Raw genomic sequence first — 72,089 nt, forward strand, 5'->3', positions numbered from 1 at the left:
TGGCGACTGATTATTTCACTAAATGGTCTGAAGCAATACCACTCAAAAATATGACTCATACAAAGGTAATTCGATTCATAACTGAGCGCATTATTCATAGATTCGGCATTCCTCAAACATTAACTACAGAACAAGGTTCATCCTTTATGTCACATCAAGTTAGATAATTTTCCGAATCATATAAGATAAAGTTGCTCAATTCCTCTCCATATTATGCCCAAGCCAATGGACAAGCTGAGTCTAGCAATAAAATATTAATCAAGCTCATCAAGAAGAAGATTGAGGATAATCCAAGGAGATGGCATGAGCAACTGTCCGAAGCTTTGTGGGCGCACAGAATCTCAAGACATGGTGCTACAAAGGTAACTCCATATGAGCTCGTATATGGTCAAGAGGCCATTTTACCAGTGGAAGTGAATTTGAATGCTTTGAGAATAGCCAAACAAAATGATTTATCGGCGGTGGACTTTTATAACTTGATGATGGACAATATTGATGAAGTCGTCGATAAACGTTTGGCTGCTTTGAAGGCCATAGAGAGAGATAAGTTGAGGGTGACAAGAGCTTACAATAAAAAGGTCAAGTTGAAGACTTTTCAAGTTGGCAAAACTATATAACTCAAAATATATAAGTGAAGCACAAAGAGTATTCTAATAATTTCCAAATCATGTATGGCTCTCTCAAAAGGTGTGTACAACAAGGATGATTGTGGTAAACTAAAAATCAAAGACTCAAATCATACAAGACGCTCCAAGTAAAACACATATCATGTGGTGAATAAAAATATAGCTCCAAGTAAAGTTACCAATGGAAGTAGACGAAAGAGGTGATGCCTTCCGGGGCATCCCCAAGCTTTGGCTTTTTGGTGTCCTTAGATTATCTTGGGGGTGCCATGGGCATCCCCAAGCTTAGGCTCTTGCCACTCCTTGTTCCATAATCCATCAAAATCTTTCACCCAAAACTTGAAAACTTCACAACACAAAACTTAACAGAAAATCTCGTGAGCTCCGTTAGCGAAAAAACAAAAGACCACTTCAAGGTACTGTAATGAACTTATTCTTTATTTATATTGGTGTTAAACCTACTGTATTCCAACTTCTCTATGGTTTATAAACTATTTTACTAGCCATAGATTCATCAAAATAAGCAAACAACACACGAAAAACAGAATATGTCAAAAACAGAACAGTCTGTACTAATCTGTAACTAACGCAAACTTCTGGAACTCCAAAAAATAAGCCAAAACAGGACGACCTAGGCAATTTGTTTATTGATCAGCAGCAATTGGAATCAGTATTTTATCACGTTCTGGTGATTTTTAACAATTGTTTTCGTGAACAGAAAGTTTCTGGAAATTTCTGCAAGATCAAATAACTATCATCCAAGAAGATCCTATAGATTTAACTTGGCACAAACACTAATTAAAACATAAAACACATCTAACCAGAGGCTAGATCAAATATTTATTCCAAAACAGAAGCAAAAGAAAAGAAAAACTAAAAATAAATTGGGTTGCCTCCCAACAAGCGCAATCGTTTAACGCCCCTAGCTAGGCATAAAAGCAAGGATAGATCTAGGTATTGCCATCTTTGGTAGGCAATCCATAAGTGGCTCTCATGATAGATTCATATGGCAATTTTATTTTCTTCCTAGGGAAGTGTTCCATTCCTTTCTTTAATGGAAATTGGAATCTAATATTCCCTTCCTTCATATCAATAATTGCACCAATCGTTCTAAGGAAAGGTCTACCAAGAATAATAGGACATGAAGGATTGCAATCTATATCAAGAACGATAAAATCTACGGGCACATAATTCCTATTTGCAACAATAAGAACATCATTAATTCTTCACATAGGTTTCTTAATAGTGGAATCCGCAAGGTGCAAGTTTAGAGAGCAATCATCAAAATCGCGGAAATCGAGCAAATCGCACAAAGTTTTGGGAACAGTGGAAACACTAGCACCCAAATCACATAAAGCATAGAACTCATGATCCTTAATCTTAATTTTAATAGTTGGTTCCCACTCATCATAAAGTTTTCTAGGGATAGAAACTTCCAACTCAAGCTTTTCTTCATAAGATTGCATCAAGGCATCAACGATATGTTTAGTAAACGCTTTATTTTGGCTATAAGCATGAGGAGAATTTAGCACGGATTGCAACAAGGAAATACAATCAATCAAAGAGCAATTTTCATAATTAAATTCCTTGAAATCCAAAATAGTGGGTTTAGCAACATCTAGGGTTTTGATTTCTTCAATCCCACTTTTATCAAATTTAGCATCAAGATCTAAAAACTCCGAATTCTTGGAACGCCTTCTAGGTAAAGGTGGATCATATTCAGTCTTATTATTATCAAGATTCATATTGCAAAACAAAGATTTAATAAGGGACACATCAATAACTTTTAGATCTTCATTTTTATTTTCATAGAAATTTGAAAACACGCTTTCATAAAGCAATCTTTCTTATCACGCATCCTAGCGGTTCTTTCTTTGCACTCATCAATGGAAATTCTCATGGCTTTGAGAGACTCATTGATATCATGCTTAGGAGGAATAGATCTAAGCTTTAAAGAATCAACATCAAGAGAAATTCTATCAACGTTCTTAGCCAATTCATCAACTTTAAGCAATTTCTCTTCAAGCAAAGCATTAAAATTCTTTTGCGAATTCATAAAATCTTTAACACTAGTCTCAAATTCAGAAGGCATCTTATTAAAATTTCCATAAGAGTTGTTGTAGGAATTACCATAATTATTAGAGGAATTACTAGGATAAGGCCTAGGATTAAAGTTTCCTCTATACACATTGTTACCAAAATTATTCCTATCAACAAAATTCACATCCATATATTCATTATTATTCTCAATCAAAGTAGACAAAGGCATATCATTAGGATCAGAAGAAACACTCTTACTAGCAAATAATTTCATAAGTTCATCCATCTTTCCACTCAAAACATTAATTTCTTCTATCGCATGCACTTTTTTATTAGTAGATCTTTCAGTGTGCCATTGAGAATAATTAACCATAATATTATCTGGGAGTTTAGTAGCTTCTCCTAAAGTGATTTCCATAAAAGTGCCTCCCGCGGCCGAATCTAAAAGATTTCTAGAAGCAAATTCAATCCGGCATAATTTTTTTGCATAATCATCCACAAATTCAAACCATGAGTAGGGCAATTACGTATCATTAATTTCATCCTCTCCCAAGCTTGTGCAACATGTTCATGATCAAGTTGCTTAAAATTCATAATATCGTTTCTAAGAGAGATGATCTTAGCGGGAGGAAAATACTTAGAGATAAAGGCATCTTTGCACTTGTTCCAAGAATCAGTACTATTTTTAGGCAATGACGAAAACCAAGTTTTAGCACAATCTCTAAGCGAAAAAGGAAATAGCTTCAATTTAACAATATCATTATCAACATCTTTCTTCTTTTGCATATCACACAAATCAATGAAGCTATTTAGATGAGTAGCGGCATCTTCACTAGAAAGGCCGGCGAATTGATCTTTCATGACAAGATTCAACAAAGCAGCATTGATTTCACAAGATTCAGTATCGGTAAGAGGAGCAATCGGAGTGCTAAGGAAATCATTATTGTTGGTATTGGTAAAGTCACATAATTTGGTATTATCTTGAGACATCGTGACAAACAAGCAATCCAACACACGAGCAAACAAAAAGCAAGCGAAAAAGAGGCGAACGGTAAAAGAGAGGGCGAATAAAATGGCAAGGGTGAAGTGGGGGAGAGGAAAACGAGAGACAAATGGCAAATAATGTAATGCGAGAGATAAGGGATTGTGATGGGTACTTGGTATGTTGACTTTTGCGTAGACCTCCCCGGCAACGGCGCCAGAAATCCTTCTTGCTACCTCTTGAGCACTGCGTTGGTTTTCCCTTGAAGAGGAAAGGGTGATGCAGCAAAGTAGCGTAAGTATTTCCCTCAGTTTTTGAGAACCAAGGTATCAATCCAGTAGGAGGCTACGCGCGAGTCCCTCGCACCTGCACAATACAAATAAATCCTCGCAACCAACGTGATAAGGGGTTGTCAATCCCTTCACGGTCACTTACGAGAGTGAGATCTGATAAATATGATAGGACAATATTTTTGGTATTTTTATGATAAAGATGCAAAGTAAAATAAAAGCAACGGAAATAACTAAGTGTTGGAAGATTAATATGATGGAAATAGACCCGGGGGCCATAGATTTCACTAGTGGCTTCTCTCAAGAGCATAAGTATTTTACGGTGGGTGAACGAATTACTATTGAGCAATTGACAGAATTGAGCATAGTTATGAGAATATCTAGGTATGATCATGTATATAGGCATCACGTCCGAGACAAATAGACCGACTCCTGCCTGCATCTACTACTATTACTCCACTCATCGACCGCTATCCAGCATGCATCTAGAGTATTAAGTTCATGAAAACAGAGTAACGCCTTAAGCAAGATGACATGATGTGGAGGAATAAATTCATGCAATATGATAAATACCCCATCTTGTTATCCTCGATGGCAACAATACAATACGTGCCTTGCTGCCCCTACTGTCACTGGGAAAGGACACCGCAAGATTGAACCCAAAGCTAAGCACTTCTCCCATTGCAAGAAATATCAATCTAGTAGGCTAAACCAAACTGATAATTCGAAGAGACTTGCAAAGATAACCAATCATACATAAAAGAATTCAGAGAAGATTCAAATATTGTTCATAGATAAACTTGATCATAAACCCACAATTCATCGGTCTCAACAAACACACCGCAAAAAGAAGATTACATCGAATAGATCTCCACGAGAGAGGGGGAGAACATTGTATTGAGATCCAAAAAGAGAGAAGAAGCCATCTAGCTACTAACTATGGACCCGAAGGTCTGAGGTAAACTGCTCACACTTCATCGGAGAGCCTATGGTGTTGATGTAGAAACCCTCCGTGATGGATGCCCCCTCCGGCGGAGCTCTGGAACAGGCCCCAAGATGGGATCTCGTGGGTACAGAAGGTTGCGGCGGTGGAATTAGGTTTTTGGCTCCGTATCTGATCGTTTGGGGGTACGTAGGTATATATAGGAGGAAGAAGTACGTCGGTGGAGCAACGTGGGGCCCACGAGGGTGGAGGGCGCGCCCCTACCTCGTGGCCTCCTGGAAACTTCTCTTACGTAGGGTCCAAGTCTCCTGGATCATGTTCGTTCCAAAAATCACGCTCCCGAAGGTTTCATTCCGTTTGGACTCCGTTTGATATTCTTTTTCTGCGAAACTCTGAAATAAGCAAAAAAACAGTAATTCTGGGCTGGGCCTCCGGTTAATAGGTTAGTCCCAAAAATAATATAAAAGTGGATAATAAAGCCCAGTATTGTCCAAAACAGTAGATAATATAGCATGCAGCAATCAAAAATTATAGATACGTTGGAGATGTATCAGGGTCCCTCCCGGGCGTGTGGGGTTTCGGGTCCTCAAAAGCACCCGCTGGATTGCTTGCGTACCGCGCTTCTGGCCGGGTCTCCTTCGACGTGAGCTGCGGTGCATCACCCCAGCGTCGAGGGTACACGGTGACGTGTTCGTGTGCGAACACCAAGACATCTGTACACTGCTTCTAAGCTTGAACAATTGTTCCAACTCGACACATGTGATCACCATGCCATCTGTGCACACTAGTAGAAAAAGAGGCTTCCATACGCCCCCATTAGTCCCCAAATAATCGAACCGCGACCAAAGGGGTCTTTAGTCGCGGTTCGGGAGGAGACCCGCGACCAACTATCTGGGCCCAGCGCGCTCGGTCGACAGCTGGCGGACGGGAGGGGCTTTAGTCCCGGTTGGCCTGGCCAACCGGGACTAAAGGTCCTCAGGCTGGCCCGAAGGCCTTTAGTCGCGGTTGGCCAGACCAACCGGGACTAAAGGTTAGTCCTTTAGTCGCGGTTGGCCAGACCAACCGGGACTGAAGGTAGTCCTTTAGTCGCGGTTGGCCAGACCAACCGGGACTAAAGGGCCCATCAAACTCTACCCCCCTGGACCGCCTTTTCAGTTTTAGAAAAACCAAAAGAAAATGATGGAAATGTCAAAAAAATAAAATAAAATAAGTTTCTCATGTGATATGTGGTCTAGTTGTTGGGAAAATTAACAAATATGAATTTCGACTTTATTTGCAAAATCTCTCTGGAATTTCTTAAAATGGGCATAACTTTTGCATACGAACTCGGATGAAAAAGTTTTTTATATGAAAAATCATCTACTTGAAAAGTTTTTCAAAATCCTCAAAAACCTAACAGAAAAAAGATACGGGGCTTTTAAGATCTGGATAGGCAAAAAATTTCAAAAAATTTCAAATTGTGGTCAAACTGTGGTCAAACAATGGTCAAACTAATTATTCTAGAATATTAGTGTTACTAAATAATTATTTCAGTTTTTTTTAAATTTTGGTCAAATCTGGTCAAACAGTGGTCAAACTAATTATTCCAGAAATATTAGTGTTACTAAATAATTATTGTTTTTTAAAACAATAGTCTCAAACTCAAACAGTGAAATGTGTCACTTCATGCTCAAGCTAAATTCCTGAGGGTTAATAGAATTGACATCCTACTATTGTCAGGAAAACAACAAGTGCAGACTTGGAAACGAGGGAGAATAGAACCCGGAAGTTAAGCGTGCTCAGGCTGGAGTAGTGAGAGGATGGGTGACCATCCGGGAAGTTAGATGATTTGGAATGATGAGGGGTGATTAGAGATTAGAGGTTAAATTGAGCAGTGATGAGGGGTGGTGATTAGAGATTAGAGGTTAAAATAATTCAGAAATTTGAAAATAAAAAAAATAAAAAAAATTCGCAAAAAAACCAGGTTTAGGGGGGCTAAAACCCTAAACCTGCGGAGGAGGCCTTTAGTCCCGGTTAGCCACGAGAACCGGGACTAAAGGACGGGCCTTTAGTCCCGGTTAGCCACGAGAACCGGGACTAAAGCCTTTAGTCGCGGTTCGTAAGAGGCGCGACTAAAGGGGGGGTCTTTAGTCGCGCATATTTAGTCCCGGTTGCACAGCCGGGACTAAAGGCCTTTGCGAACCAGGACTAAAGGCCCATTTTCTACCCGTGGCACGTGACGTCGCGGAAGGACCGCGCCAAGATTTCGCTGTAATGTTCTCGGTTGTTGGGCAGCAGCGTGGGCAATGGAACAAAGCGCGACGTCACAGGCTCGTCGAGCAGGTTGCAGAGCAGCATGCCATGCCATAGATCAACATAGCCTAGCACCCCATCTCCCACGTTGATCACCTTGTCGGGAGTTAGGTCTGCCTGACGCTCTGTTAGTCCAGAGGGAATGCCTGGGACGAGCGGCTGCTGGGTCCAGGCGCCGTGGTTGGAACGGAAGAAATGGAGCCTGCACGTGTACGTCTTTGGGGGTGTTTGGTTCAGGGACTTTTTAGTCCCAGAGACTAGGAAAAGTTCCTAAAAAGTCCCTAGGAACCAAACGGGAGGGACTTTTTCTAGAGGGACTGAAAAAGACTCTACTAGAGAGCCTTTTTTGATTAGTCCCTGGGACTAGAAAAAGTCCTAGGACTTCTGAACCAAACACCCCCTTTGACTCCCGTCCGAGAGCGGCCAGGGCGAACCGCTTGCCGTCGCCGTCCGACAGTAGGCCGATGAGGTTCTGGTCGATCGTCTCTCTGTAGATGTACGGGCCGACGTCTGGGAGCAGATCGAGCGACGCCCTGGCCTTGCAGCCTGGCCCTCCCGCACTGTAGATGAAGTACTCTGCAGGGCCGGAAGCGGCGAGGTAGATGCGGAGGAGGGCGAGGTTCTCCGACAACCAAACGATCTCCGGCACCGTGGGGCACTGTGGATGGTAGGGCTGTAGACGTAGAATTTGGACAGGCGCGGCGGATCGTCACCCCAGTGGAAGGGGGATTTCGACATTATGGGTTGGACTTGGATTTGGGGATTGTGGACAGGGGAGGGACGAGCGACGCCGACGAGACTATATGGCAGCAGTTCTCTAGTTCGGTTCGGTTTCGTACTCCAAAGGCCAGACAAGTCCACTCCGTGTATAGTGTACTGAAACTGAGCGGTGGGCATCACGGGCGTCCACCGCCGGACAAATTCACTCTTTGGATCGAAAGTTGAGCCAGATCCAGCTATAGTTCAACGGCCGGCTCCCACATCAGTGTCCGTAGACCGAACCCTAGTCCGCGGACAAATGCGGTGTTTGGTTTGGGGGCCAGCGTTAGAGACATCCTAAGGCAAATAATAATGTTGTTATTGTTCTATTTTTATATGCTAGAATTGCAATGGTTCTTGAATGTAAGGTTCAAAGGAAAACCTAGTTGTATGTGTAGAAAGATAAAAACCAAAGATCCTAGTCAGACCTCTGGACCAACTCATTTTTTGTTAATGATTCTGTTTTCCTAACCATGAGCATTGTTCATGTAACAAGAATGCCGCCAATAATAAAAGCATGTTGTTAGGGTAAGAATTGAGTTCAATAGACCCAATGATACAGAGCAAGCGCTATGATGGTCCAATCTTTATGAATTGGAGGTGGACTTGAGAAAAAACACGAAGAACAAGGAGGAAATTAGAAGGAAAACTAGCACAAATTGTAGCAAAAGGTACACATGGATAAATAGTTGATTCAAATCATGAGAGAGAGAGAGAGAGAGAGATGAAACAAGCTAGAGTTCTTCCCCAAGTTGTAAGACATGGAAGTCTTGAATTACATGGAGGAATCTTCCCCACAAGCTTGGTGTTGGGGTTGGAGTACTCAACATGGCCCGTGAAGGCGTCTACAATGGCAGATCTGGCAACCCTGCTTCTGCTCGATGTGTGACTCAACCTTATCGGAGGTTCCCTACATGACTGGCCTAAATCAGCTCAACATGGGCGGCTTGGACTCTCAATGTCATGGGATCAGTGTCGATGGTGGATGCCCATAGGCGTTGCTCAAACTGAACACCATGTGTCCACTTGACTTCGATTAGGTGGCATACTTTGAGTGTTGGGTCACGAGCTCCAAAGGGTCAAAACTCTACGTTCGACTCTTCATTGGTTGAACCTAGAAATGGTGGCATTCATACGTGCTGTTCTCTTATTGAAAACACCGCTCAAAGTTTACTCAGACTTCTTTTCAAGGGTGAAAACCTATTAGCATGACCTTAGTAGTTGTATCCGGTGACGACGTTGTTTGAGAGCCATTTCTTTCATGGAGGTGTTGTTGTTGGAGCACCTTCCCTGTTACCCTAGGGTTGCCGTCATTAATTGTGGATGGCGATGCTGCATCTGTTCCGTTGATCGCTCTTTTTTTTCCTTTTTGTTAATAACTAAAAAGTGGATTATTTCTAGAAAAGCTGCAAGCTATTTTGTACAAATACGCAAAAAGGAAGAAGCTACAATTGGACAATTAGCTAGAGTAATAATTATTGCTCACGGTTGATATTTATATCAATACAAAGAGTACATGCTTGTTTGCCAAAAAAAATAGTATAGTACTGGTGGCAACTTTGGATGCCATTGTGATTGTGTGGTGTGCTAGAGTAATATAGCTAGTGCTTTGGGTTTGGGATGCATGAGAGCTCGGAGAGAGTGTTGTATTTATAGCCTGGTGATATGGATGCATGCATGCATGGGATGGAGCTGTTTGACGTAGTTGCTTACGTATGTATGTATGATCAGACGTGGCCATGTGTGATTCGATCGGTTTCAAGACTGCTAGGTTGTCCTCTCGATGTATTATTTGTTTTAAAGAGATAAGACAAGATTTAAGCATGATATGATTTGACAATTCTGGAGATATGGCAACGAGTTGATCAACACCCTTGCATGTTCATGCATGTTACGCAAACAGTGCAATACCTTGTCATGCTACACAACATATTTTGGATGATGACTTGACGCAGAGGGATGGTGATACAGCAGCGGCGGTGCACAACACGTGTACCTACTGGGATCGGGGAAAAGTGGTGGCGGCAACACATAAGTGATGTTGATGATGGTGCTACTTGAGCACCTGGTCTTGAGTTTCGGGGTGAAAGCCTAGGTCTGACACATGTTGCTAGACCTGGCAATGACGATGTTGTTATGTCGTTATCTTGTTGAAGACATTGCTCTGATATGTTCAGACCGGTTCTTCAGGGTGAAAATCTAAATTCTGACCATGGGTTGTTAGATCCGGCGACGGCGATGCTTGAGCGTCGCTCCCTTTCGGAAGGCGTTGTTGTTAAAAAAACCTCGTCGTCCGTGTTGTGTCATGAGATGATTGATGCAGATATGGTCATTGTTGTAGTTTGTCGATCGCGTGTATATTACTTTGGATTTTTTTATTGCCTACGTTTAGCTTTGGTCTTACATGACTTTGCTATTTGTCGGCGTGTTTTGTGTGTGTGAGTTAGTGTTGGCTGTGTGCATCCTAGCTATACAGAGGCCGGGTGTGTACTCGGCCGGGTGTGTACTCATTATGTTTGTATTCTCATGATGCTTCATTTTGAGCCAATAAAATCCATCCTTTATAAAAAAATAATGTATAAGCAAGTTGAGAAAGCATCAGGTATTTTTGGCAATAATTAACCATGGGGTGTGAACGCTTGGACTTGGTTAGCGGTACGCGGCACAGAGGACACGGAAATATGGGCGCCAGCCCCCACCTCTGTTTATATATGCGCGGGTCACAGGGGCCCACCAACTAGAAGAGGGTTGGGCGCCCCCGATCATGGCGCGGATCTAAGGGCCCGGTGGGCCCACACGGAGGAGATCAACCTAACACCAAGTTGATCACCTTGTCGGGAGTTACATCTGCTTTACTCTCCTTTGGTCCAGAGGGAATGCCCGGGACGAGTGGCTGCTGGGTCCAGGCGCCGTGCTTGGACCTGAAGACATGGAGCCTCCACGTGTACGTCTTTGACTCCCATCCGAGAGCGGCCAGGACGAAGTTCTTGCCGTTGCCGTCCGGCAGGAGGCCGATGAGGTTCTGGTCGATCGTCTCTCTGTAGATGTACGGGCCGACATCTGGGAGCAGATCGAGCGACGCCTTGGCCTTGCTCTTGCAGCCTGGCCCTCCCTCCCTGTAGATGAGTACTCTGCTGGGCCGGAAGCGGCGAGGTGGGCGCGGAGGAGGGCGAGGTTCTCCGACGACCTGGCACCGTGGGGGCACTGTGGACGGTGGGGCTGTAGACGTAGAATCTGGACAGGCGCGGCGGATCATTGATGACGAAGGATTTCGTGAAGGTTCCGGCGGTGGTATCGTTCACGGGGAAGTTGAGGAGGATGTAGTCCGGTCTGCTCGAGCGGAAGGCGGATTTCGACATTATGGGTTGGATTTGGGAATTGAGGACAGGGGAGGGACGAGCGACGCCGACTAGACTATATGGCGGCAGCGCTCTAGTTCGGTTCGGTTTCGTACTCCGAAGGCCAGAAAACTCCACTCCGTATACATACTGAAACTGAGCGACCCTTTTATGAGAACCCTGGTTCAAATTTTTCGAGATCTAATCCTTTTCCTACTCCCGGGGTCTTTGACGGTAGGGGTTCATGCCTTAACGTAAAAAATTTCGAAGTATCAAATACAATGCTTGTACCCACCTACCGCCGAGCACCTCGGTGGTAGGGGTGCACAGACTACTACTGCCTGTTAGAAGGGAGAGAGAGGGATTTGTGGAATCGTTATTGTATTGTTTGAGCCTCGTGGGCACATATATAGGAGTACAAAAATCAACTTGGAGTACAAGACAATGCAGGACCAAATCCTAGTCTATCCTATACTTCCTAATAATCATTATACTCAACATCCCCCTGGAGTCACAACGGTAGCGACGCAGACGGTGAGATTGGAGAAGAATCCGAAGGCAAGCCGACGACCAATCCCGTCTAAGATGATGAAGATGTCAACGAAGTAGACACGCGTTGAGATGACGAATGGCAGCGGGCAACGCCACCGGTCTATAGATCGGATAACCAAAAAAGAGAACGCCGATCAAAGCGACTGGCGAGAGATAGAAAAATCCGGATCAAGAGCGATCACCACGACCGGCGGACGAACCCTAGGTACAGGCGGCGCGGCCCCCGGCGGTGGTCATGGAGGCCGACCACCCCGGGGGCGGCGCAGAGCGGAAGCGGCGGGCGACGGCTAGGGTTGGGTCGGTTAGGCTGATACCATGTTAGAAGGCAGAGAGGTATTTGGTGAAATTGTTGTTGTATTGCTTTAGCCTCGTGGGCATATATATAGGAGAGACATGATCATCTGGGAGTACAAGGCAAAGTAGAATAATATCCTACGCTATTCTATCTTTCCTAACAATCAATATACTCAACACCGCCAACCTGTTTGGCAGAGGAGGAGCCAACACCCTGCTTATGTCGCTGTTCTGGCAGGCACAGGAGGAGCAGTGGTACAACTTGTTCCTTCTCGAGCAACACCGACTGACAGAGGAACAGTTCTACGGCAAGCGCACGAGCGAGGAATTCGTGGCGGCCATGGCCGCGGCGAACCCCAGCTTCGTTGCCGAGCAGCAGGCGCTCTATGAGGCCGCCCGCACTCGAGCCGCCGCTGGCAACATACAAGCGGCGCAGCCGGACGCAGAGGCGATCGCAGACGAGAACACCGCCAGCTGCGCATCCTACGCATCGCCAAACGCTGATTGGCTGCGCCGGTGGGACGATGAGCGTGCCGGCCCCTCCACTCCATCGTGGATCTCACGTCCACCTGCGACGAACAGGTCGCATAATCAGATAAGAATGAATAGGAAATGGGAGGCGACGGGCCCTCAAGTCCCATGTGGGCCAGTCCATCTTTCATGTTCTACTCTTCCATACCGGCGATCACTTTGGGGACATTATTGATGCCTCTAATGGAGAAGGCGATATGAGCCCGGAGATCGCGGGAAGGGAACAACAAGGACGTGGGGGACAGCCGCCACATGCTAGGTTTAGGCCCGGTCGCTTTTTTAATTAAAATATGTCAAACATGTAATGAATGTGCTCCGATTTAGATGAAAACCATCCGGTTTGCATGTAATTCATTCGGTTTGCTGAAAGCATGTTGGAAATGTATGCAGCTATAGTTGGATGACTGGCTCCCACATCAGTGTCCACGGACTGGCCCCCCTGGTCTGCGGACATATGCGGTGTCCGATTTGGGGGCCAGCGTTAGAGATGCTCTAAGACAAATAATAAAGTTGTTATTATTCTATTGTCATGTGCACAACTAAGTTTATATTTTATGTTAGAATTGCAAATGGTTCTTGAATGTAAGGTTCAAAGAAAAACCTAGTTGTATGTGTAGAAATATAAACACCAAAAAATCCCTAGTCAGACCTCTGGACCAACAAGAATGCCGCCAATAATGAGAGCATGCTGTTAGGGTAAGAATGGAGTTCAATAGACCCAATGATACATGGCAAGCGCTATATATGATGGTCCGATCTTTATGAATTGAAGGTGGATTTGAGAAAGAACACGAAGAATGAGGAGAAAATCTAGCACAAATTGTAGCAAAAGGTACATATGGATAAATAGTTGATTCAAATCATGAGAGAGAGAGAGAGAGAGAGAGAGAGAGAGAGAGAGAGAGAGAGATGAGATGAAACAACCTAGAGTTCTTCCCCAAGTTCTAAGACATGGCTGTCTTGAATTACATGGAGGAACCTTCCCCACAAGCTTGGTGTTGGGGTTGGAGTACTCGACATGGCCCGTGAAGGCGTCTACAATGGCTGATCTGGCAACCCTACTTCTCCTCGATGTGTGGCGCAACCCTTGTCAGAGGTGCACTGCATGACTGGCCTAAATCGGCTTGACGTGGGCGGCTTGGACTCTCGACATCATGGGAAGTGTCGATGGTGGATGTCCATAGGCATTACTCAAACTCAACACCATGTGTCCACTTGACTTCGGTTAGATGGCATACTTTGAGTGTTGGGTCACGAGCTCCAAATGGTCAAAACTCTAGGTTTGACCCTTCATTGGTTGAACCTAGAAATGGCGGCATTCACGTGTTGTTCTCTTGTTGAAAGCACTGATCGAAGTTTACTCAGACTTCTCTCCAAGGGTGAAAACCTATTAGCTGACCTTAGTAGTTGTATCCAGTTACAACGTTGTTTGTGCATCATTCCTTTCATGGAGGTGTTTTGTTGGAGCACCTCCATCTTACCCTAGGGTTGCCATCATTAGTGGTGGACGGTGATGTTGCATCTGTTCTGCTCTTTTTTTTGCTTTTTTTAATAACTAAAAAAGTGGATCATTTCTAGTAAAAGCTGCAAGCTATTTCGTACAAATTCACAAAAAGGAAGAAGCTACAATTGGACAACAAAAATGCTTCTACGTAAGCTCTTCACCCCGTAGCATTACGTGGGTGTAGCAAAGCACATTGGACGATTAGCTAGAGTAATAATTATTGCTCACTGATGATATTTATCAATACGAAGAGTATATGCTTGTTTGCCAAAAAACAAAAGTAGTACTGGTTACACAATTGAAATGTGGGAGTGGAACAGATCCACATTTGATGAAATAAAAAAACAAAGTACGGAAGGCAAATCTTATTCGGCGCCCATGCAACAATACGTCCGTTAATGGGCTGGGCAAATGAAACCAGACGGGCACGTCTTGCCGCAGTGGTTGAGGAGGAGGCTGATGTCCACAGGCACGTTGAGGTGGAGGCCGAGGATGTTGGCCCTGACGGCGGTGCAGAGGCAGACGGCGGCGTCGAGGTCGGCCAACCCCTGGAGCAGCGGGCAGCACTGGTCGCGCGCCGGAACGCCGATCTTGAGGCCGAGCAGTCCACCGAGAACGTTGGCGCACACCCTCAGGTTGAGCACGTTGATGGAGCACTGCCCTCCGTGGCCGTGGCCGTGGCCGTGCCCTCCTCCTCCATGGTATGGCGGCGGAACGACGACGGGTGGTGTCGGCACGACGACCGGCGGTTGGCAATAGGTGCTTCCGCAGCCGTTGGCGGCGACGGCGGAGAGGAGGAGGCTCAGCGCGACGAAGATGGCAGCTTTGCATGCCATTGTGATTGTGTGGTGTGCTAGAGTAATATAGCTAGTGCTTTGGGTTTGGGATGCATGAGAGCTTGGAGAAGTGTTGTATTTATAGCCTGGTGATACGGATGCATGCATGGATGGGATCGAGCTGTTTGACGTAGTAGCTTACGTATGTGTGTATGATCAGACGTGGCCATGTGTGATTCGATTGCTTTCAAAACTGCTGGGTTGTCCTCTCGATGTATCATTTGTTTTAGAGAGATAAGACAAGGGATTAAGCATGATATGGTTTATCAATTCTGGAGATATGGCAACAAGTTGAGCAACACCCTTGCATGTTCATGCATGTTACGCAACAGTGCAATACCTTGTCATGTCACACAACATATTTTAGATCATGTATAAGCAAGTTGAGAAAGCATCCGGTATTTTTAGGCAATAGTTAAGCATGCGCTGTGAGCGCTTGGACTTGTTAGCGGTACGCGGCGCCGAGGACACGGAAATAAGGGCGCGCATAGACACCGGAAGCTAAGCCGATATCGAGGGTTACGTTACGTCCATTCATATGGCGTATTATAAGCGTGCGTGAGGTGAGGGAGATCAATAATGAACAAGCTTATGATACAGTATGATGGTTTCTACAGATCCATCCTTTGATAGTCATCTGGCTTTAGCTATCGAATGGTAGAGATTAGTCAGCAGAGCAGATCTGGTCTTCCTGGGCGCCTCTGGAGGTAAAAGTTTTTGCTTGGCTTGCTCTTCACAACTGACTGTGGACTGCAGATTGGCTAGCTCAGCGGCATCTGCAACATCCAGCGGCCGCGCGCGTCCTCTGTGCGCAGGAGGAGGAGACGGTCAACCATATGTTGCTGGGCTGCTTTTTCTCACGCGAAATTTGGTACAACACCCGGGTGTACAATGTGTTTCTACCACTTAGGCTCCACAGATTTTCTCCAAGCAGTGGGGATGCGCTCTCCGATTGGTGGCCAGAGGTGAGCAGCATTTTTAGAGCCATTAGCGACCGCAAGCAACTCAACTCTCTGTCGTACTGTGCCTTGCGCTTCATTTGACTGGAACGGAACAGCCGTGTTTTCGATAAGAAAGTATCAATGGCATCGATTGTCATGCGTAGAATCAGGGAGGAATTCGAGTTGTGAAAGTTGGCGAGAGCTAGTGGGCACTCAGGAAACATAACTTAGAGTGCTTTCTCTCATGAAAATAAATAGAGAAATGTGCTCGGACATATTTTCGGAGTTCACATATGTCACAGCGGTAGTAACTCCAATCTTATGCATTCGTCAAAGCTCCCCTCGCTGCACACCATATTACTGTATGAATCATAGAAAACATAACTCCGGAGTGTCGTGGGAATTACCCATCTCGACACACCAGTAAGCTGCGGACATCGTCATTTTTTTTTCTTAAGGAAGATTTTTATTGCTACAAATAATAATTTACATCCATGAGAAGGACATAGATGCATTGCATACAACCAAGCCAAACAGCAAATTCCTAGCTAAAACTAGAACGCCACGGGAGAAAATGACGTGACATGCTTAGACACTTGATAGGATTTGGTGGTGCGGCGGATGGTGGTTTGCAGCTCTCCCTCACGATTGTACTTGAGACAAAAAATGGTGATGCAGAGCATGAAGCCATTACAGTCACCAAAGGCATCATCTAACTCCACTTCTTCACATACCACACTCTCCACAAGGCAAAACCTGGTGTTCCGCATGTACGTGAGGAAAAGTTTCTCCTTAGTCGTCTTCCAGTCCGGCTGCATGGTAACTGTGTTGGTGCAGGAAGCGGCTTGGCAGGAACAAATGTACCCATCCTTGTGAAGGCCAACCCATGCATCCAACTCACTGTCAAAGTAGCCTTGTCCTTGGAAATAGGAGGTGATCATGTCATCCTTGGTGAATGGCACTGGAGAGGGCACGCTTGTCCAACACCAGTCCGTGCTTGGATTTGAAGAATGGGGATACGTGATGCCGACCGCGGACAGCACCTGAAATGACTGTCGCATTTCCTTGATGCTATACTTCAACACATACAACTGCGTGTTGGCAGTAGCCACAAAGATGTGGATACCGCCGTGCAGTCCGGCCGGAAGAGGAGGGCCGATGGCCAGTCCAGCTGTCTCTGTGTCGTAGACCATGGTGCTAGGGTGTTTGTTGCTTGCCATGAAGATTTTGCTGCCCAGGGCAGCGAAGTTCATGGGATAAGTAGGTGAAGGTGACACTAGTCGGAGAATCGGGGGCTCCAAGTCCAGGTCGGAGCTGCCGTCCAAGGTGTCGATGTCAATCTTGCGGATGGAAAAGTCCTTCGTCCAGTCATCTAGCACCAGATAGAGGTGCTTCTGCCTCTGCACAGGCCGCAACTTCTTGTCGGCGCGGCCCCTGTAGTTGGAGCCGACGCTTGGACATCCCTCCTCCCAAGATCTGCTCCTCCGAGTTATTTTTCTGATTCATCGTTGGGGTCTTGTGTATAAAGGCTCAACTTTGGTCGCAGTCGAGGTTTAGGGAAACACAACAAGACAGGTCTGAAATAGGTGCAGTCTGCAATCGATCTGAAGGGGGCTTACAACACCTCTAGCAAACCCCGTATAAAGCTGCGACCTGTAAAATAACCGCCAAAATACGGGTCGGCGCGGAAAATGCTGCCCGACCAGACCCCGCAAACGTGTCCGACCCCTAAATATTTTTGAGGGGCGCGGCAAAATCTCATCCCCAACCCACGAATACGCAGGTTTCTGCCTCGCATCTATGGTGTCCCGTATCCCAGGAAAGCGGTTGGCAGAAGAGACATTTCAGCCCGCGCCCTTTCCCCACCTCCTTCCGCTGCCGTCCACCATCGGTTCCGCCCGTCCGCCGCCGGCGATTCCGGCCGAATGATCTGCGGGCGGAATCGCGCCACGGGGGCGCCCCTACCCTCTTCCACCGAGCCATTGCACCGGATCCGCCGATCCGAGCCGCCCCTAGTCGCCGTCGCCGCCCGGGATCGAGCGCCCCCGAGCCGCCGGAGAGCCACTGCCCCCCGAGCCGCCGGTGAGTTTTTAGTTGTGTTTGTGCCGAGCGGTATGCATAGTTGGTTTACGCGGTGTGCGTTTTTGTGAATTTAGATGGAATTGAGCCCATGCGAGAAGTTTTTGCTCGACGATTCGTCCGATTCGGATGACTCGGATGTTGAGACGCTGCTTGTCAACTATCGCCAACGGACGTTGGTGATGGCCCTTGCCGTGAAGGAGCACGAAGATGAGAACCGAAAGAGGCGACGAGGATCGACCGTCGGCCGTCTTTGCATTCCTCGGAATCGCCATCTCGGGAAATAGATGTTGATGCAAGACTACTTCGCGGACATATCCGCCGCACCTCTTCCGAAGAAGGTACCGAATGCGCCGATCTCTCTTCGTGAAAATTGTTCAAGCTTGCGAGGCCAATTGTCGGTACTTTACTCAAAAAAGAAATGCCGCGGGCTTGAAGGGATTTAGTGCATATCAAAACATCTCGGCAGCTATGAGGGTAATTGCATACGGCATTCCGGCTGACTATGCCGATGAGTACCTTCGCATTGGTGAAGATACCACAATTGAGTCAGTGCGTAGGTTTGCCAAAGTGATCGTCCGTGTCTTTGGTCCTGAATATCTTCGGGCACCCAATGAGGAAGACACAAAAAAATTGATGGCATCTAATGAGAGAAGAGGTTGGCCTGGCATGCTAGGTAGCATTGACTGTATGCATTGGACTTGGAAAAATTTCCCGAAGGCATGGCAGGGAATGTATTGTGCCAAGTCTCGTGATGCAACAATTGTGCTAGAGGTCGTAGCATCCGAGGATTTATGAATTTGGCATTGCTTTTTTGGTATGCCGGGTACTCTCAATGATATCAATGTGTTGCAACGATCTCATTTGTTTGCTAGGCTTGATAGTGGTGATGCTTCTGCTTGCAACTACACTATCAATGGGCATGGATACACAAAGGGGTACTATCTTGCAGATGGTATATACCCTCCTTGGTGCACATTTGTCAAGAGCATCAAAGAACCCACAACTAGGAAACAATGTGAATTTGCAAGTGTGCAAGAGGCGGCCCGAAAGGACATTGAAAGAGCATTCGGGGTTTTGCAATCTAGGTTTGCCATTATTCGTGGCCCTGCTCGTTTTTGAGACAAGCGGACCTTGAAAAACGTCATGACATGCTGTGTTATTCTTCACAATATGATTCTCGAAGATGAGAGAGGCATGTACTTGGAGTTCTTCTACGACAATGTGGGTAGTCGTGTGAAACCAGCTAGAGACCCTAACCGCATTAGAGCTTTTCTTCACACCTACAAGGAGATTGAAAATGCAAACACACACTTTCAGCTTCAGGAGGATCTCATTGAGCACCATTGGCAAAAGGCTGGATAGTAACAAAACTCATTTTTCTATTCATTTTCATTTAATTCATATGTGATTTGTATTCGGGACAAGTTTTATATTGAATTATTTAATTTGCTTCGGTGATTTGAATAATTATTTATAATGTGGATGATTGTTGTATTGTGGTATTGATTTTTTTTCTGAATATGTGCATATGTGTCAAATTCAGATCAAACCGTATCTGTTTGCGGACCGGCGGGAGCGGCGCCCGAGCAGACCCCGCAAAGCCGACCCGTAAAAAAGCATCTTCTGCTAATATCCTTTTATACGGGTCTGACTCTGCGGCCGCCCACGCCGGCCCGCAAAGCCTTTTTCCGCGAACTGTAAACGCGTTTTGCGGGTCGATGTTATACGGGGTCTGCTAGAGATACTCTTATTTGACCCAATCTCCGCAGAATCCGAGCCAGCCGTGTGGTTGAATCTACCATTCTTAAGAAGTTGCTCCCCACTACTTCCTATTCTCTTATCAGAGCAAGTATAATAGAGCTGACTCAGCGGGCTATAAGGATTAAACTAGTATATTTCTACTTAGTTGGAGGAAAGAGAAGAGGAGAGAGAAGGTAAGCGGGCTCTTCGTGAAGAGCCAGCTCTAGCACGTGCTCCTAGGCACTTTGTGAGAATGAAAGGTGGGCCACATAATAAAAAAATATTACACTTTTTAATCTACTATTGTACATGTTGGCTATAAGATGGACTGTAGATGACATGGCACTGACTTATAGCCAGCAGCTGGCTATATTATTAACCATGCTCTCATGCACACTGTCCACATTGATGCCACATCAGTGTTAAGTGCAGCCACATCACCCCTTTTCCCGATCGGTTGTTGCCCATGCTACACATAGTTTAATTCTCCTTCCTGTACGTGGGCTATGCAAGCGACTTCTCATATACTCCAACCAAGTTTGTGTATGTGGGCTGTAAAGTGGCTACCTGTGGCTCACCACAAATTTACCCCAGCATTTCATTAGACGTAGCCTCTTCTATTACCTAAAAAGCGTCGCCTCTTCATTTCAGCGAATCAATCAGATGATTTTGTCCCCGTTGACTCTTCCTCTTCGTATTCTCTTCTTCCTGACCTTGAATCTTCTTCCTCTTATCTCTCCTCATTCCGGAACCATCTTAGTTTGATGCGTGTTGCTTCAAATCAATCTGATTTCCTCCTTTTTTTCCTTATCTAATTTCGTTACTTGTGGCTCTGCAGGTACAGTGATTTGATTGTACATCGCCACTCAAGACGGTAGTGTTTTACTGCCACCCCATGAATAGTCGATGGCTCTGTGGATTGTGGATCAGGAGTTTCTACGTCGCCATGAACCCATAATATTTGGCTTCGTTCTTTTTTCGGTCGTTCGATTCCCATGGGATTCTGCTTCCGGACTGTGTTGGCTGGTCACCGAAGTATGGATCTCGGGCTCTCTCTTTGAATAAGATGGTTCATAATGGCCGGTCCTCCTCATCTTACTCAACCAAACCAAGGTTCTCATGTGGGTCTATGTGATGGTCTCCCTTCCTGCGGAGCACGGCCATCCGTCCCTCTATCCCCTGGATCAAATCGCTCTCAAAGACCACCCATGTCGTTGCCAGCCAAATTGCCAACAGAGGAGAATTGATCTAGGCGAGTAATATGTGTTTGAGGTAACGTGTACTCTATTTATTATGGTCATCATTCATAAACTTCAGTTCGCCTTCAGCGCTAGGCAAAATATATTCTATGGGGTAATCTGATCTGGGTGTGTTCTGGTTCTAAAACCTGAAATCATTAAAATTCAGGAGAAAATTCAGGAGATGCCGGATTGAGTGACAACTTCTATTTCGTCACTAAGCAACCTTCGGTTGGCCTTCAACACTAGACAAAATATATTATATTTGCTGTTGAAACAGGAATTGGAATATACAATGACACATATTTGGCTTATTGAGGTTATAACTTCATCTGTGGACCAATCCATGAAGTCATAAATCAATGTATTCTCTCTAGCTTTCGTCTTTAGAGGCCAAGAATGTACTATCATCTTGAAAGAATATTTCCCTATGTATGGTGCCAATGTTTACTGGTTGATGAATCCATTTTTTTTAGGGTGGGTTTGCAAGTTAGAAAATTGAGGGATGGGCGACGGGCGTGAGTCTCCGCCACCGCCGATCCAGCCGGAGCCACCGCCGCCGCTCTCGCCAGCCGATGGGGAGGGCTTGGGGGCCGACGGAGGGGGGATTTCACCGCCGGCGATCCGCCTCGCGGAGTGACGGCTCCGCCTCAGCCGCCGCTGCGGTTGTCGCCGGATCCGCCTCTTCCTCTGGATGAGGTGCGGCCGGCGCTCGTGGTGGCTCCCGTGGCGGCTCGATCTGCCCTCTTCCCCGGCTTCTCGTCGAGATCCTTCGACGGAGGATCGGGATCGGGGGTTTTTGAATCCTACGAAATGGTACGTGCGTTTTGAAGATGCTCAAGAGGTGGGGAGATGGATCAATGGCCTGATCTACTCGCACCCGTCTCGTTGGATGATGATCCGAGATGAAGAAGGAGAAATTTTGGCCGGGCGACATCTCAACATTGACGAAGAGCTTGATATCGGTAAGCGTTTAAACATTGATTTTTTCCATATCGAGGTTCTTGAATGTGTGCAGGTCCCCATGGAGTGCGAAGAACAAACTGTCGTAGTTGATCTTACGGAGGACGACGATGGACCAAAGCCTTCGCAGCGGTTTGGGGGACGTTTCTGGATTCTTGCTGATGACGATGAAGACGATGAGGATCTGCCGGAACCGACAGTTCGGCCGCCATTTACGAGTGGCTTGGTAACATCTATCCCTGTGACTAAACCTGTCGTGAGTTGCAAGAAATTGTTATCGCTCGGTACTCCAGTTCCTTCGCAGAAGTCGAAAGTGAAACCATGGAGTGGTCCGTTGCCGAAGGAGGGGCCGCCGGCTATCACCTTGTCCGACTTTTTTCGTCCCGAATGCTGGACGAGAGTGACTAGGAGAAAGAAGAAGGGTGGTCGGATGGTGTCGCAGCAATTGCCGGTGGTGACCGGTACGCGTGATATTCGGGCGGCCAGATCGGCGCGTTTGAATTCGCTTTTGGGCATAGTTGGGCCGCAAGCGAGCGATGGCGATGTGGGTTTGGCTAGTACTGGGCTAGAGGCCCAGGGGGCTGGCCAGGCCTGCGTTGAGGTGGGTGTGGGCGACGTGCATGTGCTGGCCTCGGGTCGGTCGCCCCCGCATGCACGTTCTCCCTCCTCCTCTCACCCCGTTCATGCTAGGGTTCGCCGCCGCGGGAGGCCTGGTTTTCCGTTTGCGTCCTTGCGCCGTCTTGCTCCGGGGATCGCCGGCGTTGGCCGCCGCCTGCCACCTGGACTTTGTCCGGCTGCGATGCCGCCAAAACCACCTCCACCGCGGGTCGCTCCGGTGGTGAGGAACCCGACCGGGGCCGCGGGGGTCTCCGCTGCTCAGGCTGCGGCTGCTGCCGCGCCGGCTTCCGCGCGGGCGGCGCCTCCACCTCGGGGGGCTCCGCCGCCGCCTCGGGTGGCGCCTCCGTCTCGGGTGGTTCCGCCGCCGCCTCGGGCGGCGCCTCCTCCGCCTCCGGCTAGGGCGGCCCTTCCCCAGCCTCTAAGGGCTGCGCCTCCACAACTCCAGCCTAGGGTAGCCACGCCGCCGCCACCTAGGGCCGAGCCGCCGCCGCCCCAACGGCCGTGGCTGAGGCAGATGGCAGGTGGTAGCGGTGCCTCGGGCCAAGGCTCGATCGGCCGCGGGGCGGGTGCATCTGTGGGCGATGATTGTAACCCTCCGCGTGGCCAGTGGGCGATGATGGATATGATGCTTATGGTTCTGGTCTGCATCGGGGCTCTTCGTCTACCGGAGGTGGCCGTGGCTATGCTTGGGTGGACAAAGGCAATGCCAACCAGGGTTTTCAAGGGCCACCCGGCAACTTTGTGGAGGGTGCGGCTGGCCCTAATAACCGCTCTTTCCGGGGTCGTTTCCGCGGAGGTCGGGGCGGGAACCGGCGTCACTTTCCGCCAAAGCACCCGAAGACTTCTGCCGAGCCGGAGGTGGCTGACGGTGGATCAGCTTTACCGCAGGTGGCGGTGGAGACGGTTCAGGCACTGGCTGCAGTCACGTTGCCGGAGCCCATGCAGACTGGAGACTCTATTTCTGAGCAAGGTACGAAGAAGTCCGAGGTTGACAAGGTGTCCAAGTGGGCGGCTAAAAAGAAGCTAACCTGTTTCCGTTGTGGTGAACCGGGACACTTTATGGTTGAATGCACTGGGAGTTATGTGACTTGTGCCGGAAACCTAAACATTCAGCTGCCGAGTGTCCTCTTATGTTGGGGCCTAAACCTTCCGTTCAGATATACGGGGGTTGCTGCTCGAAGTTGATGTTTTTCGAGTCTCCCAGTGTGGAACCCTTGACACCCGCGGTGGAGACCTCCTTCCCCAGTGTGGTGAAGGTGGTTCATGGACCGTTGACCGAGGCGCAGATCATTCAGCAGTTGAGGGAGCTCGCTCCGGGTAATTTTCAGTGGTCGTTGCTCAAGCTCACAGATACAACTTATAAAGTAGATTTCCCGTCTAAGGAGGATCAGTTGAGAATCCTCAAGTTCGGTATGAGCAGGGTCAAGGGCACTAGTTTTGTGTTGCAGTTTGATGAGTGGAAAAAGAAGGAGCCGCAGGGCACGCCGTTAACTCATATTTGGGTTCGTTTCTCTGGGGCGCCATCTGAGCCACTGGACAGCTTTTTGGTGACGTGGAGCCTGGGCTCGTTGATTGGCAAGACTGAGCAGGTGGATATGCAGTTCACACGTGCTCACGGGATGGCGCGTCTACTTGTCAGTGTTGCTAACATTGAGTTCCTGCCAGACGTGGTGCCTTGGACATATGAAGGCGTTCTGTATCAGTTGGATGTTGGGTATGAGGATCCTAACCTTTTCAGTGAGTTTGAGGATGATAACCACATGGACACCTCTGAGGGAGGAGGTGCTCCGGGGAACCAGGATGATACTGCTAAGAGTGATGATGATAAGGCCAAGGGGCCTTCTGGTCCGTCTGATTCTGGTGACACTACTCCTGTTGGGTCAACTGGTGCGGTCCCGACGAGCACCTTGCAACTTGGTTCCTTGGGGGCGTTCTCGGCTCCGCCTAGGCTTTGGGGTGACCGAGTTGATACCGTGAGCCCTGTGGTGAGTCCGTGCGTGACGAAGCCTATTGAGGTGGGAGGTGTCGAGGGGCAGGAGGCCCCTCCCTCTTCTCTTACCTTTCCTCCGGCTACGGTGGAGGTGGCTACGACGGTGGTTTCGGTTGGAGGTGTCGGGCAGGAGGCCCGGCGCTCTGAGTTGCCGTCACCGTCGGCGCTGAGGGCGAGCTCGGAGTTCCCTCCCTTGAGGCCGGCTGCTTGTGGAGGGGTGGGCGTGCAGGAGGCCGCCGTATCCCCTCTGGCCAGGACGCGGTCGGCCTCGCAGGGCGGGTCAGGTGGAGTGGCCGTATCACCACACTCCCCGGATTGCCCTAGGCTGGTCTCGCCGGTCTCGGCTGTCGGTGGGACTTCCGTGGACAGGCCGCGGGAGTTGGCGTCGTCCTGTGGTGCTGCGCCGGTCGTCCCGGCCGAGGTCACCGCTGTTGGGGGACGGGCAGGAGGCCTTTCCCCTAGCATAGCTTCGCGCGAGGAGGTCGTCGCCTTTGGTGGGATCCCGGATCCTGTCTCCGAGGGGAGGCGGATCAGCGGGAGGCTGCAGGAGCAGCCGGACGTTGATGACATGCAGCTGAGGTGTGCTATGAGGGCGGCCAAGCTGCGTGACGTCGAGATCTCCACTGGTAGGTCTGTTATTAATTCGAATTCAATTTTGCATTTTACCAATGATGAGATTGTTCACAATGCAAACCAACTAGGAGTATCACTTGGTAATAATGATATAGAGATATCTAGGTCTGTTAATGACATTCTTGATTTGGAAGCTGAACGAGCATTAGAAATGATTCGTCACATAGCTGCCGTTAAGCCTATGAATGAGTCGGAGATTGATGCGCTTGGGGTTAGGGTTCTTGATGGTTTGTGTGCCGATCTTGACCCTGCGGTACCGGAGACGGAGGAGGAGGAGGGGTATGCCTACCCTGAGATCTCTAACCATGTAGATGAGTCTTTGGTGATTGCGGCAGAGCCCGAGTGTGGTGTCCGATCTGATGATCACATTAAGCCTAAACGAACTTGGAAACGGAAGGTTTATCCGGTTTCGGCTGTGCGTAGAAGTGCTAGGATCCGTACCTCTAAAAAAATTCATGATGAAATATGAGAGGCATTTTCTGGAATAGCAGAGGTCTTAAAGACTTGGCTAAAAGAAGGTTTCTAGCGGATGCTTCTCTTGAACATCATTTGGACTTTATTGCTCTGTCTGAAACTGGAAGAGGCAACTTCACTCCACATTTTCTTAGTACTTTATCTGGGGGGTAGATTTCGACTGGCATTGCCTCCCCCCTCGAGGAAGATCCGGTGGGATTTTACTTGGGGTTAAGTGTGAAACTTTGGAAGTTCAGAGTGTAGTTTTGGATTTGATTGGGCTTTGGTCGCGGTTTACGGAGCCGCGCAACCATAACTCAAGCCAGATTTCTTGGCCGATCTGGTCCGTGTCTGCGGTAATGAGCAGCTCCCTGTTTTAGTGGGGGGTGATTTCAACATTATTCGAAGAAGGGAGGAAAAGAATAATGAGAATTTAGACGGCAGATGGTTGTTTATGTTCAATACTATCATTGAAAGCTTGGATCTCAGAGAGATAGAGCTCTCGAGTAGGAAATTCACTTGGGCTAACTCGTTACCGGTACCGACTTTTGAGAAGCTTGACCGGGTTTTAGCTAGTGTCGAATGGGAACAGAAGTTTCCCCTGGTAACAGTGCAGGCGTTGACTCGAGGGATCTCGGATCACACGCCGCTACTAGTTGACTTGGGAGCTCAAACTCATGTGGGTAACAAGAATATTTTCTCATTTGAACTTGCTTGGTTTGAAAGAGAAGGTTTCCTCGAGTTGTTAGCTAGAGAGTGGGCTAAAGACACAGGAGGATGGTCACCCATTGAGAGATGGCAATGCAAGATTCGTCATCTTCGAAGGTTCCTTCGTGGATGGGCTAAGCATACGCATGGGATATATAAGGCGGAGAAGGAGCGACTCCTTCTACTTATCCAGACCCTTGAAGTAAAAGCTGAAACTTCTATCTTAGGTGCCAGTGAGCTGGAAACTAAGATGGAGGCTGAGTTGCGGCTGAAAGAGCTTCTTCGTGAGGAGGAATTGAAGTGGGCATTGCGCGCTAAGGTTCGCAAAATCATCCAAGGCGAGGATAATACTCAATTCTTTCACATGATTGCTAATGGGAAGCATCGTAAGAAGAGAATTTTCCAATTAGAACAAGATGAAGGAACGATAGTTGGTCAAGAGAACCTGAAAGTTTACATTACCAACTATTATAAGCAGTTGTTTGGACCTCCGGAAGAGAATTTTGTGTCTTTGGACGAGTCAAGGGTTGAGGATGTTCCTCAACTTGAGACCGTCGAGAATGAGATTTTGTCTGCTCCCTTTACAGAGAAAGAGGTGTGTGAGGCCATCGCACAAATGGAAAATAATAAGGATCCAGGACCGGATAGATTTCTGGCGGAGTTTTATAAAAAGTGTTGGCACTTCATTAAGGGAGACCTGATGCCGATGTTTCATCAGTTTTTTAATGGTCAGCTTCATTTGTTTAAGCTGAATTTTGGAACGATAACTCTTCTTCCTAAGAAGACAGAGGCCGTTCGCATTGAGCAGTTCAGGCCTATATGTCTGCTTAATGTTAGTTTCAAAATATTCACCAAGGTTGGGACGAACAGACTTACGCAGATTGCGCATTCAGTTGTGCAACCGTCCCAGACTGCTTTCATGCCAGATAGAAATATCCTTGAAGGGGTTGTCGTCTTGCATGAAACGCTCCATGAGATTCACTCAAAAAAACTAGATGGCGTTGTTTTTAAAGTGGATTTTGAAAAAGCATACGATAAAGTTAAATGGCCTTTCCTTCAACAGGCTCTGCGTATGAAAGGATTTGACACGGCCTGGAGAAACCAGATTGAATCCTTTACGCAAAAAGGGAGTGTTGGGATTAAAATAAATGACAATATAGGTCACTATTTCCAGACTCACAAAGGGTTAAGGCAAGGAGATCCCATGTCACCGATCCTATTCAACATAGTGGTTGATATGCTGACTATTTTAATAGGACGGGCTAAGGATGCGGGGCAGGTAGGTGGCCTGGTTCCGCATTTAGTTGATGGCGGTATCTCCATCCTTCAGTATGCTGATGATACTATCATCTTCATGGAGCACGACTTGGCGAAAGCGAGAAATATGAAGCTTCTGTTATGCTTATTTGAACAATTGTCCGGGCTCAAAATTAACTTCCACAAGAGCGAATTGTTCTGTTTTGGAAGAGCTAATGATGACCAGGAGGCGTATAAACAATTGTTCGGATGTGAGTTGGGCACGTTACCGTTCACGTATTTAGGTATACCCATCCATCATCGTAAGCTGACTATCAAAGAGTGGAAATGCATCGAGGATCGTTTCGAGAAGAAACTGAGCTGTTGGAAAGGGAAGCTCATGTCATATGGAGGGCGATTAATTTTGATTAATTCGGTCCTCACCAGTATGCCTATGTTTCTTCTATCCTTTTTCGAAGTCCCAGTGGGTGTCAGGAAGAGGCTAGACTTCTATCGATCTCGATTCTTTTGGCAGAGTGATGAGCTTAAACGAAAGTATAGGCTTGCTAAATGGGATATAATCTGTAGGCCGAAGGACCAAGGGGGTCTAGGTATTGAAAATCTGGAAGTCAAAAACAGATGTCTCCTTAGCAAGTGGCTGTTTAAACTTTCGTCCGAGACGGAGGCTACTTGGGCTCAGATTTTGCGAAATAAGTATCTTCAGTCTAAAACCTTGGCCCAGGTGACAGTGAGGCCGACTGACTCACCATTTTGGAAAAGATTGATGAGAGTCAAGCCACTCTTTTTCAACAGGACAATGTTCTTAGTCGGAAATGGAGCTAATACGAGGTTCTGGGAGGATACGTGGCTTGGGGGGACACCCTTGCACTTCAATATCCTTCTCTGTACAACGTTGTTCAACGTAGAGAAGCTTACGTTGCAACCGTTCTACAATCCACTCCCCTCAATATTTGTTTTCGGAGGATGCTAGTTGGAAATCGTTGGGAGGCCTGGCTTCATCTTGTAAGATGTTTGATGGATGTCCAGTTGTCTCAGCAGCCAGATCAGTTGTATTGGAAATTAACTAGAACGGCGTGTTCTCGGTCAAATCCATGTATCTGGACGTCATAAACTCTAGCGTCGTTCCTTCCTCGAAGCACGTTTGGAAAGTAAAGGTACCTTTGTGAATCAAAGTGTTTATGTGGTTCGTGCATAAACAAGTTATTTTGACTAAGGATAATCTGGCAAAACGCAATTGGGTGGGTTCTGCTAGATGTAGTTTTTGTGACCATAACGAAACTATCAAACACCTCTTTCTTGATTGTTCGCTCGCTAAGATTCTATGGTGGTCGATTCATATTGCTTTTAATATTAATCCGCCTACGTCCATCAACATGTTATTTGGAACGTGGCTTGATGGGGTTGACTCCGATACAGCGAGGCACATTCGCGTTGGCGTCTGTGCTTTATTATGGGCAGTCTGGAACTGCAGAAATGATTTGGTTTTTAACAGATCAACGAACATTCATTTTTTGCAGGTTATCTTCAGGGCCACAACGTTGATCCGTATGTGGTCGCTACTCACTCCGACGGAGGCCAGGGAGCGTTTGGTTACTGCGTCTACCCGATGGGAGATGGTAGCTCGGGATATTTTCAACCGGTTTGGATGGCGGTCATGTAATAGGATAGACATGTAGTGCTCCTTTTTTTTTTGCCAGCCGGTTGTGGCTTTTCTGTTTAGCTCTTATGAGCTTTTTTTTCATGCTTCGAGACTTGGAGACTTGTTGCTAGTTTTTATTAATAATATGAGCCGTATGCATCTTTCTGATGCAGAGGCTGGGGTAAAACCCCTTTTCGAAAAAAAACTAAACTGTGGGCCATGGGTATTTCTTTTGCCAACAGATTTATAGATCTTGGCTATCTGAAAAACAGAGAAGCTGTTCAGCCACAAATTACATTAGGTAAGGACCAAATTCTTAGTATCATTTCCTTAAATATTTTCGTTTGTACTGTTAGGTGCCATTAAAAATATTTGTTATGTTTGACACGACTTGGCTTATTTATAAGGTCATGTAGAGTATTAGTTACAAAAAAAGTCATGTAGAGTATTCTTTTGCATAAAAAGCTCAATAGACACAATTTGGTTCGTACGATCAGTCAAACCCTTTTTCAGTTGCACTATAAGTCCTTGCTATTTCCAAACAAGATATGTTCAAATTTCCATTAATCCGTACCGCCCCATGTTCAATTGGTATAATTCTATTTGCCTTTAATTAATTTGTTTCCATTGTTTATTTTGGATTATTACTATTAAACAGTTGAGAATCATGGTTGTATCAAATTTTATTTAAACTTTATGTGTTCAAAATTCCCGCAGCAACGTGTGGGGTGTCATCTAGTCAGAGATAGATACGGAGACCAAAAGCAACACGGTTGCAAAACCTCAGCGCTCCGGCGGTCTGGGGACTGGTTCTCTCGTTGTCGTGCCGTAGGCCAACACCAACGGGGACGTCCCCAGAGGTCAGGGCGGTCGCCGGCCTGAAAATCGCACCGCCGCCGCCGTCGACTATCTAGGTTTGACTATCATGTCGTCATCTTTTCTCCTTCGTGCACATGGCGCGCGAGTCTCGTACAAGTAGCAAATTGGGATGCCGTAAGGATGCGCTCCAATCTCATGAAATCACCACTTCAATTAAACTCCAAAGGATCATAATCCTACCTCTCGTGTGAAAGCGAGAACGTACATACTAGGCCAGATTGCCAGCATAGAATTAAGAAATAAATAAAGCAAAGGCTTGAAACGAAAGCAAACAACACCCCACTCGATCGATAGTACTGTGCATGCACTTCTAGCATTCCTAGTGGATGCACTGGAAGTCGGCGGGGCAGATCTTGCCGCAGTTGTTCAGGATGAGGCTAAGGTCGATGGGGACGTTGAGGTGGATACCGAGCACGTTGGCCTTGATGGCGGTGCAAAGGCAGACGGCGGCGTCCAGGTTGACGAGCCCGTCGAGGAGCGAGCAGCAGGGCTCCGCTGGCGGCACGCCGATCTTGGCCTTCACCAGGTTCAGCACGTTGGCACACACGTGCAGCTTGAGCGCGTTCTGGGGGCACGACCCGTAGCGGGGCACCGGCACCGGCGCCGGCGGCGGGGGGCAGTAGGTGGCGCTTGCCACGACCACCATGGCCAGGAGCAGCGCGGCTCTCGCTACCATGGCCATCGATCGATATCAATGGAGCAAGTGTTAGCGACTGCGTGTGCTTTCGTGCTCCCGCTTGAAGTCTGATGCACCAGTGTGACTGCATGGAGAGGCGTATTTGTAGCTAGGCCTTCGACCTCGGCAAATGGGAGTCTACACGTCCGTGAAGAGACAGCATGTGATTTTCCGAGCTGGCGGGTCAGGATCATGCATTCGCGTTGTGGACTGTGGTGGTGTTTTCCTTGGATTTGGATGAGCATGCACCCGTGAGTGCATGGTTTGTCTCGTTGAACCGCGTAATGGACTTCACTTTGTATTCTTGTTGCATATGGAGTATATTTTAGTAGCTAATTGCTTGCTGCATTAGGTCATCCACGATGTTGTTTGCATCAAATTGATTCCAAGTTCTCGTTGAAATGTTTAATGCGTTGGAAGAGGCGAATACCAACAAAAACCTTCCAACCTGTCACCTACAATTGCCGCCGAGGGTGAAGAGGGATGGCAATGGGTACTCATTACCCATGTACTCTGCGGGTAAAAACCCTATTAGGGTAAGGGTATGAGATAAAATGTTACCCATGGGTATATAAATAGGCAAATCTCAAACCCATAGGATAGAGCGGGTATGGGTATGAGATCACATAACCCATACCCGCATACCCATGTACCCTTATAAAATCTAACAAATATGGATAAATTACCTCTACACTTTGTCATGAGTTTGTCAATTTGAAATGTATGACTATGTGCTACTTCCTTCGTCTCAAAATAAGTGTCTCAACTTTGTACTAGCTCTAATATAAATTTGTACTAAGCTCAAGACACTTATTTTGGGACGGAGGGAGTACTATTTATGACTATATGTTAGATGTTTTGATGTGTTATTGTTTACAAGAAGGTGTTGATTTTTCATAGAATGTGTTGTTGTTTAGGATGTGTTGTTGTTTATAAGTATGTATTGATGTTATTATGTGTTGTTGTTTATAAACTATGATTATATGTTGTTGTTGTTTATTATGTGATGCTCAAATTAATGTTATTCAAACATGGGTATTTTTACCCCCGGTACCCATTTACCCTGTCGGGTGACGGGTATGAGGTAAAATTGTACCCACTAGTGGGTATGGGTACGGGTACGCTCAAATGGGACGGGTAAGGGTATGGGGTGGCTCCACCCATACCCAAACCCTTCGGGTGCCATCCCGGGTGAATATCAAGATCAAGCTAAGCGACATATCCACCTCCCGCAACCCTAGGCGGTTGTCGCCATCCCCCCCCACCCTCTCTGCCGGCCAAGGTTGCATTGTGTCCGTAATGGGGCGGCGGGGATCTGATCCCCGGCTGTCTCATGGACCATCGATGGGGGATCCTCTTCGGGGAGGCGGGTGGTGGTCGCAGGACCAACGAGCGCGGCGGCCAGGGCAGAGTTTTCTGGTCAGACGGCGGCAACAGTGGCCTCCATGGTGGGAGGGTCAGTGGGGATCGGTCTCCAACATGCTCTCATGCGATGGTTGGTGGCGGCGGCCGTGTCCAATCCTAGTTAAGATCCGTTGCGGTGTGTCCCTTGGCTGGTCGTCGGCGCGTGGAGGGTCGATGTGGGGCGGCCGGAGGTCCTCAGCCGGTGTTCTGGCGGCTACACACGTCTTCACGGAACGACTGCACGCGGATGTAGTCGGTTACAAAGTCTGGGTGGTGCTAATGTTGGTGAAAATTGTGCCGACTTCGGTCATGGCGAACAATAACGGCGTCAATCTAGGTCTCCCGGATCGGATGATGTCGATGCCTTTGGTGTCGTTTTACCTCCTGGGGGCATCGTTTTGGAGCAGGTACTGGCTGGAGGGTCTCGGCGGCGTGGCGCAGTGGAGTCTTGGCGATGGATGCATGTGGATGGACGCGTGTAGGATGATGGTATTGTGTGGCATCGTGGTGGTGTCAACGGCTGTTGGGTCTGACAAGGTCAATGCGTTGATCCCTCCTGAAGATGGGACGACGGAAGATGGCGATGGTGGATTATTGAGTGTGTGCATGCGGTGCGTGCTAAGGGTTTGCTAGACCGGTTGGTGTTTTGGGCTCACTGTGGGACGGCTTGGTGAGTCCACCAGATTAGATGATCTGTGTTGGTGCGAGGTTCGGGCACATCATCAAGCTTGTAAGTGTACCGACATAGGACGTCAGGAAGGTGGATTTAAGTTGATCCATGTATGTGTTTTGTCATACTCTGTTAAATAATATAATAAAGATGGATGTGCATCCTTGGATGAAGAGACCGAGAATTTCAACCTCCTTTTCAAAGAAAAAGAAAAGGCTAAGCGCCATATCTGCAACTCCATCGTCAAGACTTATGGTGGAAGGGAAAAGCTAAGGGTTCTCTTGCCAAGGCCTCTAGCCGGACCCTCAAAAAGGGCTAACTTCTCAAATGATTCTTTTTAGTGAGTAAACTCGCACCGAGCCGACTCCTATCCAGGGGCGGAGCTATAGGCTAATGCAAGGATAGGAGCAGTTAACTCCTTGAAAATTTGAGGAGTTAAGCCTGGAAAACATTCTAACTCTCTCATTTTTTAGGGACTGCCAATCATTCTTAGAAAAACTTTCTCCCCTCTTAACTCCCTCCAGCGGCGCCTGCACTCCCCGCCCCCGCCGTGCAATGTAGCCGCCGCAGCCACCGGAGGCACCAATTCCGACTGTGAAGACTTAAATGGACACTTGATACGACTCTGGACCTAGCCTAGGTGTGCAAGGACAAGAAGCCATCTCATGTAAAAGCAAAGACCAGATGGAAGCCACCATATGAGGATGTCACTAAGATCAATGTTGATGCCTCGTATGTTGAAGCTACTCGGTCAGGTTCTACTGTCCTAGTCGTGCGTGACAGATCGGGCTCGTTGCTCCACGCTCAGGCCCAATGGTATGAATTTGTAGCGGGAGCGATGGAAATGGAAGCCCTTGCCTTACGAGATGGATTCGATCGATCGAGGGATCCGTAGGGGTGAATATTGAAAGCGATGCTCAACAAGTTAGTATATTCTGAGAATTGGCGGATTTTGATAGAATGGTAATAGTCAGCATTTTGCAGGAGATTCAGGAGCTCGATGCAAATTTCCAGAGCTTCTGAACAAGATTTATTTGTCGGGATGCAAACAAATGGCTCACATGTGTGTTAAGTATGCAAGTGAATCTAGGAAGAGGTGTTGAAATATGGCCCATGTAGGTGTCATGACAAGGGGAGGTGGGAAGTTTATTCCCACCCCGCTAGTGAAGAAGCAGTTAGATCTTTTTATAAGGGATTTCTTCCATATGCTATTGGAGCTTGAGAAGAGAAGAGGCCCTCGGGCACTCCTCCTCCGCTGCCCGCCTCACGCACCTTGGGTTTGAGTCGAGATGAGCTCACGCCTATGCGCTTATTTTTGCCGGCCAGAAACTGAGAGTCTTTGACAGGCGCACCACAACGTGAGACGTTAGATCGTGGGATGTTACCGACTCGGACGTGGGTTCTGCCCACGTCACCCGGACGCGCATATATATGTGAGGAGTTGGCCAACCCTGGCCGCCATGAACAGATCGCATCTGCTCCATGCGCACCAGCCATGTCGTTCTTTTTGCTGCTGCTGCCGCCGGTGACTCCATCCTGTTCACCGTGTACACGGTCGAGCGGAGAGCGGGCCTTCGAAACCCCGCCTCTCCGGATCCTGTACGGGAGAGGGGCGATTAGGTTTTTGGGGAGCGACTATGCGACTGCTCGCCTCCGATCGACTACTTCCTCTATGTTCGCGTCGCCTTCGTCATCATCATGTCCAGCGACGCCGAGCCGAGCGTGCCACTGCCGAGAAGGCTGCCGCTGACCAGAAGGCGATCGAGGAGGTCGCCGCTAGCGCTGCTGGCACGCCAACTGGCCAACTGGAGGGTATAACATGTTTGCCCCGCTCTTGTTTCTTTCCGTCTTAACCGTACTAGCTATTTGCATAGATGTTTCTACTATACGTGTGGTACATGCTTATTTAGATCGCAATCAGTATGTTATTAATTTTGTCAATGCCATGTTCATGATTATTTCCTGGATTAAATTAATCAAAAATTGCCTATTTACTCAGCACGAGGTGTCTTTGGGTGAACTCTATTCCATCTTTTCTTACTGATTTTCTTTTGGAAAAGGAGGAAAAAGCCCCGACCTCTGCATCAATCGATGCATACAGTCATCTTATTAAAAGTAATGTAACAAAATCTTAGAACCACAAATAGCCCACAATATTAGTGCAAAACGAAAGAAAACACAAAAAAGATGCCACATCCGGCGAGACAAGACAGGCTACGATGCCTATACACCTAGCCTACTATTAGCTCGCCATCCAAATCGGCTGAAGATAGCACGTGCTATCGTTTTCCATCGGTTGCACCCAATAATCAAATGCTCCCTGGAGTCCGCATGAGTGAGTAATGAACACATACGGATTCAAGTTGTAGCTCTGTAGATAACCTGCAAAAAATTAGTGAAGTTTGTCCCATTAAAAATCAATTCATTTCTAGCATTCCATATTACCCAAAAAAGTGCACATATCCCTATCCGAATATGTTTCGCTATATGTATGTCCACTTCATTAAGTCACGTCCCAAATAATGTGTTGATGCTCATTGGAGAATGAACGTTAAAAGCTATATGTATTTAGCGCCATAATAGTTTTGCAAGTGGACAATCGAGAAAGAGGTGTTTAAATGTTTCATTGTGATCACAAAAACAACATCTGGAATTACCAATCCAACTTATTTTTAGCAAGTTATCTTTGGTCAATATGACTCCTTTGTGAACGAACCACATAAAATTTTTAATTTGGAGCGGAACTTTAATCTTCCAAATATGCAATGACCTAGACGGGGGCCTGAAATCAATTAGGTCTGCGGCATGATTGTAATTCTGGCTAAGCATCGATTAATAAGGCCCGTTGATTCAAAAAAAGGAGTGAGGTTCGGCAGCAGCTAAGAGCATCTCCACTCATTCGGTCCCCCCGAGGGCTTAAAATAGCCCCGCCTGGGGGCACGCCGGCGAAAAAATTGACGTGGGGGCCGTCGGTTTCCCAACCGCCGCCCCAAGGCCGCCCTAGACGACTTTTTTTTAAACCAAACTCGGCCAAACACGACACAAATTCGGCAAAACTAGGCGATTTCATTGATATTTGTACAAAAACCGAAAACATAATTTGAAAACTAACTAAAAACGACAACTAAATACTACTACTACTACGCCGCCGCCTGCCTTGTACATGCCGAGAACTTGGTGTAGTCATCACTGTCGTCGTCTTCGCCGCCGTCCTGCGTGCCGCCACCGTCTCTGCTGCACCTGAAGGAAATATGTCCTAGAGGCAATAATAAAGTTATTATTTATTTCCTTATATCATGATAAATGTTTATTATTCATGATATAATTGTATTAACCGGAAACATGATACATGTGTGAATACATAGACAAACGGAGTGTCACTAGTATGCCTCTACTTGACTAGCTCGTTGATCAAACATGGTTATGTTTCCTAGCCATAGACAAAGAGTTGTCATTTGATTAAGGGGATCACATCATTAGGAGAATGATGTGATTGACTTGACCCATTCTTTTAGCTTAGCACTTGATCGTTTAGTATGTTGCTATTGCTTTTTTCATGACTTATACATGTTCCTATGACTATGAGATTATGCAACTCCTGTTTACTGGAGGAACACTTTGTGTGCTACCAAACGTCACAACATAACTGGGTGATTATAAAGGTGCTCTACAGGTGTCTCCGAAGGTACTTGTTGGGTTGGCGTATTTTAAGATTAGGATTTGTCACTCCGATTGTCGGAGAGGTATCTCTGGGCCCACTCGGTAATGCACATCACTTAAGCCTTTCAAGCATTGCAACTAATGAGTTAGTTGCGGGATGATGTATTACGGAACGAGTAAAGAGACTTGCCGGTAACGAGATTGAACTAGGTATTGAGATACCGGCGATCGAATCTCGGGCAAGTAACATACCGATGACAAGGGGAACAACGTATGTTGTTATGCGGTTTGACCGATAAAGATCTTTGTAGAATATGTGGGAGCCAATATGAGCATCCAGGTTCTGCTATTGGTTATTGACCGGAGACGTGTCTCGGTCATGTCTATATTGTTCTCGAACCCGTAGGGTCCGCACGCTTAAAGTTCGATGAGGGTTATATTATAAGTTTATGTGTTTTGATGTACCGAAGGTAGTTCGGAGTCCCGGATGAGATCGGGGACATGACGAGGAGTCTCGAAATGGTCGAGACGTAAAGATCGATATATTGGACAACTATATTCGGACATCGGAAAGGTTCCGAGTGATTCGAGTATTTTTCGGAGTACCGGAGAGTTACGGGAATTCGCCGGGGAGTATATGGGCCTTATTGGGCTTTAGGGGAAAGAGAGAGGAGAGGTTGCACGCTTCCCAAGGCCTAGTCCGAATTGGACTAGGGGGAGGGGCTGCGCCCCCTCCTTCCTTCTCTTCTCTCTCCCCTTTCCTTGACTCCTACTCCTACTACTTGGAAGGGAGGGGGGAATCCTACTCCCGGTGGGAGTAGGACTCCTCCTAGGGCGCGTCATAGAGAGAGCCGGCCCTCCCCCTCCTCCACTCCTTTATATACGGGGAGGGGGGCACCCCTTGGAGACACAACAATTGATCATTGATCTTTTAGCCGTGTGCGGTGCCCCCCTCCACCATAGTCCACCTCGATAATATCGTAGCGGTGCTTAGGCGAAGCCCTGCGTCGGTAGAACATCATTATCGTCACCACGTCGTCGTGCTGACGAAACTCTCCCTCAACACTCGGCTAGATCGGAGTTCAAGGGACGTCATCGAGCTGAACGTGTGCTGAACTCGGAGGTGCCGTGCGTTCGGTACTTGATCGGTCGGATCGTGAAGACGTACGACTACATCAACCGCGTTGTGCTAACGCTTCCGCTTTCGGTCTACGAGGGTACATGGACAACACTCTCCCCTCTTGTTTCTATGCATCACCATGATCCTGTGTGTGCGTAGGAATTTTTTTTGAAATTACTACGTTCCCCAACAGTGGCATCCGAGCCTGGTTTTATGCGTAGATGTTATATGCACGAGTAGAACACAAGTGAGTTGTGGGCGATACAAGTCATACTGCTTACCAGCATGTCATACTTTGGTTCGGCGGTATTGTTGGATGAAGCGGCCCGGACCGACATTACGCGTACGCTTACGCGAGACTGGTTCTACCGACGTCCTTTGCACAAAGGTGGCTGGCGGGTGTCAGTTTCTCCAACTTTAGTTGAACCGAGTGTGGCTATGCCCGGTCCTTGAGAAGGTTAAAACAGCACTAACTTGACGAACTATCGTTGTGGTTTTGATGTGTAGGTAAGAACGGTTCTTGCTCAGCCCGTAGCAGCCACGTAAAACTTGCAACAACAAAGTAGAGGACGTCTAACTTGTTTTTGCAGGGCATGTTGTGATGTGATATGGTCAAGACATGATGCTATATTTTATTATATGAGATTATCATGTTTTGTAACCGAGTTATCGGCAACTGGCAGGAGCCATATGGTTGTCGCTTTATTTTATGCAATGCAATCGCCCTGTAATGCTTTACTTTATCACTAAGCGGTAGCGATAGTCGTAGAAGCATAAGTTGGCGAGACGACAACGATGCTACGATGGAGATCAAGGTGTCGCGCGGGTGACGATGGTGATCATGACGGTGCTTCGGAGATGGAGATCACAAGCACAAGATGATGATGGCCATATCATATCACTTATATTGATTGCATGCGATGTTTATCTTTTATGCATCTTATCTTGCTTTGATTGACGGTAGCATTATAAGATGATCTCTCACTAAATTATCAAGGTATAAGTGTTCTCCCTGAGTATGCACCGTTGCGAAAGTTCTTCGTGCTGAGACACCACGTGATGATCGGGTGTGATAGGCTCTACGTTCAAATACAACGGGTGTAAAACATTTGCACACGCGGAATACTCATGTTAAACTTGACGAGTGTAGCATATAACAGTATGGCCTTGGAACACTGAGACCGAAAGGTCGAGCGTGAATCATATAGTAGATATGATCAACATAGTGATGTTCACCAATGAAACTACTCCATCTCACGTGATGATCGGACATGGTTTAGTTGATTTGGATCACGTGATCACTTAGAGGATTAGAGGGATGTCTATCTAAGTGGGAGTTCTTAAGTAATATGATTAATTGAACTTAAATTTATCATAAACTTAGTCATGGTAGTATTAGCATATCTATGTTGTAGATCAATAGCTCGCGTTTAGCTCCCCTGTTTTATTTTGATATGTTCCTAGAGAAAACTAAGTTGAAAAATGTTAGTAGTAATGATGCGGATTGGATCCGTGATCTGAGGATTATCCTCATTGCTCCACAGAAGAATTATTTCCTTGATGCACCACTAGGTGACAGACCTATTGTAGGAGCAGATGCAGACGTTATGAACGTTTGGCTAGCTCAATATGATGACTACTTGATAGTTTAGTGCACCATGCTTAACAGCTTAGAATCGGGACTTCAAAGACGTTTTGAACGTCATGGACCATATTGGTGTAAAGCGCATGAAGAAACTCCTTGCTGATGGACTTTTGGAATCACTTGATTACGAATCACTTGATGCTTGTGAACCATGCCTCTTGGGTAAGATGACTAAAACGCCGTTCTCCAGAACAATGGAGCGAGCAACATATTTGTTGGAAATCATACATACTGATGTATGTGGTCCGATGAATATTGAGGCTCGCGGCAGGTATGGTTATTTTCTGACCTTCACAGATAATTTGAGCAGATATGGGTATATCTACTTGATGAAACATAAGTCTGAAACATTTGAAAAGTTCAAAGAATTTCAGAGTGAAGTGGAAAATCATCGTGACAAGAAAATAAAGTTTCTACTATCTGACCGCGGAGACGAATATTTGAGTTACGAGTTTGGTCTTCAATTAAAACAATGTGGAATAGTTTCATAAATTCGTGCCACCTGAAACACCACAGCATAATGGTGTGTCCGAACGTCATAATCGTACTTTATTGGATATAGTGCAATCTATGATGTTTCTTACCGATTTACCACTATCGTTTTGGGGTTATGCATTAGAGACAACTGCATTCATGTTAAAAAGGGCACCATCTAAATCCTTGAGACGACACCGTATGAACTGTGGTTTAGCAAGAAACCTAAGCTGTCATTTCTTAAAGTTTGGGGTTGCGATGCTTATGTGAAAAAGTTTTCATCCTGATAAGCTCAAACCCAAATCGGAGAATTGTGTCTTCATAGGATACCCAAAGGAGACAGTTGGGTACACCTTGTCTCACAGATCCGAAGGCAAGACATTCATTGCTAAGAATGGATCCTTTCTAGAGAAGGAGTTTCTCTCGAAAGAAGTGAGTGGGAGGAAAGTAGAACTTGATGAGGTAACTATACCTGCTCCCTAAATTGGAAAGTAGTTCATCACAGAAATCTGTTCCTGTGACTCCTACACCAATTAGTGAGGAAGCTAATGATGATGATCATGTAACTTCGGATCAAGTTACCAAACCTCGTAGGTCAACCAGAGTGAGATCCGCATCAGAGCGGTACATTAATCCTGTTCTGGAGGTCATATTACTTGACCATGACGAACCTACGAACTATGAGTAAGCGATGATGAGCCCAGATTCCGCAAAATGGCTTGAGGCCATGAAATCTGAGATGGGATCCATGTATGAGAACAAAGTGTGGATTTTGATTGACTTGCCCGATGATCGGCAAGCCATAGAAAATAAATGGATCTTCAAGAGAAAGACGGACGCTGATAGTAGTGTTACTATCTACAAAGCTAGACTTGTCGAAAAAGGTTTTGACAAAGTTCAAGGTGAGATTTTCTCACTCGTAGCGATGCTTAAGTCTGTCCGAATCATGTTAGCAAATTGCCACATTTTATGAAATTTGGCAAATGGATGTCAAAACTATATTCCTTAATGGATTTATTAAAGAAGAGTTATATATGATGCAACCAGAAGGTTTTGTCGATCCTAAAGGTGTTAACAAAAAGTGCAAGCTCCAGCGATCCATCTATGGACTGGTGCAAGCATCTCGTAGTTGGAATATACGTTTTAATGAGTTGATCAAAGCATATAGTTTTATACAGTCTTGCAGTGAATCCTGTATTTACAAGAAAGTGAGTGGGAGCACTACAGCATTTCTGATAAATATATGTGAATGACATATTGTTAATCGGAAATAATGTAGAATTTTCTGGAAAGCATAAAGGAGTATTTGAAAGGAGTTTTTCAAAGAAAGACATCGGTGAAGCTGCTTACATATTGAGCATCAAGATCTATAGAGATAGATCAAGACGCTTGATAAGTTTTTTCAATGAGTACATACCTTGACAAGATTTTCAAGTAGTTCAAAATGGAACAGTCAAAGAAAGAGTTCTTGCCTGTGTTACAAGGTGTGAAATTGAGTAAGACTCAAAGCCCGACCACGGCAGAAGATAGAAAGAGAATGAAAGTCATTCCCTATGCCTCAGCCATAGGTTCTATAAAAGTATGCCATGCTGTGTACCAGATCTATTGTATACCCTACACTGAGTTTAGCAAGGGAGTACAATAGTGATCTAGGAGTAGATCACTGGACAACGGTCAAAATTATCCTTGTGGAATAAGGATATGTTTCTCGATTATGGAGGTGACAAAAGGTTCGTCGTAAAGGGTTACGTCGATGCAAGTTTTGACACTGATCCAGATAACTCTAAGTCTCAATCTAGATACATATTGAAAGTGGGAGCAATTAGCTAAAGTAGCTCCGTGCAGAGCATTGTTGGCATAGAAATTTGCAAAATACATACGGATCTGAATATTGCAGACCTGTTGACTAAACTTCTCTCACAAGCAAAACATGATCACACCTTAGTACTCATTGGGTGTTAATCACATAGTGATGTGAACTAGATTATTGACTCTAGTAAACCCTTTGGGTGTTGGTCACATGACGATGTGAACTATGGGTGTTAATCACATGGTGATGTGAACTATTGGTGTTAAATCACATGGCGATGTGAACTAGATTATTGACTCTAGTGCAAGTGGGAGACTGAAGGAAATATGCCCTAGAGGCAATAATAAAGTTATTATTTATTTCCTTATATCATGATAAATGTTTATTATTCATGCTAGAATTGTATTAACCGGAAACATGATACATGTGTGAATACATAGACAAACAGAGTGTCACTAGTATGCCTCTACTTGACTAGCTCGTTGATCAAAGATGGTTATGTTTTCTAGCCATAGACAAAGAGTTGTCATTTGATTAACGGGATCACATCATTAGGAGAATGATGTGATTGACTTGACCCATTCCGTTAGCTTAGCACTTGATCGTTTAGTATGTTGCTATTGCTTTCTTCATGACTTATACATGTTCCTATGACTATGAGATTATGCAACTCCCGTTTACCGGAGGAACCCTTTATGTGCTACCAAACGTCACAACGTAACTGGATGATTATAAAGGTGATCTACAGGTGTCTCCGAAGGTACTTGTTGGGTTGGCGTATTTCGAGATTAGGATTTGCCACTCCGATTGTCGGAGAGGTATCTCTGGGCCCATTCGGTAATGCACATCACTTAAGCTTGCAAGCATTGCAACTAATGAGTTAGTTGTGGGATGATGTATTACGGAACGAGTAAAGAGACTTGCCGGTAACGAGATTGAACTAGGTATTGAGATACCGACGATCGAATCTCGAGCAAGTAACATACCGATGACAAAGGGAACAACGTATGTTGTTATGCGGTTTGACCGATAAAGATCTTCATAGAATATGTGGGAGTCAATATGAGCATCCAGGTTCCGCTATTGGTTATTGACCGGAGACGTGTCTCATTCATGTCTACATTGTTCTCGAACCCGTAGGGTCTGCACGCTTAAAGTTCGATGACGGTTATATTATGAGTTTATGTGTTTTGATGGACCGGAGGTAGTTCGGAGTCCCGGATGAGATCGAGGACATGACGAGGAGTCTCGAAATGGTCGAGACGTAAAGATCGATATATTGGACGACTATATTCGGACATCGGAAAGGTTCCGAGTGATTCGAGTATTTTTCGGAGTACCGGAGAGTTACGGGAATTCGCCGGGGAGTATATGGACCTTATTGGGCTTTAGGGGAATGAGAGAGGAGAGGTTGCGTGCCCCCCCCAAGGCCTAGTCCGAATTGGACTAGGGGGAGGGGCTGCGCCCCCTCCTTCCTTCTCTTCTCTCTCCCCTTTCCTTGACTCCTACTCCTACTACTTGGAAGGGGGGGAATCCTACTCCCGGTAGGAGTAGGACTCCTCCTAGGGCGCGCCATAGAGAGGGCCGGCCCTCCCCCTCCTCGACTCCTTTATATACGGGGAGGGGGCACCCCTTGGAGACACAACAATTGATCATTGATCTTTTAGCCGTGTGCGGTGCCCCCCTCCACCATAGTCCACCTCGATAATATCGTAGCGGTGCTTAGGCGAAGCCCTGCGTCGGTAGAACATCATCATCGTCACCACGCCGTCGTGCTGACGAAACTCTCCCTCAACACTCGGCTGGATCGGAGTTCGAGGGACGTCATCGAGCTGAACGTGTGTTGAACTCGGAGGTGCCGTGCGTTCGGTACTTGATCGGTCGGGTCGTGAAGACGTACGACTACATCAACCGCGTTGTGCTAACGCTTCCGCTTTTGGTCTACGAGGGTACGTGGACAACACTCTCCCCTCTCGTTGCTATGCATCACCATGATCCTGTGTGTGCGTAGGAATTTTTTTGAAATTACTACGTTCCCCAACAGCACCCCTGACCAGCGTCGCCGGTGCGTGGGGGGTTGGACGGCCCGGTTGCCTCCTCGTGGCTGTTGTCGAGGATGACACTGTCGCCTTCCTCATGTCTGTGGCGCCCAGCGGCTATCTCCTCGTGGGCGCAGCGCTGGCGCGCCATCTCCTGGCGGACATAGTCCTCCCGCGCCCATTTCAGTGCGGTCTCGGCGGCGGCGGCCATGGCCTTGTGCTCCTTCTTCACAAGGAGCAGTCCTGGCTCGGTCTTCGGCCTGACGAGGCGGGAAGAGGGAGGAGAGGGGCCACGGTTGCCCTCGTTGATGATGAGGGCGCCGCCGCGGGTGCGGCGCCCGAGCGCCGTCTCCTGTGGCTCCGGCTTGACGGGGCGGAGCGCCGGCGATCCGGAGGAAAGGGAGCCCGACGACGAGGAGGTCGCTGTCTTCATTCGCCGCGGTGGCAAGAGAAGGATGGGGGTGCCGGGTACTCCAAGCGCGGCGTGTTGCCGGCCTCGATGTGCGCATAGAGGGAGCGGGTGGGACGCGCGTCGGCATGCCTTCACTGCACCGCCCGTGGGATCAATGGAAGGCTGACCGGCGTGGTAGCGCGACAGCCTTCGCATTGATTCCCGCGGGAACCAAGGCAATGAGGACGACGAAGGCATGTCGCTGACTCGGCGGTCCCACTTGTTTTCCCGCCAACAGCCGTTTCGGGGTGCCGGGTTCGGCCTGGGTCCGCCGGCGCCAAATTCGGCCCTAAACGACGAAAAGTGGGCTTCTGGGGGGCGACTGAGCCGATTTTTCAGCGCCAGCGATAAAAAAGGGCCTTGGGGGCTTTTTTAGAAAAGGAGGAGGACCCCCGGCCTCTGCATCTGGATGATGCATGCAGCCACTTTATTAATTGTTCACACAAGACCGTACAAAGTCATACAACAATAAGACTAAAGCCACCATCTAGGCAACATCTGTCGCTACTCCTAACCAGTTGATGAAGGGGCGCTAATAGTCTGGGCCTAATACCAAACAGACCCCGCATCCAAACCTAACATCTAAGACCTGAGGTCCCAACCAGGACGCCTGCCGGGTATGGGGCACCCACCAGTCCGGCGCACTCCTCAACTAGGATACCTGCCAAGTATGAGGCCGCCGTAGCCACTTGCCACCAGTCCATTTTCAGTGTTGTACTGCTGCATCAACCTTGCCCGGTCTCGCTGCCGTGGACGCCACCATGGCGCCAGACGGCTCCACCGCCCTGCGCTCGTCCATCCAGCCGCATCCGTCGTCGATATGCAGCTGCACCATGCCGCCAATACTCGTCGTCATCGACGCGGTAGATACAACGCTGCTCCTCCTGCCAACCTTCACACCGTCGCCGCTGTTGGAGCTACGCGGAGTCCACCACCCCTAGCACCTCTCCCCGAACAACTGAGCCTCCCAAGACGGCGCGTCCATGGAGGTTACGACGTGCAAGATGCCGCCGCCGCCCAATCCAATCTGAATTTAGGACTTTCGTCTGGGAGGTATTCGGAGGTGGATAGGAGGGACCTCGACTTCGCCTCCAGGAAGGGTAACGACGTTTGAGGGACGTCGCCGATGCCGGGCCGGTCCAGCCGACCAAAGTTTCCTCCGGTCCCCATCCTATACCACCAACCCTTCGTCTGCTCCGGATCCGACAGCGAGCCAAGAACCGAAACCTACATAGATGAGATTGCCATTGGGTCGAGAAGACATCCGTAGTAGATATCCAGGCATCGAATCAGACGATCCGACGCAGCCAGCAGCGAAGACCACCACCCCGCGCCGGCCGACCGTGTCCAGCATCAGATCAAGATCCGATCTGAACCCAGCAACCTCCTGCCGCGTAGCCATCACCACACCGCGCGATGGGATCTCGCCGCCGCCGCCGCACCGCGCACAGCGTCGACAAAGGTAGCCCAGCCGCCGCGCCGCCGGACCGCACGCAAACCCAGCGGCTCCTCGTAGTCCAACCGTCCTGCGCCGGTGGATATGCTTGAAGGGGAAGAAGTCCCGCCGCCGCACTGCCGGCTAGGTTTTGCCTGGTGGCGCTGCGGACGGCGGCGAGGAGGGTGGGAGGCGGGAGGGCTCGAAGGGAAGTGGGACTAGGGTTTCCCCCCGGGTCGCCCACGGGAGCCGCCTTGGGTGGTTTGTTGGGGGCGCTGCTGGAGATGCTCTAATATATCGGACGAGGCTGTGATCTGATTTGCGCTTTTGTAGGTTGAAGCCCTGATCGTATTGATCCCCGGTCATCAATTCATCATCATCTGAATTCTGAACAACCTTTCTGCCAGGATCACCAAATTGACGCAGTTACCGCTAACTGCATGCCGACCGATGCCACATGCTTAATCCAGTAAGCAAACAAATCATGAACTGGACGGAACATGCAATCGGAATATAAACACATTTGAAGCTATCACGGATGCATATGCATACGATCGAGTCCAAATCAAAAGAGGCAATCATCCCTGACGCGCCAGCTCGGAACCACATGCACGGCCCCATCTCATCTCACACCGCTTTCCCATTGGAGGCGAGCAATCTGATACACAATCTCCATCTATAAATACCATTCGCCATGCACACACCCACTCACACACAGAGCAAGCGCACATCACAAGCACAAGCAGCTCGATCGCACTAGCTTTGCTGCACGACCTGCTCCGTCACAAATGGCCATGGCACCGAGAGCGTTGCTCCTCCTGGCCGTTGGGCTCATGGTCGTGGCCTCGGCGAGCGCCCACGGCGGCTACGGGTCGTGCCCCAGGGACGGGCTGAAGGTGAAGGCGTGCGTGAACGTGCTGGGCCTGCTCAAGGTCAATGTCAACCAGCCGCGCGACGAGCACTGCTGCTCGCTCCTCGACGGGCTCGTCGGTCTGGACGCGGCGCTCTGCCTCTGCACAAATCTCCATGCCAATGTGCTCGGCCTCAACCTCAACCTCCCCGTCGACCTACGCCTCATTCTCAACAACTGCGGCAAGGTCTGCCCCACCGATTTCCAGTGCCCACACCACTAGATCGAGTAGCTTGATGTTGTCATGCCTGGATTTGTAAGCACTGTTTGTTTATTTGTTGGTACAATGTTGTATTCTTTTGTTTCCCATGATTTTTTTTTGCGGGAATTTCCCATGATTATTTTGGTTTAATGTTCATCGAATAAAATCAAAAGGTAATTTGTATCGCGGAGTCGAGCTTTTGGCACTTTGATATCGCCATTGTTAATTACCTGATCAATACTCATGCGTGCGTCAACTAAATGAACGGCCCAACCTGAAAAGTGAAAACACTCACGGTACATTTTCTTGCGATCATGTATGAACCACCAAAGGATATTATATTCGTATCTGGATAATACTCTAATGTTTCTAAGCAACATGAGATCGTGGACTGTTCTACAAGGGTATACGGTGGGATATATAAATGCATAAAAGCTTGGCCCTTGTGGACTTTTCTCGGGAAAAAGAAGATATGCTAATGCGGAGGAAATTGCACAAACCACCAACTGTTGGGGTTAACCTTGCATAAAACATCATACTATTCAGGTTTGCTGCAAAAAACACACCATCTATTAGTATAATCCGTTGCAGTTTGCTCTAATCCACCGTTTAATTCCGTTGACATGATTCGATGGGTGAGTCCCGCTTGTAAGTGTATATGTGGCAAAAAAAATAGGCCACACCGGTCAGCTTACTAAAGCGGCCAATATCACCCGAATCAGTGGTCAAAATTAACCAAAAATTTAGATCAGTACTAATTACATATATGACTTATTGGATTTCTTTGTATTTTCTTGAAAACATGGAACTTCAAATAATTTCATTGTATGAACCAACTAAACTACCAATTCCTCTCAAACATGTGACCTCCTTAAGGTAAAAATATTCTATTACCGGGATACATATATAATTTACTATGGTTTTTTTAGATTTTTGTATAACATTGAATTTTGATACAAAAGTTTGAATGTTGGTCAGTTGATGTGGTCAGCGGAGGAAAACCCAGCTACATGTGCGGAAACATAAACAACAAATTGAACCCTAGTCATGCCTCTGCAACTAGCTCATGTACTGATGATGATCTTGCTCTCTTGATCATGAGCATTGTTATAGTAACAAAGATGTTATCAATAATGAGAACATATTGTTATTCAACAATGGTGTTGGATAGACCCAACTTATGAATTACTGAGAGATCATATCGTTATTATGTTGTCGGTATTTTCATATAAAGTGTTAACGTTTACTTAGTTCCTTAGACCATGAGAATATTGCAGGGCAACATACCGAATGGTTACTTTGGGGTTACCGAGCGTCACTCTATAACTGGGTGACAATAAAAGTATCTTACGGGTATACCAAAACCATATGTCCCGGTATCGATTGTTCAAGACCGAGGTTTGCTCCTCTGGTGATGGAGAGATACTCTTTGGGCCCACTCGGTGTTGCGTTCATTATTGTCTGGCCAGACACATGTTATGTATATCACAGGGATACTGAAATACGGATACGAGTAAAGAGAACAAAAACGGATCACGAGGATAACATGTATAGTGATCAAGGAGTTGATCACGGGGATACCGAAATATCTAGCCTCGGGTTTTGTAACGTATTGCGAAGCAAAGAGAATGATATTCGGGAATTAAATGTCCGCTTGAGATCTTCGTGAAAGTTAGCAATGGTGTCCAGATCTTGCTGTCAACTATTGACCGGGAAGTGTTCCGGGTCATGCCCACTTATTTTCGAATGTGTAGGGTCACACACTTAATGACTACTACCTCTGTAATAAATATATGATGTTTTTGCAGTTGAGGAAAATCGTCTTATATTTAGTTACAGAGGTAGTAGTAATTATAATAAACTAGAGCAACGGGAGAATGTGTGTCGAAAGTATTTCGGATGTATCCAGAAGTGTTCTAGGTGGCCCCGAAAGGGTTTCAGGGAAGTTTTCGGAAGGTTCCCAGGATAATTTTTAGGAAAGAAGTCCCTCTTGGACCGACCCAAGAGGGCAGCCCGTAGTTGGCCAAACAGGGCCAAAGTGGGGCACCCCAAAAGAAGGAAAGGGAGGAGGTCAAATTCTCTTTGGGGGCAAATCCTACTTGGGGATAACCCTAATTTGCCTCCTTCCTCCCCTCTTCCACCTATATATATGGGGGGAGACCCCCTTGGGACACACAACATCCTAAGGGGGTCTCTCATATAGGTATGCTCAACCACAGTCTAATTGGTCTATTGGGTTAGAATTCTAGTTATACTGGTCTATTGGGTTAGAATTCTAGTTATACGGGCTCTAATCCCGGTCTAATTGGTCTAACAGAATTAGACTCCTAATTAGACGGAACGATGATATGCTTGTCTCTCTAGTTTTCTCAGAACTCTACTTCATGAATATCGGAGTGTTGTCGGGTTACTACTTCGGAACACATGGCTACTTCAGAGGGGTCGTGTACTTGGACTCTTGATCGGTGAATCGTCTTCGTGAAATTCTCGCGGCTGGGAGGTATAACCTAGCTGTAGTAATCGTCGTGCTTCATCTACTAAGTACACTCATTCGGGTACTCTGCTCGTCGGTGAGACATCGTTACCCACCATCTTTATAGTGTTCCTAGGTGCAATCGTGTAGCATATTTTTTTTTGTTTCATAACACGTTCCCCTACGGGGCATGGGGGGAGGCTAAAATTATCATGAGAAGTGGCGTCGATCGAGTATATTTTAGGGTCGGGAGGGGCGGCGCTTAAAAATTTACTCCTCTAATGTCGATAAGTGATTAGCTAGGTGCAGTTTAGCCACTTGAAATGAAAAGTTTACTCGTCTAAAGCCTCTTAAGGGATCGACTAGAGATGCTCTAAGTTGCCAATTGAACATCCACTGATCCACTACACAGTCACACTAGTTCTAATGACGATCCTCAAGGCCCAGTCCATGTTGCCAGTTTCCGTGCCCTAGTCCACACCCTTCTCCTCTCTCTCTCTCTCTCTCTCTCTCTCTCTCTCTCTCTCTCTCTCTCTCTCTCTGCTCTAGGCGTTGTCATGTCCAGGTCCATTGGGCTTCCAAATGTAAGCGTGAAACATAATAGGTAAACTGGATTCTGTTTAGCCTTGTATATGTTTTGAGATTTTGCTTCAACATCTTTATTATTCAGTACAGGTTCCTACCAAATTACTAAGATTGATGTAACCCCAACAATTGTTGTTGTGGAGTTTGTGCTTTTTCATAAGAAGATCTCCTTTTTTGTTTACCAACCATGGTAAACAAGAAAAGTGGCTACTACTCAACAGCCACCATGTACTCCACGCAATTCATGGGAACTATGTGCTCTGCGATGGACCATGCGGTTTGGAAGGCATGGGCACCGCCGAGAGTCAATTTTTTCACTTGGTTGGCTATCCAAGATAGGCTTTGGACCGCCAACCGTTTTTTTTAGCGACGAGGTTGGCCAAATTGTTGTATTTTCCCTAATTGCAAGAGAGAGAGAGAATCCGGGATGCACTTTCTCTTCAAGTGTTGTTCCACAATACGTCTTTGGAATTTGGCCAATGAGTGGCCACACCTTAAAAACAATTGACACTTCCACTTTGAACCTTCAGTCCTCCATAAAAGATTGGTGGGTTAACCTCTCCGGAAAGAATGTCCTGAACCACAAGGCTTTGGCATCACTCAGGATGCTCATTAATTGGATCATTTAGAATGAAAGAAATGCCTGAGTTTTTTTTGACATAAGAGCAAGCCGCCACCTATCTCGTTTAACGCCATCAAGGAAGAGATCAAGCATTGGGCCACCCCGGGAGAGTAGTTTCTCCATGTAACATGGGTGCCTTGGGACCTTGTAACACAAACTCGTCTCTCTTCTTAATTAATAGCAGATGATGCAAAGCTTTTGCCTCCGTTTCAAAAACAAAACACTAAATCCCTTATACATAGAAAAACCTGTGATCTTATAGGTCTGGGTTTTTTTCTCGAGAAACACAGAAACTAACATATATACACGCACGTACACTCACCTCTTTCAATTTACATATACCCCTTCTATAAGCACCTCCAACAGATTGTGCCTATAAATTTAAGGATGACAAACTCATCACAGGGGGCTCGTAGTAGATGGGAACGTCGTCTCCCACTAAACAAATATCATTAGAAATCTTGAAATAAATCAAGAAAAATGCAAACATGTGTACCAAGTTTGAGACTTAAACTTAGATGAGTTGGTTTCGCCACAAGAAACCTACTCTATCAGCTACCCCTGAGTTCAACACACTTGTGTCTAGTCTACCCAAAGAGGCAAGCCCAATGAATAAATAGGCTAGACTAGACACAAAAGGAAACTCTTGTGTGACAAATTATAAAGTCTTGTTCCTAGAGCACCCAAGGATCAAATAAAATAAACCGGTTGCCGAGGAAGGCAAACAAAAGGGGGAGGGGAAGTAAATGCAAATTCAAGCTAAGGGATGGAGATTTCTATCTCTAACAAATATTTTACTTGGTCCAATAATCAAGATGGTCATATTTTTGTTGTATTAGATAGAGTTCTCACTTCTGTTAGTTCGGATGCTCATTTTCCCTATCTTCTTTGGTAGCTTTGCCTAGGGTAGGGAGTGATCACACTCCTTTAGTTCTAGACACTGGTGCTAGGAAAAATTTCTCCACCAAGATGTTTAGATTTGAGAAGTGGTGGTTATCTCAACCTGGATTTAGTGAGCTAGTGCCTGATGTTTGGAATACTGAATCTAATGCTACTTCTGGTATTGAGAACTGGCAATTTAAAGTTACACTCCTTGGAAAAAATATTAAAGGGTGGAGTATTAATATTGAAGTTGGCACTAAGAGAAGGAAGAAGGCTCTCGTTATGGAGTTTGACATTCTTGGTATTTTTCTGAAAAAATTCCTTAAACAATGAGGAGATGGATAGAGTGAAAGTAACTAAAAGGGAACTAGATGAGATATGGAAAATTGAGGAAACTACCTTGTCGCAGAGGTCCAGGGATAGAAAAAAATGGAAGGGGTCGCAGTAACTCTTATTTTCACTGTAGCTAATTATAGGCACACGAAAAATCGTTTGGCCACCCTTGTGGGCGAAAATGGTCATGTCTCTTCAACTTCTGATATGCTTGATATGGCTACTTCCTTTTATAAGAAATTGTTTACTTTTGAACCTGAACCTGACATTCGTCTAGGGATAGGGTTTTGGAGTGATTTTGACCTTGTTTGTGTGAGTAGAATGAATTATTGGAAAGACCATTTTCCGAAAGTGAGATTAAGGAGGCTATTATGAGCTCTTATGCACATGGTGCTCCTGGCCCTGATGGGTTTTCCTTTCTGTTTTATCAAACATTTTGAGACCTGAATGATTTTATGGCTCTGGTGAGAGATTTTGAGAATTGTACTTTGGATATTTATCATCTTAAAATTGCTATTATTACTTTGATCCATAAAGAACCTAATGATAAGGAAATGAAGAAGTTCCATCCTATTCGGCTTAATAATTGTGATGTCAAGGTTTTTCACTAAGGCCATGACTACCAGGGCCTCTGCTATTTGTGATAGGCTTATATCTCCAAACCAAACTGCTTTTATTAAAGAGAGTTTATTCTTGAGTGTGGTTATGGCCCATGAAGTTCATATGACTGGTTATAGTGGCTTGATCTTGGAACTTGATTATGAGAAGGCTTATGATAGAGTGAGTTGGGGTTTCCTTGTGGAAATACCCACTTCTAGAGATTTTGGGAGTAAATGGATTGGGTGGATCTGTAGTACTCTCTTTCAGAAGTTCCTTCCGTATGAGAATTAATGATACTAATGGACCTTATTTGGGGGGGGGGGGGTAAATGTCTCAAACAAGGGGACCCTCTTTCTCCTCTACTTTTCAATTTGGTGGTTGATGTCTTTTCTAAGATGTTACTCATAATTTGATTATTGTTCAACTTCCAGATGTTGTTCCTGGGGGGTGACTAGTTTGCAATATGCTGATGACACCATCATGTTCCTTCAATTATATTTAGCGGGCTGGGGATTTAAGATGGATGTTGTCTTGTTTTGAAAAGCTTTCTGGTATGAAAATTAATTTTCATAAAATTGATCTTGATACCCTTCATGTGGAGGATCGATAATGTTGCCAATGGTTTTGCACAAATTTTCGGTTGTCACATTAGAGCTTTCCCCTTCAAATATTTAGGTATTCCTTTGCATTATGAAAGTTGAGGAGGGAAGATTTCCAACTTGTTATTGATAGGATCATTAAAAAACCTAGTTGGCTTGGTAGAGACCTTTTTTACGGGGGTAAGCTCGTATTTGTTACTACCTGCATTGCCAACATCCCTACTTAACTCATGTCTATGATCAAGTTCCCCAAATTGGCCATTGGAGCTATTACCTCTCAAATGGCACACTTTTTGGGGCGATATAGGTGATGATCACAAATATCATTTAGCTAATTGGGGACTTGTGTCCAGGTTGAAACATTTTGGTGGGCTTGGGGCGTGCTTGCTTCTTGGAGCAAAATGTATTTTGATAGTCGCCCTAATGACTGGATACCTTCGTTAATTTTAAATATAATAGTGGAAATCCAAACCTGCTTTGGTCCAAGACTAGGTTTGGTTCTCCTTTTTGGAAAGGGGTGACTTGGGTATTATCTTATGCTAAGGTTTTCTATTGATGGAAACTTGGGAATGGCCAAAAGATTGCCTTCTAGCATGACACCTGGTGAAGTGATTGCTCAATTAAGACTAGTTTTTGGGACTTTTTTCAATCTGCTAACAAGATGCTACTTTTAGTTTGTTAGCCAAGTATGGAACTCGATTGAGCTGAAACTTACTTTTAGAATATTTGTGGATGAGCAATTATTTGCTATATGGTTTGAACTGATTACTTGCATCAAAATAGTTGCCTTTAGATCTGAGGATGATGCTCCTACTTTTTTTGCGTGAGAAACTTTCAATCTATCCATCTTCAATCATGGCAGTACAAAGAACATGAGAGGTAACAAAAATGCTCCTATTTGGTTACTTGAACCATCTGCTAGTTATTTAGTTAAGTCTTTTCATAAGATGGTCAATTTGGGCCGGGGGGGGGCATGATCATAAAGACTGTATTTGGAAGATTAAAACTCCTCCAAATATTCATGTCTTCTTGTGGCTTATATATAACAATAAAAGTTTGACCAGGGACAACTTAGCGAAGAGACGCCATGTGGCTAATCCTACCTATGTTTTCTATTGTTAACTAGAGAGCATTCAAAATTCATTTTTTAATGTATTGTGGCTACCAAAATGTGGGAGACTATTGGTGAAAATCCTAGAGGTACATGTTCCTCATTGCTTTGTGATTTTGTTGTTTTTGGGGGGAAAGGAGGAAGAATGTTGTTGTTATCAACTTGATTACATTGCTACTTTGTGGAGCTTATGGTTGCTATGAAATGAATTTGTTTTCAAGGCCACTCTTGGTGAAGTCTGAAGTGTGTTCTGGGCATGATAGGATGTTTTGTGCGTCAATGGAAGGTGCTTTGCAACGATGCTCAAGCTTCACTGCTCCTCGAATCTCTGCACCTATCATCATCGAGGGGGAGCTCCTGAAAGTAGCTTGGGCCGGCTCTATGATATGCCGCTCTTCCGGTGGTTAGCATTGTGCGCTTCTGATGTATATCTATGGCTTCCTTCTTGTTGAGTACCTATCAGACTGCTTGCTAGTTTCCATTAAAACATTGTAATAAGTCCATTGCAGCTACTTCTGGTTGTGACCGAGAGCTGTTCAAACGTTGTAGTCTGGCCGTTTGCCTCTGCTTTAATAAAATGTTTTTTGGGGGGGGGGGGGGGGGGGGGGACCCTTTGATTAAAAAAAATCAAGCTGCGGAGGGACTCGCAAGACACTTATCCTTGGATCACTGTATCTTTTTGTTCTCTTCGTTATTCTTAATTGTCTATTTTACTGACAATGAGGCAAAACAATAGACCGTGAAGAGGACAAAAGTATGAATATCAGGGTTCAAGAAAGCCCATTAGCCATGGAGGAGATTTAAGTGAACTTTGATGTGCTATGTAAGAAGAATGTACAAGGAACGATAACGCTCTGCGTTAGACCGTGAAGAGTACAAAAGTATGAATATTAGGGTTTTGCTAATGAATGATCAATGCTCCTTTGAACTCTCCTAAGTTTTTCTAGCATCTGCGTTGGGCTCTTTTGCCATGTGCGGCAGCCAAGCCTCTACACTTGACATTTGTTCCAAGTGAACTACGGTTGCCGAAACCTTGACAAATCAGGCAGTGTTTTCAACATCCATCCATTTACGTTCTCAGGGCTCTTTTGCCATGTGCGGCAGCCAAGCCTCTACACTTGACATACTCTCAGAAATGTGTGCCTCGAATAGTATTTAAAGACAGGCCAGTTTATGGGGGACTTCATTCGAAATACCCAGGCCAGTTTATGGGGAACTTCATTCGAAATACCAAATTCTAAAGGTTGCAGATACTGCTTCAGAAAAAATAAGTACTACTCCTACTACAAGCACCAGACACAAAATAAGGCCTCGTTCGGTTTGGAGGATTTATATGGGAAAACATAGGAACAAGGATTCCGTAGGAAATTTCTCTATAGATGCATTCGATTTGTAGAAAACGCTTACGGGAATTTTGTAGGGATACTATTCATTTCCTATGTTTTTGGAGGAATATACACATCTACTCAAAGCTCATTTTGTACATAGGAACGAGGCAAGACAATTCCTTCGGATGGCAAGTGCCATCCTATCAAAATTTTATACTACTCCTAATTGGTTTCCTCCAAACCAAATGAGGCCTAATTTTCTCATGCCGACATAATTTGTGCTTCAAAAATGCAAATGCCAGCAATGCACAGTTTTTCTAACGCAGTACTCCAGAATCCACATGCCCGAGAACATCACAGTTCCAACCAAACGAGCATAACATCATCATCACGCTGAACACCACGGCCACAGGCATACAGCCAAGGCGAGGGAAACTTCAAACTTACGAGTTTTAGTAGTACATGAGGACATTACGCATAACAGATTTTCATCGCCATCTCCAGATCAGCTACTTTCTAAAGTCCTAACGCATATTGTCTTGATATGCACAAGCAGTATATTATTCTCAAATCAGATTGTTTTACTTTGGTAGACTGTCCTTGGTGCACAGAACCTGGCATTGTTGTGAGGATTGCTTCTCAGGGTTCAGTTCATGGCCTTGTAGCACCTGAACGCGGCGAACACGGTTGCAGCAGAAGCAACAACAGCAAGAGTGGTGTAGGTGTCGGACCTGTCCCAGGTCTCGAACCAGGTGGATGCCCGGCAAATCTTCATGCGCCCCTTCTTGGTGGCAGCAACGTTTTCTTTGTCACACTCTGTCGTAGAGCTCTTGTGGTTCTGCTCAGCTGGAATGCTCTTATCCTGTTTTGCTTCTGGCAGATCATTTTGGCAGCAGGTTAACCCTCCTCCATTGCCCTGGCAGCATCCACCTGCAGGTGCAGGGTTGCAAGCAGCACCGTTGGTCCCATTTGCTTCAGGGGATTCTTTGGCGCTTGATTTTTCCTCGGTCAGGCCATTCGTCGCGTGCCTAAGCTCCAGAGCTTTCTTCTGCTGCTCTTCAGACAAGCCCAACTGGCCCCTGAAAGGTAGGATAGCACGTGTAAGAACCACACTTCAAAGAGGGGTATCGCTCTATGGAAGAGCAAATATTGGGCAAACATGAACAAGACATATCAGGGCTTTATACAACATTTGTGAAACAAGATCACATTCTTTGTTATTTGTTCGGTTGCAATGAGATTGACGACAGAAACGACATTTTCAAATTTCTGAAGTCACTAAAAATAAACAATCAAGGGCATCGAAAATACAACACAGTATCCTTGTGTGGCATCACACAAGCAGAATAGTTCATAGAAATGAGCGCTTCAACATAATTCATGAAAACTACGCAGGGAGTAAAAACTACCTACAACATGCTGCCTAGATGCTTGCAGTCAGTAGTCTTTAACTTGGCTTACTTTACCACAATGCTCAAGAAAAGAAACATCAGTGACACGCTTTCATCGCTGTATCTTCCCATAACTCAAGATTATGTTACTTGAAGTAACCAGTCATTTGGAAACAGATTAACCAGTGCTGTAGACATATAAGAACTAGAACACACACAATGCAGTTTTTATAATATTATCAGATTATTGATCAGGCGCAGAATCTATAATGTATAAGAATGTCATTGTCAGGGTCCAGATACAACAGCAACAGAAAAGGACGCAGAACTGAAAACGTTGATAGTACCTAATGACGCTATACAACATAGATACAATAACAAATGATGGGTGAAATACTACAAATATCATCTTCGGTCACAATTAGCCCATGTAATAATTAGAAGGGGAAGCATACCTCCATAGATGGCCCACAATCTCTCCTTGTCCGATATGTTGACGCAGTAACACAGGCACATCATCAGGAGCAACATAACCATACCTAGAATTAGAAAGACAGTAATCAATAACTGGATTGTGATGAAGTATAATCAAAACAGAGTACACTAAGGAAGATATTGAGATTTGAGATTATTGGTGCACAACAATGTAGATTTTATGATAGCTTCGTGTTCTTACCAATGACCAGTCACTTCTCCCTTGGCATCTGGACTGAATATGATGACATTTCCTGCATACTTGTGACCTCCAACGTGTGAGCATGCACTAACAGCCACCTGACCATCAAGACCTTGTCCTTCAATCTCTTCCTTGAACCTTGTAATCAGAGCAGGACCGCAAACACCACACCTTTTATCCCTGCTTCCATGGCAGCAGACAAAAACATAGGAACCTTTTATAGCCTCAGGAGATCCAGGAAGCCATTCAGTATCTTTCAAGAGTACTTCTTCCACAAAGTTGTCGACATCAAGGTGGGTCAGCTCTCTGCAAACAACACAACACATATTGAAGAAAACAATCAGTTGACTCATGTATTCCATTACCTAACAGTAGAAAGGGAAAGGCTACATATTCATTTCTTTCCAGCCTTGCAGGTACCTGTATCGGATCATATCAGGAAAGATCAACACATCTCCAAGAGATGACTCAGTGCCATCTTCTCCTTCACAAATTGTCAGTTTGGTCTGAGAAAAGTAAAATAGACCATTCATTAGCAATAAAAATAAACACATGGGAAAGTCTTGTCAATCAATCTAATTATTATAATAAGGTGGTGTCCGCTTCCGTAAGCACAAGTCACATTGCTGAACAATTGGATCCCATTAGGATCAGACACATGCACATCACAGAACTAATTAAAAAGGAAGGGAAACTGACATGCCGCAACAAAAATAATCAGACAACTTCCAAAAATAAAATAATAAGAAGAACACCAGCCAAATTATACATACTGAACTTAAAAGTGAATATAAGAAGAAAAGTACATAAGGGGGTTACTAGCAAAGTGTATATGAAGAACAGAAGGCTACTAGCTTAGGAAGATTAATAATATTGAACAATAACACTCCAGATTCCCAGAAGTTGTACAATTGCTAAACAGTGACATACTATCAGAAGAACATACACTTACTAGTTAGTTTGACATGCTTTTCATTAACTTTGTAACTATGTACCAATATCTTTATATGGGGTAACTGCAATTTTTTTAGTGTTGTCCTACCATCCACTACCAAGGAGCAAAGACCACATAAAGGAATAAAGCAGAGAAACTTCTGCATTCAAATGCACCATACAAATCATGCACGTACACCTATACAAAAACAAAAGGAATCGGGCAGTACTTTTCTGGTCCATATATCACATGATCAATGTTTCATAACTTCAGCTCCATGTATTGTGCTGTGTGGATAATATAAAGACAAAAAAAAGAGCAAGCTCTTTGTCCTCTGCACATACTACTATATATGATTACAAAGGTGCATGATGATGAACTCTAGCCAATACTGATGGCAAGCAAGTAACATAGCAAAGGATGCAATCAAATAATGAAAAACATCTAAACAGGAACAAACAGAGCCTAGATTTGAACCAAAATAATTCCCTACTTTTATATGCCTACAAAGATAGGATAACAGGATACACGGGATGTCAGCCAAGCCACCAAAAAGTACAGCGTGTGGATTTAAAACAAGCCATATGATCAGAGCCAGATGGACCAAAAATCCATATGAAACTGCTACAATAGTCAAGGAACCATACATCATAAGTAAATTGAGAATCCACCGATTTTATTAACACTGGAAATGGGACCAGATACACAAATTCGTGAACAAGATCCATTATATACAGCGAGAATCCACCAAAATGACGTTGTGAGTCAAATAATTGGATAGAGTGATCCAATCACCCAAAGGATACCAAACACGTCAATAAAAACACCGAATCACCACCGAAATTCGACTCACATGGCCCATGTGCGTGGATTCCAAGGTAAGTTCAAACCCGAAGAGCACAATAGTTGAACTTGAAATAGCAATATCTCCAAAGGAGAACACTAAGCGACCAGATCTTAGTGAAAGATGCACCAAAACAAAGTGCGAACAACCCCAATCTACAAACATAACTGACACGAAATAGTAAGCATACCAACACCACTGATCACCATAATTAAGCGACTTCTACTGGCTAATTCAGAAACAATAAACTGAAACAAGAGCACCCGGAAACTACATACACTCATCGGATCGACTGATTAACTTCGAGGGTCGCGATCTCCTGCAGCTGCAGGAATCCAGCACCAGCACCACCATATGCAGGTAACCAAATTTCACCACATCATATAGTAACTCTTGCTAATCGAATACTAGTCAGCAGCTAAATCCTACGCTCGGAGCGACCAGCAAGCAGTTCCCACTCCCAACAACCAAAATAAAATAACACTACCAGAGCAGAAGCATACCAATACCACGTCACAACCCAAAATCAGCCAATTACGAGCAAACCGAGAGGGAGAGGGAGAAGAGATGCTCACGCTCTTCTTCAGATTGGGCTTGCGGGCCTTGATGGCGGCGGCGAGGAGGCGGGGGAGGTGGTCGGACTCGGAGGCCTCGACGTGGGACGGCCACTCCTCAGGGCCCTTGTAGCAGAGGAACACGTGGCGCTCGTGGAAGCCCACCGTCCCGGCGAGCTTCTCCTTACCGAGCTCCGCCCGCTGGAACCCGAACTCCTTGTCCAGGTCGGGGGCGGCGGCGGGGAGGGTCGCGTCCGGCGCGAGGAGGGCGTCGCTGGCGGAGGCCGCCGTGGGGGGGGAGGGGGAGGGGTCGGCCATGAGGAGGGGGAGGAGGCTGTGCTGCAGCAGTCGCCGACGGCTTGGCGAAGGGAGGACCGGCGGAAATGGGATTCGCTTGGAGAGTTTGGGAAATTTGGAAAGCATCTCGGGTTTTATGGTTGGAGTTGTTCTTGCGGGAGGGGGAAAGGGAGGCCCCACTGAGAGCATGTGTGGGTCCGGCTTGCCAGTGAGGTTTGGGTTTCGTTGCTTAGCGATCGTGGGACCCACGCCAGTGATAGCGGTCAGCTAAACAGCTGGGGTTTCCGTCTTCTCCTTCCTCAACGGGTAGGGTATGGGGCGGGTAGAGTAATAGCATATCCATATCAGTGTAGTCAATGGGTATAAAATTCTACCTATACCCGTACCCACGGGTATGAAACTTTACCCGTATCATACCCGGCTGGTACCCATACCCATTGGGTATCCAACGGGTAAATCAAATAGTACACAAGTTGTTCACAATTTCACATTCATCGATATCACATTTGACCAAAAATATATTTATCTCAACTCAGTAACAAATAGATGAGTACATAACAATTATCTCAATTCAAATTGATGATTGCTGCCAACTTGAACATAGGTTCACAATCTCACGACACACTTCATGGGTAAGGTACACGTGTCAGTATAAACGGATAGTGTATGGATATATCCATGGGTACAAGGCTATATCCGTGCCCTACGCATGACTTAACGGATAGGGTATAAGTACTACCCACGGATATAAATTGTGCCCATACCCTGCCCATGCGGGTACGGTATCCGCGGGTACCCATACCCATGGATAAAATTGCCATCCTTAGCCCTCGGTATGGAACTCTACAAGTCATGTTTTGCCATTAGTGTCTCTGAGCGGAGCACATCTGTCAGGGAGCGTGGTTAGTTCTGTTTTGAGGATGACAGTTTCAATTAGTTTTTCTACGAATTTTAAAAAAAATAGTTTTTAAGCAAATGCATTGTAGAACTTTTTAACTGTACTAGATAATTGCCTGTGCGTACAACGGGTATATATATTCTACTAGTATGTTAGCTCATACTTTACCTTTTTATAGTATTAATAATTTAATTATGTTTATCAAATTCTACTCCTAATTTACCTATCTAAATATATTTTAGAATTTTATTTTGTAATCACTTATTAGCTTACCACAAAAAAATAAGTTTATTTGCTAAGTCAATAAAAGGTGGGACAATAAGTCGGTTTTCAAGAAATGGTGCTAGGAAAGTGATGGAAGATTAGACGAAGCACTCCACCTGATAGGAAAAGGAACACTATCTTTTTCAGATATAGATATAGAGAAGATAGAGATAGAGATTAAGTATAGAGAAAAGATAAGAATAGAGATATAGAGATAGAGATAGCGATAGATAATTCATTTATGAGCCCAGGCTCATCTGCTACTAGTGAGTAGTAGAATCAAAAAAAACTGAAATTTTCAGGTATCCAAGATGCTCATGTGCGTTAGGTGCGTGTAAAATTTTGTGGTGTTTGGAGATCTGAGGAGCTCGTGCTAAAAAATCAGCTTCAACTAGTGTTGTTTTCAAAGGTTTCTCAGAGACACAAAGTTTTTCTTTTTTGCGACGACCTCCTCGAATGTCCAAACATCACCAAGTTTCAACAATATAACTATCACACAAAGCATTATTATCATGATCCATAAGCATAAAAAAATTGTTACTCTCCATATATGCAAAATTATTCTCATCAATAGTAGTGGGAGCAAATTCAATGAAATAATTATCATATGACACTTTATTTACATAACCCAATTGAACATTAAAATTATGATAACAAGTTTCATGGTTATCATTACTCTTTATAGCATACGTGTCATCACAATAATCATCATAGATAGTAACTTTGTTGTCATAATCAATTGAAGCAACTTCCAAAGTAGTGGATTCAACATTAGTAAAGTCATGACCTCTTCAAATCCACCTTTTTCACTGTAAAAAAAATTCAACACCCTCCAAAATAGTGGGATCATTACTAACTAGAGTCACTTTTACCATTGTTGTAATCATCATAAATAGGAGGCATGGTATCATCATAATAAATTTGATCATGAAAAATAGGGGACTAAAAATATCATCTTCATCAAACATAGCATCCCCAAGTTTATGGCTTTGTATATCATTAGCATCATGGATATTCATAAAGTACATACTAACAACATTGCAATCGTGCTTATCATTCAAGGAACTCACACCAAACATTGCGTTAAATTCTTCTTTTAACACTTCATAGCAATTGTCGGAATCCATGTTTTCAAGAAAAACTTTATAAAGATAAACAATTTGACACAACTTCACTTCCAATTTTTTTAGTTTTCTTTTATAAATCAAACTAGTGAATAAACAAGAAATTACAAGATTCAATTGCAAGATATGAAGAAAATACCTTCAAGCACTCACCTCCCGACAATGGCACCAGAAATAGCTTGATGCCTAACTACGCAAATCTATTCTTGTAGACTTTGTTGGGCTTCTAGTGCGGAGTTTTGTAGGACATTAGCAAATTTCCCTCAAGTGGATGACCTAAGATTTATCAATCCGCGAGAGGTGTGATATTAGGTGGTCCTCTCTGAAACAATCCTACAACCAAATACAAGTAATCTCTTGTGCCCTCAACACACCCAATATAATTGTCAATTGTATAGGTGCACTAGTCGGCAAAGAGGTGATGATAAATGTGCAATATGGATGGTAGAAATAGGTTTTTGTAATTTGAACAAATAAAAAAAGCAAGATAGCAAGTAAAAAAAGTAGGCAAACGGTGTCTCGGTGCTTGAAAACAAGGCCTAGGATTCATACTTTCACTAGTGCAATCTCTCAACACCGTTAATGTTGGGTTCTACGGTAGGTCATTGACTGCAATATAAAAAAATTCTACATGCAGATCAACCAGGAACATGCTATGGAAGATGGATCACGAATCATTACCACTAGACACACAGTGCCGTGCAGCGGAAGTAGAGTTGAGGCAGCGCGTCTCGGGAGTCGTCTCCTCCTCGTCGATCTCCCACGTAACTGATCGGATCCCACAAACAGGTTCACCTGAGCGGCACAAGTGCACCGCCTCTAACGGTATCCGTGCGTGCAGGAGGATCGTCGTGCGGTGGACTACTAGGTCCAATCACACAACCGGCGGCTAGTGGATGTGGCTAGTTGCAACACAGCCCTAGTGACGGCGCCGAAGCGATCAACTGAATGAGTGTGTCGCACCTCCACTATATATAGGCACCCGTCCTGGGCTCAACACTTGGGCCTCGCATGGTTCCTAAATCCCAAATCATGTTCGACCTGGATCCTAGTCCGAGTAGGATCACATCTGACTCATGGAGTCGGATCTAGCCTAATAGGTTCCTTCCCTTAAACATGCGATCCTTTAGGTTCAAGTTGGCTTGGTCACAGGTCAGATCACCTCCGACCTGCTCAGCTGGTAGCGGCCTCTAGCAAGGCATGCCAACCACCAAGTAGACAATGAAGCCGATTGGCGAACCTGTACAACATGTCATACTTCTGTTCCCTTTGCCACATGATATATGTTATCGGGCTCAAGGCAAGTCTGTCATCCTTGTGCTAGCCCGACCTATGTCTCGTGACCGCAAACCGGATTATTTCATAATCCTTGTCGCATGGCCATTCTTATCTTGGTCGGATCACATGAGGGGCCCAGAGTATATCTCTCATGATCGGAGGGGCAAATCCAATCTTGCTCGACCATGTCTCGCGGCATGGGTCTGAACAAGCCCGAAACCTACCTTTATAACTACCCAGTTACGGAGTAACGTTTGGTCAGCCCAAAGCAGGTTCGTAACCATCCCGAGTACATGCGACAGCTTAGGTCTTATGACATAGAACGTATGTTGTACTAGAGACTCAAAGATGACATATCATTGCGTCTTATAGTTGAGTCTGTCCGACTCGGGCCTTATCTGGACTCGGATCTGACTATGTCGAATCCGACCAGATCCTTCCGAGTCCATATTATCCGGCTAGCATCGATGCTTCATGGCTAGTGAGACCGAGCCATCCACGTGTCATATGCTAGTCTAGTCGGTTGCGCGTCCACATAACCCTTTCGACTATGGACCTTTAAGGCAGTCATCATACAATGTGTAGTCCCACAAATAAGTCACGTACTTGCTGATACACATCATTGATAATGTCCAAGGACTATCTTTATTCATAAACACATAGGAAATATCATCATACACTACTGCAGGATACTGCTAACGCGACACTACGATCAGAGACCCTTTGCCGAAATTGTGTGCGATGCAATAATCGCAAACGGTGATGTAAAAAACCGTCAAAAAAGGTGCTGTTTTCGATTAGGGAACACAACAGAAACGGTTCAACTTAACAAGATGTGTGTGATATGCGGCATACAGTTCACATGGATGAACTGTTTGCGATGAGCCAAAAGAACACAAACGAGTCGTGTAAACAAGATGTGTGTGATACGTGGCAAACAGCCGACTCGGATGAACTATTTGCGATGAGAAATTACAACACAGACAGTCAATATAGTTACTTCGTGTGCGATTCTGTGTGTACAAAAACTTTAAAAAATGCAAACTAGTTGCTTGCGGTGGCTAGAAGTATCGCACACGATGCGTCTGCGAGTACTTGTGTGCGATGATTAGTATGTTACACATACGTTTCCTTATGTTAACATGTGTGTGAATTTGCAATATGGACAGTTATTATGCAAGTTCCTTCTGGACATCGGGCACATGCTTAAACTCAATGAACTGTGTACGATACTAATACTTTCCATGAAAATTTATGAACTTGGATGACATCATTTGAGTAACATATATATAGTGGTTACACTATTCGACAAAAGGAGGATCTTCGTAACACGGTTTTGACAACCATATGGTCCATATCTACATACTTAACATAGTAAAAACTATCACATTTTAAGAGGCTAAGGGCCAACAATCATATGGTCCATATCTACATACTTAACATATATAGTAACAGCTAGCACATTTTAAGAGGCTGAGGGCCAACAACCACAACTATCCACTGGAAGCAGCTTGATCACGGTGACTCGGCATCTCGTCAATGAAAAGGAAGAGCCCTCCTGTGCCTTGGTAGAGCATGAGTAGAACAGTGTCTCCAATTTTCCAATATAGATGCATTGCCACGAGAAGCGAGAACTTGTTAATTTGAATGGTTCCATTTCTATGGGAAATGCAGTACCTTGCAATCAATTTGGCATTATTAGCCGGCACAAGTGTAATTCGACCACGCCGGGAAATCGATCCAGGAACTGCTACAGGGGGCAATTTCTGTTGACATGTAGAATAAAAACCAATTGTAACATATCGTTGAAGATATATATAGTTTATGAGCATCAACATTAAAATAAGACTTTTTACCAGCGTTTTGTGGACACAATTGGTCTTGTTCAGTATGTGCACCATAGGTCTAATTAATCCCATCCAAAATCCAGCGTTCTTACGCTGTGCTATCTCTGTCAGATTATCAACAAAGTTTATGACATGCTTCAAGTTCTTCCAGTGAAATTTGGTACGCTTAGTAACATACAGATCATTCACTATGCATCCAACATATCCTGCTTAAAAGGTGGAAAGATATTATTTATTGAGAACATGGCAGAAGAATATATAGTGCGCATAAATTGGTAAATAGAATTTGTTACTGCCTAGGAACGGAGTCAGAATATGATATCTCAATTGGTTGCTTAAATAGTGATCAATTAGTCAGAACAAATACCCCGATTTTGCTAAGTAATATGACAGCATGGAGAAAGTTGAAAGGACACTAACCTCGATTAGACTTTGATCGGCTGATGACGTTAGGGAAGTAAACATCCATGTTAATTAGACCAGGCTGTGGTGCACGCACTAGAATTTTATTGCCAGCTTTTAGTTCATAACACTTAGACATTTTTCTTCAAAGGTCCGCATTAAAATAGGAGTGACCATCTTTATCAAGTTTTACGCTAACCGTCATTGTAAATCCATGCTGCGTTGTCAATATGACATCCTAGGAGTCATCAACAAAGTAAAGCTCAAGATTTCCTTCTACTCATGTTCTTGCAAAGCAAAGGATGTACTGCTTGAAATGAAAATTAAGATCGTAAATTAGATATATTGAAATAACAGAGCAAGATGCAAATATGGGAGTAACTGATAGAACAGATCAATATATAGATGAAAGCAAAGTACAAAAATATAGAATTAAAAATAGATAATGTAACAAAGATTTGATGCAAATATATAGATAATGTAGCAACAGACGGTATATGTTCACAAATTTAGGCCATGCCGACTGTGGTAGGTTGAGATTGAACATACCGAGCGCTCCCTGTAGTCATCCGGAATGGTGACATAGAATTTTGTTTCCGACTGGCCACGATCACAATTGCCCGATTTGTGCTCGCACTGTGGACACATGAATGAACACCCACGAATCAGCTAGAACAAAAAATGATTCCACGGCGATTTTCGTCAGTTGATTAACAGCGACGGACGGACTGCGATAAGAGATGAGTGAATATTTCCCTAAGTTGATTACCTTCTCCATGAGATAAATCCCCGGCCCAATCCCGCAGAAAACCCCAGTCGACCAGAGTCTAGAATGTCGGTGCAGATAGGAGGCGGAAAGCGGTAGGGGTGAAATCCCGTGCCGTTTGAAGCGCGACCTACGCCCGCCGCCAACAGCGTCGAGCTTAGGGTGCAGAGTTGCGGAGGAGTCCGCGGTGAGTGAGTGGGGACGAAGTGGGCGAGGGTTTTCTTTTTCCTTTTACATGTGTGAGTGAACACACACGGTTCGCAGAGGCGACGGAGATGAATGGCGTGCGATAGTAATTCACCGAGATTGAATGGGAATCCAAATTTCATTTGTCCTTCATCCATGAGTTTTTTCTACGATGAACATAAACCCTGCTAATCATCGTGTTCAAATTTGACACTTTTCTAGGTTCATTTACAATATTAGGGGATTATGTCCATTTTGTAGGCATTAATGCACATAATTCAAATTCAAACAATTGGTGCTTGAAAAGGTGCACAAGAACGGTCTGGAAAAACCATACTCGTGGTATTTAGTAATTTCTCAAGCCTTTTACAAGGAATGGGCAGACATTTCAATGGAATGTGTGGCAATAGTCAACCACAAAGGCATCATTTACTGGGTTATCAACTATAGAACAATGAAATACGTGCTTGAAAAAATGACACGTGGCATGGTGCCATGGTATGGCCTCACCGTGCCCTGGTTAAAAGTTGAGAAGGTTTGATTTATGTCGTCATGCACGTCCTTCATAAATCGAACCATCACCAAGGAAGCTCAATGCTTTCGAGAGGGGAATCACCAAGATTGAAGGGGAATCCAAATTTCCGTCCTAGTTTGTCATTCAGTTTTTTTCCAACGATCAACATACCGCCTCAAATGCAACGTGTTCAAACTTGACATTTTTCCAAACTCATTTACCATATTTAGGGGATTATGTGCATTTTCTAGGCATTAATTATGCACATAATTCAAATTCTAACAATCGGTGCATGAAAAGGTGCACAAGAACGGTCTGGAAAGCCATGCTCGTGCTATTTAGTACATTCTCATGCCTTTTACAAGGAATGGGCTGATATTTCAAGGAAATGTGTGGCAATAGTCAACCATAAACGCGTCTTTTACTGGGTTAACAACTATACAAAAACGAAATACATGCTTGGAAAACATGACGCCCGGTGTGGTGCCATGGTATGGCCTCACCGTGCCCTGGTAAAAATGTCGTCATGCACGCCTTTCATAAATCGAACCATCACCGAGGAAGTCTCATGGTTTCGAGGGGGAAATCACCAAGATTGAAGGGGGATCCAAATTTCCTTTGTCCTTTGTCCACGAGTTTTTTTTCTATGATGAACATACAACCTGCAAATCACCGTGTTCAAATTTGGCACTTTTCCAGGTCCATTAGCTATATTTAGGGGATTATGTGCATTTCCTAGGCATTACACATAATTCAAGTTCAAACAATCGGTGCATGAAAGGGTGCACAAGAACGGCCTGGAAAACCATGCTCGTGCCATTTAGTAAATTCTCATGCCTTCTACAAGGAATGGACAGATATTTCGATGAAATGTGTGGCAATAGTCAACCACAAATGTTTGTTTGTTGGGTTTTCAACTATAGAAAAAATGAAATAAATGCTTGAAAAACATGACGCCTAGCATGGTGCCATGGTATGACCTCACCATGCCCTGGTAAAAATTTGAGAAGGTTTGGCTTATGTCGTGATGCACGCCCTTCATAAATCGAACCATCACAGAGGAAGTTCCATGCTTTCAAGAGGGAAATCCCCAAGATTGAAGTTGAATCCAAATTCCCGTCCTAGTTTCTCATTCAGTTTTTTTCCAACGATCAACATACCACCCCAAATGCAACGTGTTCAAATTTTGACATTTTTCCGGGCTCATTTACCATATTTATGGGATTATGTGCATTTTCTAGGCATTAATGGACATAATTCAAATTCGAACAATCGGTGCATGAAAAGGTGCACAAGAACGGTCTGGAAAACCATGCTTGTGTTATTTAATACATTCTCATGCCTTTTACAAGGAATGGGCAGATATTTCAAGGAAATGTGTGGCAATAGTCAACCATAAACGCGTCGTTTACTGGGTTAACAACTATACAGAAAATGAAACACATGGTTGGAAAAACATGACGCCTGGCGTGATGCCATGGTATGGCCTCACCATGCCCTGGTAAAAATTGGAGAATGTTTTCCTTATGTCGTGATGCACGCCTTTCATAAATCGAACCATCACCGAGCAAGTTTCATGGTTTCGAGGGGAAAATCACCAAGATTGAAGGGGGGTCCAAATTTCCTTTGTCCTTTGTCCACGAGTTTTTTTCTACGATGAACATACAACCTTCAAATCACTGTGTTCAAATTTGGCACTTTTTCGGGTTCATTTGCCATATTTAGGGGATTATGTGCATTTCCTAAGCATTAATGCACATAATTCAAGTTCAAACAATCGATGCATGAAAGGGGGCACAAGAACGGCCTATAAAACCATGCTCGTGCCATTTAGTAAATTCACATTCCTTTTACAAGGAAGGGACAGATATCTCGATGAAATGTGTGGCAATAGTCAACCACAAACGTTCTTTTGCTGGGTTTTCAACTATAGAAAATATGAAATAAATGCTTGAAAAACATGACGCCTGGCATGGTGTGCCATGGTTTGACCTGACCATGCCCTAGTAAAAATTTGAGAAGGTTTGGCTTATGTCGTCATGCACGCCCTTCATAAATCGAACCATCACCAAAGAAGTTCCATGCTTTAGAGAGGGAAATCACCAAGATTGAAGGGGAATCCAAATTTTCTTCGTTCTTTGCCCTGGAGTTTTTTTCTACGACGAACATACACTCTGCAAATCATCGTGTTCAAATTTGGCATTTTTCCGGGCTCATTTACCATATTTAGGGGATTATGTGCATTTTCTAGGCATTTAGCGCATATAAATCCAATCCAGCTACAGGTGCACGGGTGTGATGTGAGGGACGTGGATTGCCGTTCGATCGCAGCGATCCTATGGTGCACACGCGCGATCCGAGTGGCTGGGGTTCCGGCCAATCATAATGCAACACACAATAGGCTCAACGCACACTGTTTCCGGAAGCGACGGAGATGAACCGTGTGCGATAATGAACGAGCAAAATTGTACGGCAAGCCAAATTTCTGTTGTCGTTCATCGTTGAGCTCTTTAATACCACCGCACTGTAAGGCTGCCCGGCCCCTCCATCCCAGAGCTCTCTCCAGGCGTTGTCCATGGCTCCACGGCGCACAGTAACTGGTAAGGAAGCGATGGCATCCCGCCGCGCCGCGTTCCTCGCCACCCGCGACCGCACACATGGTAAGGAAGCGATGGCATCTCGCCGCGCCGAGTTCATCGCCGCCGGCGGCCAGACAGTTACGTGGGCGGACTTTGAGGCTGCCATGGCCGAATGGGTGGTGGATCTAGAGACGGCTAAAGCCGCACAGAAGGAGCGAAAAAGGCAGAAAGTAGTCAAGAAAAGAGAGTCCCGCCGCCGCAAGAAAAAAGAGGTCGCACGCCGTGGTGAGGAGAGCTTGGCGGAGATCGAAGCACGGTGGGCTGCCGCCTACAAGGCCGAGAAGGAGAACGCCGGCGTCTGGCCAGCATGCCCCGATGGCAGCATCTGAGAAGTAGTTTAAGTTTGTAGTATTAGAGCAAATTACCAGTAGTACTTTAAGTTTGTAGTATTAACGTACAATGTCAGTAAGAGCATCCTTTGAGGGCCTTGAGCGTTGATTAGCATGTGTGCCTGTGTGTGTTTATTGCGTTAATCATTAGAAGATCACAAAACACACGGTTTCTATGCCGTACCCGTCTGCGTTTTTTGCGTTAATGATCCATAAGTCAGTTACCTGTGCGATGTTTCCTAATAAACCAGGCGTACCATTGACCGAAAAAATCAACTACACGTGTACATTTTTTTGGAGACGGGATCTGCCAACTTTCATTTTTCTCGCACACGAGTATTTTACGCGCTTCGTCTGTGTTGTGTGTTTTCCCCGCCCAAGTTTCAAGTTTCGCAGCGAAATTTTCATTAGGCGCACGATTTCAGAATTTATTCCTCCAACCACATCCCCACCCTCAGTATCCCCCCTCGTGCCTCCCCCTACCAGCATCTCAAACCGCCGCTGCCGCAACCACAGCTTCAACCACATCTACGTTCTGCTCGGATCCAGTCAGGTAACCCACCGATCTCTATCACGGCCCCGGCCTGATTGCTTAAATGGCGACTGCAAAACATCCACATGCCTCCAAATCCCCACCGCCAGGAGCTGATGGCGGTCCATGGCGTGATGGCCGCTGTGCGTGTTGACCCGGAGGAACACCTCGCCTCCGCCGCCGCCGACGACATGGCGCAGGCTCTGGCCCAGATGAAGTGCCGCAGCGACTACCCCCTAGGACATAACAGGTAAGATCTGACCAGCTAAATCTTACCAATACCACATGCAATGGCTATGATTTGTACGGTTGATGTATTAAGCATGTCTGTGCCTTGTTTATTTCAGTACTGCACACTGTGTGATGTTCAAATATTACCGTGTCCAGCTCAACTTCACCAATACCAGCAACAAACTTACAATACATGACTCAGGATATCACTAGAGATGCTGCCCATTTGCTATTTTTAGTCGATGCTAACCCTATTGTACTTAACATGCCTGTCCATGTACTTACGCAGGGTCATAACAGCCGATGTTGTTGTTTGCCGTCGAGGTTAGCTGCATCCCATGTCTTGCAGTATTTCACATCATTTGTGCAATTGCAGTTTAACTTCTACCATTTACTGGTTGCCGGTAGGTACACATGTCAGTGGCACTGATCCACGCTTCGACCCGGAGGAACAGCTCGCCTCCGCCGTCGCTGACTTTGGGCGGGCTCTGGCCAAGATGAAGTGCCCCAGCAACTACCTCTCAGGACTTACCAAGTATGTACTCACCAGTTCAATCTTACCAATACCAGTTGCAATTAATGGCTATGTTCTGTACGGTCGATGTATTAAGCATGTTCTAGTAAACATGCCTAACACGTGTTTGCTACTTTTCCTACCTTTTTATAGACATCTGGACCATTCTCTGCTCTGGCAGCACCTGCCTTGTGATGTTTAACTATGCCAATTGCATTTTTATCAGTACTGGTTTCTATGTCTATTAATCTTGTTGCAATTAACAGTTGAATCCATTTTTTAAAAGTTGTATTTCAATGGCTACAAACTTATAAAACATGACTTATGATGCTGTTAAGCCTGTTGCAATTAACAGTTGTATCCATTTTTTAAGCTGTCCATTTGCTACCATGCTACTCTCCGCAATGAAGATATACTAGAGATGCTACCCATTTGCTATTTTTGGTGGATGCTAACCCTGTTGTACTTAACATGCATGTCCATGTACTTATGCAGGGTCATAACGGCGGATGTTGTTGTTTGCCGTCGAGGTTAGCTGCATCCCATGTCTTACAGTATTTCACATCATTTGTGCAATTGCAGTTTAACTTCTACCATTTACTGGTTGCCTATAGGTACACATGTCAGTGGCACTGATCCACGCTTCGACAAGGCGGAACAGCTCGCCTCCGCCGTCGCTGACTTTGGGCGGGCTCTGGCCAAGATGAAGTGCCCC

The 72,089-nt window shown here is 45.5% G+C and overlaps 4 protein-coding genes across 4 annotated transcripts; 1 reads left to right on the plus strand and 3 right to left on the minus strand.

The window, feature by feature from the left end:
* Nucleotides 1-14,282: 14,282 nt before the first annotated feature.
* On the minus strand, nt 14,283-15,046 carry LOC109770175 (cortical cell-delineating protein). Its single transcript, XM_020328886.4, has one exon. The coding sequence runs from the start codon at nt 14,982-14,984 to the stop codon at nt 14,544-14,546; it is 441 nt and encodes a 146-aa protein (XP_020184475.1). The 5' UTR covers nt 14,985-15,046; the 3' UTR covers nt 14,283-14,543.
* Nucleotides 15,047-30,258: 15,212 nt separating this feature from the next.
* Nucleotides 30,259-30,881, minus strand: LOC109770189 (cortical cell-delineating protein). The gene has a single exon (XM_020328903.4). It carries the CDS (start codon nt 30,805-30,807, stop codon nt 30,445-30,447), a length of 363 nt encoding a protein of 120 aa, XP_020184492.1. The 5' UTR covers nt 30,808-30,881; the 3' UTR covers nt 30,259-30,444.
* A 15,328-nt stretch (nt 30,882-46,209) lies between these two features.
* Nucleotides 46,210-46,811, plus strand: LOC109770188 (cortical cell-delineating protein). The gene has a single exon (XM_020328902.3). It carries the CDS (start codon nt 46,298-46,300, stop codon nt 46,640-46,642), a length of 345 nt encoding a protein of 114 aa, XP_020184491.1. The 5' UTR covers nt 46,210-46,297; the 3' UTR covers nt 46,643-46,811.
* An 8,703-nt stretch (nt 46,812-55,514) lies between these two features.
* Nucleotides 55,515-60,024, minus strand: LOC109770174 (uncharacterized). The gene is made up of 5 exons (XM_020328885.4): nt 59,575-60,024; nt 57,642-57,727; nt 57,222-57,527; nt 57,001-57,084; nt 55,515-56,233 (listed from the first exon to the last, which is right to left on the minus strand). The coding sequence occupies exons 1-5, from the start codon at nt 59,974-59,976 to the stop codon at nt 55,801-55,803; spliced, it is 1,311 nt and encodes a 436-aa protein (XP_020184474.3). The 5' UTR covers nt 59,977-60,024; the 3' UTR covers nt 55,515-55,800.
* Between the last annotated feature and the right edge of the window lie 12,065 nt (nt 60,025-72,089).

The sequence above is a fragment of the Aegilops tauschii genome, chromosome 1, assembly GCF_002575655.3.
Source record: "Aegilops tauschii subsp. strangulata cultivar AL8/78 chromosome 1, Aet v6.0, whole genome shotgun sequence".
NCBI classification, from domain to species: Eukaryota; Viridiplantae; Streptophyta; class Magnoliopsida; order Poales; family Poaceae; genus Aegilops; species Aegilops tauschii.

Excerpts from the sequence above, each read along its gene's own strand:
- LOC109770175 (XM_020328886.4), bottom strand. The coding sequence starts at position 14,984 with ATGGCATGCAAAGCTGCCATCTTCGTCGCGCTGAGCCTCCTCCTCTCC.
- LOC109770189 (XM_020328903.4), bottom strand. The coding sequence starts at position 30,807 with ATGGCCATGGTAGCGAGAGCCGCGCTGCTCCTGGCCATGGTGGTCGTG.
- LOC109770188 (XM_020328902.3), top strand. The coding sequence starts at position 46,298 with ATGGCCATGGCACCGAGAGCGTTGCTCCTCCTGGCCGTTGGGCTCATG.
- LOC109770174 (XM_020328885.4), bottom strand. The coding sequence starts at position 59,976 with ATGCTTTCCAAATTTCCCAAACTCTCCAAGCGAATCCCATTTCCGCCG. Across the intron at positions 57,528-57,641 it reads CCTGATATGATCCGATACAG|AGAGCTGACCCACCTTGATG; the intron begins GTACCTGCAAGG and ends TGTTGTTTGCAG. Across the intron at positions 57,085-57,221 it reads GGAGAAGTGACTGGTCATTG|GTATGGTTATGTTGCTCCTG; the intron begins GTAAGAACACGA and ends TTCTAATTCTAG.